At 42.0% G+C, this 72,089-nt stretch overlaps 1 protein-coding gene across 1 annotated transcript; it reads left to right on the top strand.

The window, feature by feature from the left end:
• The first annotated feature begins 23,324 nt into the window (after positions 1-23,324).
• GRAP2 (GRB2 related adaptor protein 2) lies at positions 23,325-64,559 on the top strand. Its single transcript, XM_009984504.2, has 8 exons — positions 23,325-23,396; positions 49,749-49,851; positions 52,879-52,970; positions 55,283-55,402; positions 57,140-57,308; positions 58,966-59,097; positions 61,983-62,102; positions 64,305-64,559. Exons 2-8 carry the CDS (start codon positions 49,774-49,776, stop codon positions 64,482-64,484), a joined length of 891 nt encoding a protein of 296 aa, XP_009982806.2. The 5' UTR covers positions 23,325-23,396; positions 49,749-49,773; the 3' UTR covers positions 64,485-64,559.
• The last annotated feature ends 7,530 nt before the right edge of the window (positions 64,560-72,089 follow it).

The raw sequence follows: 72,089 nt of genomic DNA, 5'->3' as shown, positions 1-72,089 counted from the left end.
TTCCAGCAAGAAAGTAAAGGCATTTTCAAGAGAGTAAGGAAAAGGGCTGATCTGCTACAAAATACAGTGTCTGCATGGGTGATGTTGGAGGCTGGATGAAATGTATTGCTTCAAAACTTCATGTATAAGCAGACAGATTTGTTCTGCAAATGCTTTGCTTTTTTTTTTTTCCCTCTCCCAACTTGTCTTCTCAGACCTGCATTGTGTGCAGTGAAGTTGGGGGTTATATGCTAAATCGATGAGAATCTCCAGGATATTTAAAAATATATATTTCATGGCTTAGTGTTGGTAGTTTAGGTAACCTTATGATATTGTTCAGTCATTCTCTGCGTTGCTTGTGTATCACTTTTCCTGTAAAATATGCTTTGGACTTCTTTTCATGCATTAAACATCAAGAAAAATTTAAATCTGGTTGCAGAAGTAAGAACAGCTAATTAAGCACCCTACCTGGTGCATATATTTAAAGATACAATGTCATATAAACGATTTGTCCAAAACCTCCTCTGTGTTATTTCCTGTTGTAATAATCTCTTCTCTTGAAACCTTTTCCATCATTTCTTCTTCTCTAATCTTCCACCTCTTCCTTCGTTCATCATTTTTAGTCCAACCATGACTAGTCTGGAACGTTAGTCTCCAATGGCCCATATTAAAATACAAAACTGTATTCCTGCTATTAAAAAGGGTCATTTGCCCCCGGATTCCCAAGTCCCCTCCTTTAAAACTGACAAGGATGTAGTTTCCAGCTCTACGTCTAGGTCCTGCAATCTTAGATGCATATTCAAAATCACTTAGTTGGATCCATGTTTGACTAATCCACACGATTTAGATCCAGTGCTCACCTATCCCCTTACCCTTGTGCCGCAACGCAGGAAATCTCCGTGTTACTCTATAGCAACTAAGACTGTGTAGGAAGGTGACTCACAAGAAATCAATCCCACTTACTAAAAATTTACCACATTGCTACCCTTCACTGAATCTGCTAGAATTGTCACAATCCTCCTCCTTTCAAATCCTAAGTATCTTTATCTTCTCTGTGTTCTTTGCCGGTCTGTGATGGGTTCTAAATTAGTTATTAGTGCTTGCAAAAGACATCTTACAATTGTCATGTATCTCCATGAAAACATCAGCTCAGTGTCGCGCAGAGGTGAAAAAGGCAAAGGGAATGTTGAGAAAAGAATAGAATAAGACGGAAAGCATCATTGTACTACTGTATAAATTCCTGGTGCATTTTCAACATTTACTGTTGCAAAGAACTAGAAAGATTACAGAGGACAGGAAGTGTGATTTAAGGTATAGAGTGGTTTATACAGGAGGAAGTACTAAATGGTTTCATTAGCTTGGGAAAAAAGCAGGAGATATTATGCAGATCTATAAAAGACGTGTGGAGCAGAGAAAGTGAATAGGAAATTACTACTTGTTATTTCTCACAACACAAGAACTAAAGGGCACCCAGTGAATTTATAAGATACAATAAATTAGCTTTAATACAAACTGAAAGCAACACCTTTTCCCACCACATAAAATTGTGAAACTCAGCACCACGGGGTTTTGAGGAGGCCAAGAGCAGAAAGCAGTTCAAAAACAGACTGAACGACTTCAGAGGATAAATACATTTGTGGATACTGAACGTAACATTCTATGTACACCGTTTATGTCAATTCCTTCAAGCTATTACGTGACTCGAAGCTAGAAGGTTGGTTGAGGAAAAGATCACCCACCCAGAATTTATTTTCCTTCTTGCAGTCCTTCCCAAGATAGTACTTATGTTGTCCTATTGCTGAACAGAGGATACTGAACTAGGGTAACTTTTGGTTTGATTTTGCACAATTGCTCTTAAATTCTCTGAATGATGTCATTTTGACAGCAAACTCAGACACCTGTTCTTATATTGAAGTGTAGTGAATTATTTATCTCATGGGAGATTTGGACTTTATCTTCCTTGACACCGTTTGATCTCAACAGACCAGACACGTTGGTCTTGAGCAAGGTTGGAGCCGCTGGTCCCAGGAAAAGTCTTGTCTACATGAAGTTTTGAAAAAAGATGGTTAGATTTCTGAAAAATAAAAATAAAATTGAAAGAGAAGTAACACTGAGTAATCTGGGAGAAGTCTTTCTAACCGGACTTTATTAATGATAGTTTTCTACTGTGGTTATTTGCATACATCTATTAAGCACAGCAGAGCTATTTTCCTTGCTCTGGTTTTGTCTTATAAAACTCCAAAGTATAGAACTGTCACTCATGCTTGCCAGGAATGAAACGCTGGTGTGATGTAGTTTAACTATGGGCGAGGTGGCTTAATTAACAGTTATGGTTTGTCTTTAATAGTAAGGTTTAGGATATGCATTTTTGTTTTGTAGTAACTTCAATTATTCATTTGCATCTTTCCTTTTTCACTGTAGCCGTAATTGTTCATGTACTCTTTAGTGGTTATATGACCACACAGCTCCACAGAGGGACAGGAAAGCTCTGCTAAAAAAAAAGTCATCACATTTGGGGCAGGACTCAACAAACTAAATGGGAGCCTGTTTTTCTAAAGGCTGATTTATGCCAACAGGGAGATCCTCATACAGTGCAAAGCAGCACTGTGCTGATCTCAACAGAGCTGCTTCTTTTGGTGGGGGTTAAAAATCTGGTCCCACGTGTGCAAGGTTCTCTCCTCGTGCTGCTGCAGTTACCACCACTGCGCCTCGGGAAGGCTTCCTTCTCTCTCCTCCTCTCCTCTCTTTACGGCCTAGCAACCCTACAAACGTACTGTTTATCCCCTTGCTTTTTTGGAAGGTTATCCATGTCCCTGACACCTGTGCTTGTGGCTGGATGTCGCTGCTCATGCAAGCTTTGATGCCACAGACGTGGCAGCAGTGAAAGCACAGCAGCGCTGGCTTTGCCGCAGCCTTGCTGCCTGCATTGGGGCCCCAGCACTCACCTGGTATGTCCAGCTCAGCCCACGCTGCCATCTCACTGCTGGGAGCACTCCCAAGCCTGGATTTGCCTCCATGTACCAAGGGTGTGCTTTCATCTCTGCAGCGCAGCATATTGAGGAGGTAGGAGTTAGTCTGAGTTGTGTTTCCCTGCCAGCAGTGGCTCATCGTGCTATATCGAACTGGTTCGCTCCTTACATATGGCAGTAGAATAAACCTGTCCCCATGCTGCTGCTCCTGCTCGGTTTATCTGTTTTAAAAGACACGGTCTGTTTAACTAGCACTCTTTCTGCGTTGTAGATTAGCTGTGGGTCAGCTTTACCTTTTCAGCTGTAAACGTAGGTCAGCTGGCTGCCATGCAGTATGTTCCTTATCCTTAAAAGCACAGGTCCTCACATGCAACTTCACAGTACATCGCACTCGCACATCTTGTAAGAAAACTCATTTTGCTAGAGTAGAGTGGTTCAGCTGCTCTTCTGACTGTAGCAGTCCTAGCAGGATGGTAGGAAAAAATTTTTCACTCTAAGTGTTGTAGGCTCGTAATGACAGCGTTTTCTGCTGTTTCACTTGGAGGTTTTCCTTCCACTTTTTTTGTAAGGAGAAACTGATCTCAATCCTATCAATGCAATTAATTATTATAGAGTGTAACAGTTGGTGCCTATAAATCAAAGTGAGTCCTTCAGTTTTTCTGCTGCGCTCCATGTCTGTCTTTTCTGATGCTAAACCTAAGATATGTTCATTCCCGCATCCTAGAGAGCCTATCAGAGGTTTAAAGTCTAGATGTGAAAGGGATTCTCAAAGGCTTGCAAGGAACCAGTTGGGTTACACTGCTGAAGGACCTGCTCTTTCCTTTAAAAAAGGCAGCAAATTGGTTTACATATCCATGCTTGCAGACTCTAATCTTAGATATGACACTTAATATGCTCTGAAGTTTTTTTAGCCCAGCTTCCTAAGAAATTGAAGCTTATGTAATCCTTATGAAAAAGGAAAAGACCCAAAAGGTTTCCCAGAAAAGACAGTAAAAAACAGCCAATGGGTACATGAACTAGAAAATTTATTTTGAGATAAGTTTAAGACAGACAAGATGGGTGGTTTGGAGCTCCCTTTCTCAATGGTTGCAGGCACTGTCCAACTGTTTGTGGGACGATGACTGGGTAGAAACGGGCTATATGTGTTTCCATAGTCCCTAGGTAGATGTACTTGTAGGAAGTCATGACACTTTCCAGTTTGGGGGCAGAGGAGGGACAGTACAGCAGCGTACAATGATCTCATCGTGTCTCTGACCAAGGCTGAGGCTGTAACCAACAGAAGAATCGACAAAGGAAATAGCCACCTGCTGTTGCCACAGGCAGCCCCTGCCTCCCTGCCCAGGGCTCTCCCAGCCTCACACCAAGACTGTCCATCCCACCTCTCCCTGACAGCCAGGAGACACCTGCCCTAGGCCCACCATGTCACCAAGCCCATGGTGATTTAGGCCATCACCAATGCTCTGTTCACTATGACAATACAGGCCACTACAGTGCTTGGGAAGTTGCCAGGAGCTTGTGTGGGACCCAGCCCTCGACCAGTTAGTGAGAAAGGGTGCAGAGCTGCCTTTGCCCAGGGCTGTGCGGACTTTCCAGCTCCCTGTAAGACCATGACAGTGTATAGGTAGGGCTATCTTATCTGTCCTGTAGATCATTGACATCTCTCAAGCTTAGTGGCCAAGGAGGGAGAGGACAGCAGTGTGCCATGTTTTGGTTACATGCCTTTATAGTGTCTGGAGAAGCAAGAAAAGTCCTCCACCCCCGCCATGCTGTCACTACCACAGGTGACCCCTGTGGTCTCTGCCCTTCCCCTCTCAGCCCTTCCTTCCAACCTCTGCCTCCTCAGCTAGCAAACTGGCCTGGTGCAGCCTTTTTTATACCCATCATGGCTTACCGTGTCAATAGCTCCTCTGTTCCATGGACGCTGCCAACGTTCTGTCCGCTGTGGAACAGCCATGACATCACGAGGGCTGGTTCCCAGACTTAGTGCTGCATCACCTTGAGATGGCTACTATCTTCCACCATTCAAGAGAGAAGAAACAACTACATAAATTAATAATGATAATAAGTGTTAATGCTGGGAAGTGCAATTAATTAGCTGTAGCAGCACTGATAGAACAGTAGCTCAGCAAAGGTTAAAACAGAGTTAAAAGCAGCAGGTCCTAGCTACTGCCCAGTTTTAAAGATTTGTGCAATACTTGCTGCTGAGATTTGTGGGTTTGAAGGCTAAATTTTGGAAGAAAAATGCTTGTCAAGTTGACCAAAGGTAATACTTTACATCTGTGGAATTAAAGACATGTTCAATGCCAAACCCTGCATCCAGGAGTAGCTGATAGTGCTGAGGACATTTCACCATGAGCTGCAAGACTTGCACCTTTCTTTCCCTGAAACAAACCCAGTTTGTGAGGGATAATCCTGTGCTACAAACTTCAGATGGAAACAGGAATGAAATATGTGGATTAGCTTCCATCTACTTGGTCTACTGCAGGCTATTCCATCCCCTGTTAAAGGACAGGACCAGAGACAATGGGCACAAACTGAAACACAGGAGGCTCCATCTGAACATCAGAAAACCTTTCCTTACTGTGAGAGCAACCGAGCACTGGCACAGGTTGCCCAGAGAGGTTGTGGAGTCTCTCACCTTGGAGACATTCGAAAGCCGTCTTGATGTGATCCTGGGCAATCAGCTATACATGGCCCTGCTTGAGCATAGGTTTGGACCAGATGGTCGTCAGAAGTCCCTTCCAATCTCAACCATTTTGGGATTCTTTGATAGATGACCATATACTGTTAAGGCAGATATTTAGTTCCCCAGCATTGTGTTTTTATAGTTCGTTACTGACAGTGTTTCACGCATGCTCTGAGCCATACCAGGAAGGACTGTCAGGATGCATTAGAATAGGCTGCTGTAGGAATGGTCCACCACCACATCTGCAGTGTGCTCAGACTTCCTTACAAGGAGAAATTCTGGATTTGGTTCCAGCTGGAGCTCAGGAGCATTCTAACATGCAAGCAGGTTTGGCAACTGGCAAACATGGCACAGGATGCAAAATTGGGAATAAAACTAGCTGGTAGTGTTCAAACATCTAAAAACCTCTTTACGTTGCCTTACAGTAGTGCTCCCATCAATAAGAATTAGGCCTCTAACATCAGGAAAAGTACCACCTAATGTCACTACTGTTAAAAAGTCAGTGTTTCCCTGCTGTTGTCATATTGTGAGAAATCACAGCAGTTCTCTATTTTAGAACAGGAGTGCAAAATATCAGATATCGTTGTGCAGTACTGTGCCTGAATGACTGTTACCTTTTTAGGGGAGTTACTATCTTACAGTGATATTTAATTAGACAGCAAGTTGAAGCTGTGAAGTGCTTTCTAAATGCTAAATTTTAGTATTACAAATCATGAAAATGTAAGAAAAGGAAAGCCCTGCTTTCCTAAATTCCTGTAGGCTATGCATGGAAATCAGAATGGACTGAAGCAGATTTTATCTCAAACGATTTAAAAAAAGAGAGATGTGCAAGCTTTGCCTGTGCTGACTGAGCAACCATAGAGATGAACCCTTTACAAAATCCCCTTTTGTAATCAGGTTGCGCGTTTTCCCTCAGCACTATAGATCACGTACGAGCCCTTGCACAGCACATGTGGGCACCGCTAATAAGATTTACTCTTTATCCATGCCAAGTTTCACCGTTCACTGAGAAGGCAGCTCGTTGAGCAGAGGGAAGAGTTGGATTGTGGTGGAAGCTGCTGATACTAACAAGAAACTTGGCAAGAATATGGTGAAATATTGCCGTAATATAATAATGTTTTTAAAACAACAAAAAAACATATCCTTTTCAAACCTCTTTGAAAAGCAGAGGGCACAATTTATACAAAATTATTTGTTTTCAAGAAGATGGCAAACCAGTTACAGCAGGTCTTCACAGAGCCCACTGAAATAATCATCACAGGCAGGCAGGAATAAGACAGAAATGAGGATGCCCTCCTTTTCCTCATAAGATGTCATAAAATATTTGGGGGTATATTCATCCCCTTCTGAGTGCACAAAGAATTAGTTGTCTTGGCTGGAGAATATGCCCTCTGAGTCATGCAGTGTAAAGTTATAACTGGTTACAATTTGTTTAAAAAGTGCTTCTCTGAGGACAGATAAAATCTTTTGGGTTTGAATTTTCTTCTTTTTTTTATTATTCCTCTTTTCTCCTGCTGCTCTGTGATTCAATTGCTGAAAATCTCATTTACCCAGTGGTTGAATTCAGATCTAGCCATGGTCTGTATTCTCTACTGTAAACTCTAAGGAAAGAGTAGCTGTTTGATAATTTCATCGGGTTTTTTTGAAATTGCTTTTGCAGCTTGCCAGTTTCAGTATAGGTCATACTAGTGCCCTTCCCTATTTCTGATGTTAAGGGAAGAGCGCAGCCGTGTTTGCCTTACCTTGAAGACTATTGGTTCTTCAATGCTTTGAAATCTTTCAGCACCCTGTGATTATGCACATACCTCGAGTAATATGGATGGTGTATTTATGGATAAAACAGTTTCCAAATTGAACATTTTAACTACCTAGGTGAAATATTCCTTACACTTGACAGAGGTAAGACGTTGATAACCAGATATTTAATAACTAGTTTAAAAATAGTCTTTTTGTGCAGAAACTAGCTGCCAGGCGACCAATGCAGCATTAAGTAGGTAAGGAGTTTTGCCCTAGAAAACCCACACAATTTTATAGGTATACGTTATTATGCATTTATTCGCGATTAATAAATGTAGTCCTGCAAATTACACAGCATTTTACATTCTAGCCGTTCATTTAATTCTGTTCTTCATTTCTGCTGACTGGTAGCCAAGTACTAGACCAATTTAGTCAACAAGCCTAATCCCCTGTCTGTGTTGCTGACTCATATTGTGATATTTTTATTCACATTAGGTAGCATCTGATAGATTTAAACAGGATTACCCATGATGTAAGACCATATTAAACATGAGTGAGTACATGGCACAATTCAAAATGGGTGACTCACTGGGATCTCAGAGTGCGGTTTTACAATATGAAATAAAAAGACACCACGATGTCCTGGTAAAAACTATCCTAAGGTATTCTGAGCTGCACATCTTTATTTGCAGATCCAGCAGAACAACAGAGGACCCAGAGAAAGCTTTAACGCTCAAACTCCGGAGTTTTATCTCTAATGTAATTTTTAAATGGCTATTTGTACATTTGTTGCAATAGATGTTTGATTCCTGTCAGTGGAAACCAGGCAAGAAACTGCCATTGCCCCTTGTATTTGGAAATATGGTAGACACTTGGCAAGACCTAGTTATGTCCAAGTTCTTACTGTATTTGTACCAGGGAAAAAGATGAGAGATAAAACCACTACCTTCACTTCAGTTGTTTGGGTCCCACAACTCTGCCTCCGAGATAACATCCTCCTTTGGAGTATTTGGCTGCCGACACCATCTGTTTGCTATTTGTTAGTTACTTTGAAGGTGGGGGAATAGAATGATGATTAAAAATAAATCTGCTAGATATTCATCAACTCTTCCGCTCTAAATACATCACTGTTACTTGTTAAATAGGCCTCTGGTGATTTCACATTTTTAAACTTGTCTTTCTTGGGCCACTGCTGCTTGCCTGGGTGCTGGAGATAGCTGGTTTTGATATGACATGGATGCTGCCTTGGAAAAATGTTCTGCTGAGAATTTTTTTTTAATTGTTGGAGGGGGAGGGGTGATACTTTTACACAGGTGTTAAATTTCCTGGAGTTAATCGGGTAGAAAAATGCCTCTGAGGCATCATTCAGTCCATTAACTGCAATGCCAACTGCCAATGGCTGGAGCTGAATACTAACAGATTTTATAATGTTTTATGATAACTGACAGACAGATTCACAGTTCAGCGTAGCCCTCCTGTTCTTACCTGCTGCCTTCTGTGTTTATACCCCCAGTGTCTGAAACACGCTTTCTTTTTTAAGAGGGGAGATGTGAATATAGAAGCTGGGTTGTTTTGCTCATTTATGTGAAAATTACACAGATGAGTGAACACCCAGCAAACCAGGTCCAGCATCCCCTCCCCCACTTCTAGTTACTGCTTTAAAAGGAACATTATTGCGGCATTATGTCAGACACGTGCTCCATAACACAGGGAGCAAAACAGGAAAGTAGGGAGCAGTTGAAAAACTAATTTTTAAGATTGCAATTTCCTGAGAGAAATCTTTATTCCTAAGACAAATGTGAAAAAATGTAGAAGGAAAATGAAAATATGTTGCTGCTATTTAGTGTATATGTATTCTTTTGTTGGCTACTTCAAATTATGCTGTATGAAAGCTTTTAATAGTTTTTCCCATACAGACAGTGTCCTAAATCAACAGTCTCTTTCCTAGAGAAGGTAGCAAGCCCTCGTAGACTTACTTCTTCATTGCAGAATCCAGTTCAGCAGAGAGGGGTATAGCAGTGTTGAGCATTCCCTAAATTGACATAGGTTGTACGTGCACCCAGTTTGGATTCTTACCTCCACGTTTCACTTAGGCTATTAGGACTGTGCATTGCTAGTTCTCAGCTAGCGGTCTCCAAGCAGGACTTTTTGAAACGGGTGATGACAATTCAGTATGCAGAACACTCTCTGCGATTCTATTACATCAGCATCCATAGAAGATGCTGACCTTGCAACCAACTGTGGATGAGACATAAGACCCAAGATCCTTATTACTTGGAGTGGTTAATTATCCCAAATGGCACTTAAAAGAACAGGAGTTTAATTTTAGTGTCCTGATCATACTACATTATATACGATCAAAAGCTGCTCCCTGCAGTTTCTATAGAATATATGAAATTTCTCCCATACCACCCATGGCGGGTGCTCCCATACAATCATGAAGGGACCATATAGCTAACTATTTAACAGCTTGTTTATCTGTTTGCTGTGTGATATCCCTGCAGCAGTCTTATTTCTTTGTTTAAAGATTTTTATATACACGCATTTATAAGACACTTGGGAACGTGAGGATAAAATGCAGCAAATAAGTATGTTTGGAAAGGGTATGTTGTACTAAATCTGCAAAGGGTAAAGAGCTCCAGAAAGGAGAAGGCAAGAAAATTGGCTCCACCTTAGTAAACTAATGTGAGAGTTGCTGAGCAAAAAAGAACAGTCATCCAGCTGGGATTTATTAAGTGGAATTATTATTATTTTCTTTTCTGTGGAAGACCAGAAATCAAAGATTGCTGTATATTTACTGGCTTTTTTGAAGCATCTGTTCTCTAGTATCAGAGTGTCTCACAAAGACTAATCAACTGATCTACTGAATATCCTCATGAGTTTGAGATGTGTTAGCGTCGTTTTACCATCAGAGGAATGAAGACATTATTTATCCAAGACTACACATGAAATCTGTGACAGAAATAATAATGTAGGCCTGTATCCAGTGCAGTGACTTTGCCATAAAACCATCTAATCTTCTGTCAGGGTAAGGCGGCAATAAGGGAGGGCTGTTGGTATAATTCATGGCCAAAGGAGAGAAGCCGATGAGAGACTCCTTCCCCCCCAGAACCGATGGAGAGGGCTATAGCATTCTGGTTATGGTGGAGAAAATCTACTTTTATCCTTGGGATTTGGTTAAAGACATATAGAATGTTATAAAGGTATTTTCAGCTAAACCCTGCAGGGCATCTCTGATGGTGGGTCAGTCTAAAAATTCCAGGACCCTTTAGTAGTAATAAAATATGAGACTGTGTTTTGAAGTTTGTCCACATGTGGTCATTTTATGAAAAGTTAGAAGACCTGTAAACCAGTAAAGATGATAACACCTATGTTACAGGAAGTTAAAGCCTTTTAGATTGATGAAATACAGATATAGCTGATATACAAAAGGAAAAAAATGTCCTCTTTATTGCTCCAAGGAGAGCTTAAACTGGAATTTCTAATCTTTAAAAACAAAGAACAACGAAAATCGCGTTATTTAACAAAGTTTTCACACTTTGTGTTTTCCTTCAGCTTTTAAACATACATTGCTAAGAATGTATAACTAAAAGCGTTATCTCTGTTTTAAAACTTTTACTCATTACGTTACTGCCAGTGAGAATGTCTTTGTAACCACATTCAACCTGGTCAGGTGACCTTTTTTATGATAGGACTTGCACATCTGTATCGTAACTGCTGTAGAACATTGAAGAAAACTGATGCAACTTTTATTAGCTATATTAACTAATTTGTAATAAAGGGTTCTCAGGCTTTCTCCCAAATTTTCAAGGTACATCTACCAATTGCATGATACGCTTCTAAGGAATCTGAGAGCTCAGAAAAGACAGACTACTGTCATTATACTTACTTTTTCTGTGCAGAACACTGTAACTTTACGATCTTTAGGGCTCCACTGATCAAAAAAGTTTAAATTCTAGGACTGCCTAGAATTTAAATTTAAATTTAATCCTGCTTTCTAGGGCTTCTCAGTAAATAGAATAAAATTGCCCTTTTCCAGCACATTTTCTACATAGACAGTTGATCAAAGGGAGCTACAGGTAACAGAATTCAACAGTGCATGTATTCGGTCTACTTTTTATTTGCACTATTGTTTTTTACATAGTCCTGGCAATGTAAAATGTTCTTAGAGCGGATACAAATGCAGTGCAATTTACATACACTTTAAAGTGTCTCATTGTTGCCAGAGTTGTGTAAAAGGGTGTGATTTCGTACTACAGCTAAACGCATCCAGTTGTTGGCAGTTGTTGAAGTGGGCAATCTCACAATTTCCCTTCTCCTCTCCTCTTCCCCAACAAGGATTCCTGCCCACTTTTCCCTGGAGCTTCAACCATAAGATTAAGGGAGCTACACCAGAAAAAAGCAATTCATACTTTTAAAAGTTATTAGATTCTCCACTGGGATTACATGAGTACAACTTCCTGCACAAGTGCACGGCCAGAGCTGAGAGGAAGGATGATTCCCTTTGGAAGTCTGAATATATTTGCATTATTGCACACAGTCATAGGAATCATAATGAAAAAAATAGCTCCCTTTGTTCTGAAGAGCTTACATAGATATGTCAGCATCAATTTGCTTTGAAAAGAAAAAGTTATGGGGCTATGAGTGAGAGATACATACTCTTTAAAGCGTTGTGGAGCATGAACTGGAGGCACCTTGATTTTTCAGTTTCTTAGTTTTGGTACGATTATTATCTTTCCCTGGTTAACTGTAAACAGAATTTAGTGTGGAAAAAAAATCTAATCATATCAAAGATTATGGTGATTCCCATGCAAGTGTGTTTGAAGCTAACATTGCAATATGGAACTATTTAAATGCAAAAAGGTAAAAAGAACATAAGCTGTTAGGATTTTCTTTTATATCAGGATGATTTAATTCTCCTATAGAAAATTAATTTCTGAATTTTCTTCTGTTAGAAGGTATACAGTGTTTCAAATATTTGAGAAGTAGATCAACTGAAATTATTTGTCTGAAAATGTTTAAGTTTTCTGAAGGGGGAGAAGGCTACAGCTCCTGTCTGGTGAGAAGGAGAAAGGAAGTTTGGGAGGTAGAAAGCAGGAAAGCTGTAAATTATAGTGTTTTTCTCTGTCTTGGTTTGAAAAAAAAAAGAAAATAAACAAAAATACTAGCAATGTATAGCATTTTGAGTGTTAGCTGATTTGTTATCAGACAACAAATAAATTGTTCTGAAACACTAGACTCTTCTTCCATGGGGATTAAATATTATAGTACACAAGGCATGGAAACATGAAGCCGTGTCTGAAGACCTCACAACGCCTAAATGCAGCATGCCTGCCAACTGTTGACCATACGCTATAGCTGACATAAACATGGAGTTGCCTCCTGCTATCCCGCACCTGGGTTTGCTTCGCAAATAAACCTTAGATATTATTGCAGAGAAAGGCCTGGCAAGGACTTCGTAGACTTTCTCTGCACAATAGCTGCAGCCAGTAGACTGTACATCCCCACCAATAAAAACAGATGTAATCTTCTGTCTGTTTGAAATTAGTTTGTCACATCACACAAGATTTGTTGTCACCCTGTCCAAAAATTGTAGCACTTCTGTTTTTCTCTTGGTGAAACTGGACAACATTATATCCTTTATGTTATACTGACAGCATCTAAACGCAAAAATATTTAGGACTGATGGATCAGGGTGAAAGATGCAGCAACAGACTAAATGCTGCATGCAGTGACTTTGGTTGGTTTGGACGGTATGTCAACTTGAATAGGCATGTCCTGTAACTTTGCATTCAATATCTGGCATTTAAGTCTTAGAAAAACAAGCCAAAAACTCTGTGTAGATTTTTTCTGATATTAAACACTAGCTTCTTTAATGAAGTTTCCTGCTGCAACTTCAGCTCAAATGAAATTTACAGCGTTTTAGAAGACTATCTAAACAAAATTAACTCCTGGCAATATTAATTATTCACAAGTTTCCCCTCCTCTCATTTTATAGTTTAAATGTTATATAGAATTATTTACTCATGAATAAATAGCCTTGATGGTTTTTAGACCTCTATAATATCTGATGGATGTAAAAGCTGTACAAAAATAACTGAAAATATGCCACCAGTGGGCAATTTCTCTTTGTTTTGTGGCACAGCGCCATACTGATTTTGTTAACACTAGCTTACAGTCATCTTATTCCAATGTTATTTCACAGTTAATATCATCTGACATTTTATTCTGAAAGTAGTGATCCACCTGGAAAGTGAAGGACTTTTCTGAATGCTGCATAAACCCCAAAGAAGTAATTTCTCCTTTTATACCTATACATCCTATACAGTTTGTGTGAATACTGGTAGGCTCTAAATTATGCCAGACATCTGTAGCTGAGATGAAGCATAGACCAAGCTGTGTTACAAATCTACTGTAACCACTCTATTGATCTCTACCCGCCTTTTCAGAGTGTTTAATCTACAGTTCCTACAGCATGCCTGTTCTTCTGGTATTGGTCTCTGTACTTTTCACTTCCAGTTTGAACAAGAGTCCAATAAACTGATTACTGTTATTCCCCTACTGATGCCCTCTTCCTAGTTCTGCACAGGTACCTCAGTCTTGACCTGAAGCAATTCTTTGTTTTCCTGGTTGTGGGATCTCAATGCACTTTCTATCAAGCTGGTTTAAGACTAACCATCAATAGACCCTTCTATTCCAGTTTTGAATTACATCTTTTGGTCAAACCAAGTTGTATCAAATAGCGACTAAGACAATAGATAAACAGAGACATATTTGCTAGATTTAAACACCACAATACAACTCTCTGTGACTACACAAGAGAGTACTGTAACAGACCCATTACTTTATTCCGAAATGCTTCCATTTTCCCCTTTTTCTAAAACCATTGACGTATAGTTTTTACTTTTTGCATTGTATGGATTTTTAACTTTTAACAGGCAGCACTTTTTTAGCATGGAAAGCGTGTTCATTTTTAATCAACTAAAGTTTTACACATATATTCTTAAAATTCAAGCTTGGGCTGTTTAGGTTGAAGTTTGTCTGAAACTCTGGTAGGAGCTGAGAGAATTGCAATAATGGTGAACAGCCTTTGATAGTAGCCCTCTTAGGGGAGAGTATAATGTAAGAGATACAACATCTAGTTATGTTTTAGTTATCTTGATGCTTGCTTGTCATATTACTTTTCTGATGCTGTCAGGAATCATAGGAAAGGGAAGATAAGGCAGATTTTTCCTGGTTTTGGCATGCTGAGCAGAGACATTAACATATTGTACAGAATGCCTCAAGAGACAGGTTGCAGACGCTGAAAGACCTCTGGCTTCCTCCTGTCTTAGAATTATAAACCTGAAAATTCAGTACTAAATCTCCTTCTCTGTGTATTACATTTTCATTTCTTGTTTCTGTTCTTGATAACTTTTTCAAGCATTGAATTTGATAACACCCTTAGTCTCCCTGTAATGTCACACTGGTAAATTCTGGTCTGGGGTGTCCTAAATAGACTGACCTGATGGACAAATTAATTGGAGTTGCAGCTGGTAGTTCAGATGGTTACTTTTGGTCACTGACAAGTATAGGGCTTTCAAATTGCTTTTCAGAGGGCTTTCGAAGTTGAGATAATTTACTTCACAAATGGGATGGAGTAAGACTACATGTATTGTCAGTTACCAAAACTCAGGTAAAGGGCAATAGCCAGTTAAGACAGTGACACACCTCTTAAAACTGAGTGACCAAATGCTAGTTGGTTTTTCTGACTTGTTCTGAAACCACATTAAACCACTTACTACTTTCAAGTTAAGCAATGATGAGGTGGAAGCACATGCTATCTTTTACTGAGAGAGGTAAAAAGGGCATTGAAATGCAAATTCTCATGGTACGGTTAGCTTTCCTTAGTCTAATCTCATAGCCCCCAGATTTTTGTACAATCATTAACCAGTCTTGAATTTATCTCATCTATCAGTACAAAATCAAGCAAAATCATCATGCGCAGCTGTACTATAGAAGCATCAGAATGCAATTATGTCATTGCACAGAACAGATGCATGCTGTTGGCACCTCAGAGCGATAGGAGCTGCATGGAGCTTGTATCAGCAGGAATTCGCTTTCACATACATCACTTGAGGACATGAATGTGCAATGTGACAGGCCCATCACTACCAATAATTCATCTAATTTACTATGGCAAGGCGGATGCTTGGTTGTGTCTGAAAGCCAACAGGTCAGTGGCTTCATCTAGCAGCTCACGCTGTTCCCAGCAGTGCCGCATTCCTACTAATAATTTAATCTTGTATTTGAAGTTCAGTTCCTAGCAGTTTATGTCCTCTTTCTCATTTTCTTTCACGTCGTCTTAAAAATATAATGGTCCAATTCAGCAAAATTAACTGCAATTTCATGGATCACTACAGCAGGAATAAGTTTTATACATAATACTGTAATCCATCTACCTGTTCCCCAGAATGCAAATTGACTTCATGAGCAATTCTGTGTGCTATGTAAACAACCCTAGTTCTAATTGAGAGTGCTATGTTTTCAGTGAAGCAGGGGGAGAGAAAAGAAGAATGTTTCTCCGGCTTTGACTTTCTGATAACTGTTGCAGGATATTTCATTTAAATTTTAAAAAGTCTATCATATAGAAAATACAGGCAACAGCTAACTGGATTTATTTTTGAATGAAAGCTCCAGTGCTCTGCTTGTGCTTCATTCTTTCTTTTCCTTATAAAAAGTAGTTTTCAAAATTTGGATTTTCATATAGCGTTGCAGATGACAATAGCTAAACCACACAATTCCTCAGTCTCATAGATACCAGTTATCATATGGGCAAGAATAGAACATGACTCTTGTTAGTCTATCAGTATATCAGTAACGTGAAAGAAGAAACCCTCTACAATAGGATGAACAGTAGGAAGTTCACTTTCCATGGCTCCTCTTACGTTCAGGTTCTCTGCAGGGATTGCTAGCAGATGGAATAATTCATATGAACTGAATAATTGTCTTTGCAGTGTGGATAGTCTCCTACTAGGAATGGATTGGCGTTGCCATTTCTTTTCATTATAAAGATGTTAGACAGTAATTATCAACAACTTCTTGCAGGTTCAGAGCTAAAAATAATGTCTAGAGATCATATTGAAAATAAAGATAGCAGCTTTTATACGCTGTTACAGGTTTCCTAAACAACAAAGTTTCTCAACCAGTTTAATTAATCATGAAATAGCGAAAGTTACTTAAATGTCAGTGGTAAAGATGTTTGAGTCTTGTCTTTAAAGCTAAACTTCATTGGACTACTGACTTGAAGTCCATTAAGTTAGCGTAACGCAAATTCTTCAGGAGGAACAAATCTACTTTATCAAAATCACCAGGTAATAGTTTTAAACAAAAAGAAGGAAGTATTCTTCCATACCGTTCGTTAAGTTAATTGAGGCATTTATCGCCAGAGTGTAGTGAAGGGCAAAAACATAAATAGACAAATTTACAGATAATAAGTGGCTCTTAACTGTAATTATTCAAATACAATTTCTGACTCAACAAGTCCCTAGATTGCTATAGGGAACAATTCCTGGAAGGAATGTCAAGAGAAGGCTCACTGTGCTCCTTTTCTTCCTGCCCATTTTCAGTAAATAGATCTTATTGACATTCTCAGCTAGAGCACACTGGGCCAGATGGACCTTTTGCCTGACCCTGTACACTATTGTATTGCTTTTATGTGCATTATGGCATCTTTAGTTTGATTTCTTGGCAAAATCACGTTTGCTTCAAAACCAACTTGTTTCTACCAGTGGCATCTGTCAGAATCACAGAACGAGCAAAGCTGCTGGCTGAAACTGCTTCTGCACTTGCTTCCTAACTGATGTACACCTGAGGTGCTGCTTAGTAAGTTAAGCGTCTGGGCTATCATCGCACCCAGCAGCCACGTTTATTACCCTATTCTCATATTAGTACTCATATAACTAGGAATTTATACACACAGATTCTGCCTGACTGTCTTCTCCAGCACAATTCCTTTCACTAATCTAGAAAAATACAGTTATGAGAGAGCAATGTAAACCCCAATCTATTTTAATATGTATTTTAGAGCCAGCAAATATTAGTCTGTCTTGCTTATTTTCAATCCACTAATTTTCAGACATGCCAAATGGATGCTAACCTCTTTTCAATCTTCAGCATTTCAGCTCATCTGTCTCTATATTCAAAAATATTTCCACTGATATGTAAGCCTAAATCAGCCTAAAGTGATGACATTTTTCATAAGTTATTACTTGTAAAGGTGTTGGTATTTTAAAGTATTTTTTTCTGAAAATAACACAGAAAAGTTGGTTTTCTTTACTCTTTTTCTGATTTCTTTGTGCAGTTGTAATTACTTGCTATCTTTCCTTGAGCAATTAGTTTAAATAATCCCCCCGAAATTTCTAATTTTAATTGGCAGGCCTTCTCAAGCCATCCTTGATTCCTTCCAGTGTTACCCATACACTGAAAATTCTTCAATGTTGAAGAAGCCCTGTTGACAATGGTGTCTGACTTTCTCTGATCCATTATTTATAAAATAACCAAACCTTGTGAGGCACTTAGACACATGCCTCCAGTTCTTTCCATAGTCATTCATCCCATGGCATACGATGTCCATAATCTCAGAAAGAGAAACTGCAGTGTTTGTTAGTTCACTGATCTCTCATGATGGAGGACATGGTTGGCCCCAGGAATCGTTAGAGGTTGCTTCTCTGACTTTTACTTTGGCCTCAGAATAATTTTTCATAAAGTTCTTCATGTGCCTCCTGAGTGCCATAGGTAGAAAGTTATTTTTCATCTAGAGTCAGTTAAGTGATGCCAGACATTTCTCGTGGTGCTTATTCTGTTCTCCAAATCAGAAAACTCAACACAGTTCTGCAAATGCAACAGCTCAAACATGATATCATTCAATTAATATTCTGGAGAAAGAAACAGAGACAGAAATAATTTCATTCTCCATTTCTCATCCATGTAAGACAGACAACATTGGGATTTCATGGTAGCAAAATTAATGAACAGGAAGACAGAAGAGACTGCTTTCTGCAACAACTTTTTGGTCCCGTTCAACTGCCCTTAACCAAAAATACAGCAACCATGACAGACTCAAGAAGAAAATACAGAGAATATGCCTAGCCTCTCCTTTTAGTGAGACTACAGTCTGACACCAAACTAGAAGGAAAGTGGCTTGGTTCTACTCAGTAATGTATGCCATAATACGTAAGCGTTTTGGCATTTATATGTTGAAAACACCATATTCAGGTGTTTCACAATGAAAAGTCTCCCAAGAACATGGAGAGCACTAGCAAGTAAAAGAAGAAATGGATAATTTTATTTTCCAGTAAGTTTGTTTAAATGTAACCTAACACCTTCAACTATTAAACTACAGCTTCAGTGGACTTATGGTGCTACTGTAGCTAGCATTTTGATCAAACCTATAACAAGATCCAAATGCAAATGTCAGATCCAGTGAAAGTTACATTACAGCAAAAGGACAATATCTGCAACTAGGGAGAAGGGAAGGAAATGTCTCGTGTCAATCTGCTGCAACCCTTCTGTCTACGGAATTGCTAAAGGGCTCTAAACAAGGGCAGAGAGCTGAAGGAATTAAAGTAAGAGCTTCCATTTTCTGTGAATTGCTCTGCTAAACTGTAACAACAGTGTTTCTAGACTGATCAGCTTGGATCTGTCAGCTTTCACAGCTGGTATACTCTATAGGAGGTGCGTTTTAGTCAATGCAGTAATAGCATAAAAAGGGAATGCAGCCTCCAAATGATTTAAATGATGCTTGTGAATTGTCATTTCGCAGCTTTATGAGATGTTCCTGTTCCTCTCCCTTCCTTTTATTAGTTAGCATCAGGCTGGGTAGATTTCTGTGCAATTCCCAGCTGAGTCACCAGAGAAGGGTCCGCCTTCATCGTGTATCAATTTGATTTCAAGCCCTGACAAACACCCAGCCTCAAGAAGGGAGACAATCTGTAATACACTTTATGAGAACAAAAGGTAAAAATATTAACATTCATAATAAATGTTTGGTTTTTATCTGAGCCCCCTCCCCACAGCCCCACTTATGAGCATGTGTCTCCTGTTTGCTAGCTACCACAGTCCAGATTGAGAGATATTTTTAATGCAAGGATAGGCATGAATTTCAAGCAAAAGATCAAAATGGTACCTTTTTAATTTTTTAAAGAATAGAGCTAATTAACCTTTTTATCAAACTACACACATCTTCAAATGACTTAGATGGGAAATATATTGGTTTAATTAAGATTTCACAGGGAGAGACAGTTGCAAACACTTGGAACTGAGAGAGAAAGTGGGATCTTTATGAGGAGGTTGCTGTATGTTTTACAACTCCCTGTATCTCTTTGTTGTTTGCACTTCAAATGGAGTCTGTTTTTATCTGTCTCTCTCCTACCGAGAGAAATTATTTTATCATGTGTTTCAATGAAGCTATTAAAAACTTCAATCGTGAGATTCCTCTTTTGCCTTTGTATGTTTCTCTCTCTGTCAGAGTTGCACTGTGACATTGGTTATATGGCAGCATATACATTGATTTGCTTTGTTTTACAAATCAATTAGATAACCCTCCTGCAATCATAACTTGCTTTAACAGAAAACTTAGTACTCATGTTTTCCTTAGCTGGGTCCCCACTTGGTTTGATTTTCATAGGTCGAGGATTTTGATGGGTATGCCATGCTTTCCTCTGTGGTTTTTTTTTTGTTGTTTTTAATAAATGGTGAAAAGTTCAAAAGTGACAGCTTGAAGTTCTATACACATCAAAAAGAACAACATGAACAATGCCAGCGTATACTTACCCCTCACTTCAGGAGCTCGCAAATATTTCAGAGGTGTAAAAAGAATGTACTACAGTGACACAGCATTACAGTACAAGTATTTTGGGGGCAACACAGGACTTCTGCGTTGACAAATCATATACTCTTAATGCTCAGATGTAGTTATTTATCCAGTACTCTAGGACGCTAGGAGGGTAGGATGTGCTAGGGATAAAAATATGCCAAAACAGTTGAATCATAATTAAAACAAGTTATTAGCCTAAAAGATCCTCCTCTGACAAAAAAAAAAAAACAAACAACAAAAAAAAACCAACAACTGAAACCACCACCACCAAATCAAAAAATCCCTGAAATACAAAATTTGGTAGATGTTTGCATTTAAATAGTATTCAAATTGAGACACTGAGACTATAAAGGCCTGAAGCTTGGATAGCCATGCATTAATTTCCTGTCTTTTGCTTTTGTTTGTCAGTTAATGTCAGACAAATCATGTCACATAAATGAAGCTGAACACTGTTTAGGTCTTAGTGTTAGTAGACAAGACATCAACATTTGATTCTTGCATTCTGTGCCTCTATTCTCCAGCCAACTCTGTGTGATTAGTGCTACAATGTTGCATATATAACTAATTTTTAGTTTGCTTGCAAGATTGACATCTCTAATGCAAAACAAAAACTATTTTTGGCTGAATAGCTAAGAGTATTTTATCTTAGGCCAAATGGAAAGTTGTGTTTTCCCAAAAAATTTTTCTTATTGTTTAAGGTATTTTTATTTTTTCATTCAAATCAAAGCAAATTTTGAGATAGAGCTAGTTTATGCTGAAAAATCAGAACGTTCCATATTGGAAGAACTTAAACCATTAAAAATGGCAAAAGAGTAACTTTATAGAAATTCACAAAACAGCTTAATCCTTCTCTGTAACTTTTTGGATAAAAGACATTATTAAGAATACTTTTTTTCAATATTAGATGTTTCAATGTTATCAATAAAAATTTGTCCATTTCTGTTTGTAACATCTGTACTCTTTTGAGGGACACAGATGGAACCTGATCAACCTGGCTGCTTGTTCTTCAAAGTCAACAATAATTAGGAGTTAAACCAATTTTTTTTTCTACTGCTTTTGGGCAGCAGGCTGGAAAACGCACGGACGATTTGGCCAGGCTCTGAATCATACTCAAAGAAATGGAATCCCATCCAGATCCTCAAACAGGTACAAAGTCAAGAAAAGTGTCTTCAAGAAATCAGGGTGTATGGATCTCCCTGACTCAAGAACTCTATAATTTATGAATCTATTTCAGCTGCAGCAAATGGTCCTTTCATGGCTTACAGTCTACCAGACAGAATTTAGATTATGTTTTTAGGCTATGATTTTAAGTAGTCTTAGAGTGATGGCTGCAGGGAGAAATTTCACTTGATGTCAATTTCTTTTTACTTTTCTCTGAAACGGCTGGTGCTAACAGCTGCAGGCACAGTACCAGGCAGCCCATGGGCCGGGGCGATGGCTGCGTTTCCGAAGGGAGGCTTTCTGCTCTCCAGTAGCCACCAGTTTTCCAGTCACCTGTGTCCTTTCCCCTACAGGGGCCCTACTGGCCCCCTGCAGTCCTCAGGCAGGAGGACAGACAGGGAAGGGCAGGGACGAAAACGCAGGAGGAAAACAGCCTTTCGGGAGGCCGAGCCCCAGCAGGGACAAGATGAGCATAGGGCAGGGGTAGTTCTGGCCGCAGCGCAATTAATGCGTGGAGTTAATTACCAACGGGGTTGTTGGAGGTGAGGACACACACGGATGGACTCACACTGCCAGGACCAGCCCTCTCCTTATCCCCCATCCCGGCTCCCTGTTACCTCAGGAAGCCCGAACACCAGTGGCTGTTGGGTAACCTTTTCCCCAGGAGATTTAGACTGCTGCCAGTCACCTGCAAACACCCACCCCTTTTCTCTCCTAATCCAATCAGAATGCTTTCAACCAGCCTTCTCTTCTCTCATAGGGTCCCTCGTTCAGAGGGGCTGTCAATCTCTCCTCAAGCCCCACCTTCCCTGGCTTCCAGCCCCTGCTGTGAGGGATGGGAGACCCCCGCCATTTTCTGTAGGGGTGGCGGGAAGAGGAAGGGACAGAGGTGTGAGGGAGACAGCTTGTGCGGCAACCCAGCAGTGGGTTTTCATTCTTTACTCACCTAGGGAGAAAGCCTTAATTATAGTTTTAGTTTTATTTTTATGGCGTTTGTGTGGTCCATCAGTATTTTGCCACCTGAAAGAGCCATAGCGCAGCTGTTGGGCAGACAAATCGTCGCTGCTTTGGGCAGATCACAGTCTCACTGTCCAGGCCTCTGGCCTCCCGCAACGCACCCCTGCTAGCGACTAAACCGATGCAACAACTAAGTAGGAAAATGTGCCTTTTCCGTGTTCTCATAGGAATCACGTTTTCTCGCAGCTTGAAGACAGCTCCCTGGTTCACACTAGTTGGAGAATCTGATGAAATCTTCGACTCTCATATCAACTCCCTCTTGGCCTGTGCCTGCACAGGCACAAGATGGTCTTTGTATTTGCCTGTGTTGGCTTACAGAGATACCAGCACATGTTCACGTGTGGGTGCGCTGTGTGTATGCACCCATGAACTCTGTCACATCAAACGGGATGTGCGGCAAGAGACGTGCTCCAGAAGTTCAAATGCTGATAGCTTATGACCACCACTGTCACCCATATTAGAGAAGAGGGCATGTTTTAGGAGACCTTTGATGGCTTGCTCCTGGGCATGACTACTTGTTTCCAAATGGGCTAGTGCTTTCCAAACAGATTAAATAACTGAGCATTAAATAACTGAGCATTGATCAAGTTATGGGGTACCCCAGCGCATGACATGCAGCTGCAGCAGCAAACAGCTGTAACGTTCAGAGAAACTGCTCTAGAGCAGCCGTAACCCTCGCAGTAAGAGAATAAAACCACACTAAGCTGAGTCCCACACCCGGCTCGGTAAGCTACCATGCCTGTGAGTTCCTGCGTGGTTTGTGGTTTGCACTCCGCCAGCTTGATTGGCTGCACTTCAGGAGGGAGAGGTGAAGATGCCGTGGCAAAGATTTGTGTGTCCCGCGTGGCTCCGCAGACTTCAGCCCTTGCTAAGCATTTGCGCAGAAGACTGGAGGGGAGTTGGTTATCTTGTTATGAGACTCGTGCCATTCCCCACTGCTTTGTCTCAACACAGATCCTGAAACAGCCGAGTGCAACCACCTGCCTCAAAGGTACAGATCTGCTTGGCTGCTTGCTTCTTTCACGATGAAATTTTAAGGGTAGATGTGCCAGTTAAATTAGCATCGCATTTTCTGCAGAGTTAAACAAGTAAGGTCTTAGCTGCAAGGCTCAAGATTTAGTGTGTTTTCATTTCCACCACAGGTGCATCAAGTTTTTCTGTCAGTGGGAGATCAGGACTGTGCTCAGAAGGAGGGTATTTATTGGAACAGAGTACAGAAAATAATAAAGGGGGAATTTATTTTTTTTTTTAAGTCAGAAGCACAAAGCAAAGAGACATCCAGATTGCCCAAAAACTTTGAGGTTGCTTTGACAGAGATCAGACTGTTGTGTCCCTGAGAAACTCAGTGTGATCATACCAACTGGGGCAAGATGCCTAGAAAGAAAAATGCTTCTGCAACTGTAGATTTGGCATTGTTGATCCTCGTTTTGGTGTCTCCTATGGAATGTGATGGGGTCTCAAGGGGCCAGACATGATTGTAATTTCTCCTCGATTGCTTTTTAATATTCTTGTAAAGCTTTTTGATGCATTGTAAGCATAATATGCAGTATTGTTACAAGACATTTCTTTAGAATGGTGTGCTATAGAGCTGTATGGCAAGATCTGTGTGTTTCGTGTGTGTTTGTGTGCATAGAGTAAGTTCATAATACTTGTCTTGTAGTTAACCTGTGAGCAAACGGGCATCAGTCTCCAAGACGTGATTTAGTAGCACTCTATCAGCACAAAATTTTCTTAGAAAAAATAAAAATCTAAAATCTCTTCAACAGCAGCAGTAGCAGCAGAAGCTGTCACATTTACATTTGTCTAGAGAAGAGAGGTTTTCTAATGACTGAGTTTTTAGCAAACAGGCATGGCAAGAGGAGCTGGGTTTTGAGATGAGAAAGAGTTGCCCACCAGTTATGTTTTGGCATGGAAGACTGTAGCTGACACAAGTAGCAATGCCAGTCATCCACTTGTAAGTGAAAGGAAAGAGAGGCCCATGTTTTAGCCTCTGCTTCCAGGTCTCTGGATAGGACATAATCCCTGGCTATGGTGTGATGGTGAAATGAGACGTGGAAATGATATGGAGAAAACATGTTCCCTTAGTAGTGGCTCAGGTGAAAAACTGCTGTTGGTGTCTCAGTGAAGCAAATCCCCTTACTTGCCTATATAGTGACTTTTACTTTTGTTTCTTTCTTGCGTCCGAACTTGACAATCCCGCGGATAAGAGGTTAAACACAAAATAGTGCTGTGTATCATTCCCATTTTTATCAAGAAAGCAGAGTAACCTGGAGATGGATGGATAGGCAATGTGAAATGTACACATCTAAACTTAGCTTACTTTTGTTGTCTAGATTTTGGAGTTGTTTTCATTTCTACCACTCCCTTCCACACACACCTCCTAAAATTGTTAAGACTGAGGGATCTGGCTGGGCAAAACGAAAATCGGTCGTTCACAAGATATAGTTTTGTAAAACTCCCAGACAACCAGGGCTCTTCATCTCAAGTTGGCTGTCTATCCTGGTCTCTTATACCTTCCTACATTAGTTTTCAGAAGGTATAGCATGTCTGCAAGCTTGTCTGGTTTTTAGAAGTTACAGCCGTTACTCCAATAAAATACATCAGTTTTCTCTTCAAACTTTGTCTTCCTTTACCTAATCACACAGAATTTATTTTTTTCCCCCACACGTACCTTCTACTCTTGCAACCGTATGCCCGCGCCCTCTGTTTTTGCTGATTCAAGGGCAACAGCAGTGCGGATGTTATGCCCTCCATGTAACGTTATACTCTGCCCTCGCCATTGATTTGCCGCTTGACAGCAACTCTCTGTGGCCACAAGCAATATCTGAAAGTTTGGCAGGCAAGAGGTTGCTATTAAGCCACAGGTCTGGAACTATGGCTGTAGGCAGTCTATTTTGGTTTATTCTTACTGCCTGACATAATGAAAATGATCTTCAATCCTTCCACTATGTTTCTTTCCTTAATAGTATTTTCACTTTAAATTCTCCTCTTAGTGGAGCCGTAAGATATATATCATAAAATACACTCACTGGCAAGTTCGGTCTCTGATATTAGTCAGAAGAGCCTACCCACTGCGGCTCAGAAAATGCCCTGTGTTTTTCCAGTAATAAAGTATTGCTGTCAACACTGGATATGCCTGTGTCTTTGGGGCTTAGTTTAGTTTCTTTAGTTTTTACAACATAATAAGGCCCCATCTTCCTTTGTCTTTCTCCCTTCCCTCCAGAGTCTGGTTTTGGTTTAAGAGGAACATAGCTATTCCGTCTTCTTTCAGTTCCTCAAATTGCTATACACAAGGTAATGATTGTCACACACTTGATCTGAAGCTCAGGGCTGGCTGCAAGCCATATTCCAATCAGTGCACACAGTATACATAAATCCCTTGATAGCCATCAAAAATCTTTGTTTTGCAGCTCCCTTGAAGAAGACTTATTACTCTCTTCAGCTTAGTTTTCGACCATTCTTTGTACATTTGGGCAGCAGCAAAGGAAGTATATATAACCGTCAGGGGTTGTATGGCAGTAACTTTGCTTTTCCTGTACAAGCCTTTCGCCTTAATGTCTACACACGTTTTTGTCTATTGATGGGCATTTTGCCCATTTGCCCTTAAGACAGCTGAGTGTGAATGCTCCCAGTTTATAGCTGTAATCAGGCCCACGTACATGAATGTAATGACATTGAGATGAAAGAAGCACGAAAGCTGTGCTAGCTTAACTAACTTCACAGTCTGCAAAAATGAACTGGCCTTTTGAGAATGCAGCTTTATGGCTTTCGGTACACCATTCCATTTAAATATCTCCATGTATGGCTACACTGTACTTTTTAGATGTGTCCTACAGTACAGAGAAGTAAAACTACTTGCTCAGGGATGCACAGCAAATCTTTAGCTGAGCTGGGCTTAGAAACGGTATTCTTGGTCTTGTTTCTTCATCAATATACAAGGCTGCCTTGCAGTGACAATTTAATTTTAAATACGATTTCAAATAAGCACGTTTTTTAAAAAGGAAGGAAAGAGACAGAGACTTGCACAAATGTGAGTAGAATTGGTAGTGATATTAGCTAGTCTAACAAGGGTACGTACACCGCTTTCACGCTTCAAGGTACAAACTTGATTCCCATGATATAGCCATTCTAGCGAGTCGATGCTTTACTCCAATGCTTCTGATGTTTGGTCACTACTGTCCCACAGCTGTCAGGCTTACCCAGCTGGGTAATCTGGGTGAGAGGAAGGGCATCTTATTTTTCTTTTGCCTTTAGCCCAGAACACTGCCTCTGAAGCGTATTTGCTGTAAATAGTTTCTAGAAGCATTTCAAATAGATGAGAATGAAAAAAGTGATCTTGGAAAGGTCTGAGCTCCTCCTGTAGGCTTAATTTTTTTTAATTGTTCTGCTTATTAGAGAACCATGCTAAAGTACCATTTATGTAACATCTGAGCAGGGGAGACTAACCTTTGAGAAATAAGCTTGCTAAGAACGGACACATTATCCTGGCACTCAGATCATAGGTCAGTACTGCAAAATATTATGAGATGAAAGAAAATGACTGGAATGCCTAAATGAACAGTATGCACCAATAAATGATGAAACTTCTTTTTCGCTCTCTTGGAGCTCCAAGATCCATCCTTCCTCCCTCTCCCTGCCTTTCTTTTCCCTGAGGTACTGTATGTCGTGCTTTCTTTAGACTTTCCTTTCTAGTTCCTCAATTTTTTTTTTTTTTATTATCTCATCATGACACATCCATCGGTAACCCTTAGAGTACAAACTTTAACCCTCAGAGCTCTGACATTCCTTTTTTATTTTTAAAAAACTAGCTACATAAATAATATCATGTTTCCAGATCATAGCCTCTCCAAGCTACAGCTGAGTTCTTGCACAGGAGAAAAACTCAATAATCCTTCAGTCTAACCAGGCGTTGTCTTAGGATGTGGACAAACTTCTAAAATTGTCTCTGTGCGTGAACGTGCCTTGGTCATTGTTTTCACGCAGAAGTGTGTAGTGTATAAAAGATAAGATACTGCATGCATTCTGTCTGACTGTACACGTATTTGCTGTACCAGATCAGACTATTCGTCTCTTGCATCCAGTATGCTACCCAAATAGTGGTCAAAACATGATTCCAAGAAGGGCGACTGAACCCAGTGTGCAGAGCTCAACGCGGGTATGGAACAAACACTTTCTAACTCTAACAGGGTGATTAGTTTATGGTTTCAAGTTCTATTATAAAGTTTCAAGTTGTATTTTCATTACACTGACAGACAGAAATAATGCCATTGTTGAACCATTATGCGCCTTTCTTGGTAATCCTAATAGTGTAACAGATCTCCGAGATTAAATCCATGAAAGCAAACAAAAATTCTCCCAGTTTACTCTATTGTCAGAGAGAACCGAATCTAGTCTGAAAATACTTTCCAATCTTGAACAGAAGGTCAATCTTAATTCATTGAAGTCATCAAATACTTCAACATTCTTAGTAGAAGGGATGAATAGACATGCAATATTACACGGCTGAAGACTATATGGGCGTTGTCATAATCATGTCATTACCTTCAGCAGAGACCATGTACGGCGCTTGCATCCTTTGCCTACTGATTTGATGTATCTTATATTGCTATCTCCTGTGTCTCAAGTAATTACACCTGTACTAAATGCCTAAATGGTTTAATGCTATCTTCTCCTTCTGCTGTAATGAGCCCATTCAATAATCAAAGCCTCTGAATGTTTGTGTTGTCAGATTAGCTTTAAATGCTGTTCAAGAAAATATTTTTCCTTTCCCACGACATCACAACAAGGCAGCTCTCAGTGGGGCTGATACCGCTGCTCACAGTTAGAGTTTCATCATTCAGAGCAGCAGCTGCTTCTCTCTGTTTCAAACAGAAGTGAAGCCAAGTGTCCCTGCTGAAAGATGGTGGAGGCTCTGCTGTCTACCAAGAATCCTGGTGTGAAGTGATGAACATTCTGAAAGGGCCATTCTAGCTGTGGGCAGCTCAGGTGTCTTGAAAGCTCCCTTGTAGCATCGTCTGAAGGAATAAATTAAACACCAGGGTTTTTTTGAAAGGAAAACTTTTTATAAGAAGTATCATAGAGGTAAAAAAATCTTGGGAAAATCTTCATATGTTGTTAATGCAAAGATTTTGTGATCTTTAAGTAGAACGAAAATCTGGATTAATACATTATCAAAGCTATAGAAACAAACAAAAGATCAAACCCAAAGTGTCAAGTTTCTTAAAGAACCTATATTTAAGAATAATTTTCCTTAATAAATTAGTTAATAGGTTTACTTGTAACTTCTCAGGAAATTCATATGTTTCATATGTGCCTTTACAGTTAGTACTGTTAATGTACACTGTGCTTCTCATACATAGCAAAACCATCAAATCCTTATTTAAATGCAAAACTCAGATCAGCTGTAAGTACACAGACATGACAAGTATCTCCACAGTATATACTAATTTTTAATTTTTTTTTAAAACGCTGTTCTGATTTACTCCCCAACTGTTGAGGTCACTGTGGGGAACAGGGTTGAAGCAACCAGAAGATGATGTGTGTAGAAATTAATAATTTGTTAATACCTGCAACTGCAGAATGGGTTTAGAAATATTTTCTTAAATATTCAGGGTTTCTGAGGGTTGGCTCTTTAAGCATCCTGAGCTTTATTATTAACTAGTTCTTTTCCAGAAAAGCTTCAACTGACTTTCAGACACTGTTGACACTGGATGCTCTGCACTGACAGAGGTTATGTCTTCATTGCCAAAAACAAGCAGTGCTTTAATATTCAAGTGGTTTACTCCAGGTATGTTCCTCAGTGTAGAATCTCAGGAAAGAGAAAGCACAGGTGGTTTTATGGCAATGTGGCTAACTGTGCTCAATACAATACACCTGCCTGGAAGGTACCTCAAACAGCTACACCAAGGTGATAATTCCATTGGAAATTTACTATGCAGTAGCTGTCTTAATTTAAAACAAACAAACAAACAACTAAACACATCAGTTCTTGAGGCGCAGGCAAAGCCATAGCAGAAGAAAACCCAGGCCTCAGCAAGCTCTCATTCTAAAGAGAAAGGTACATGAAGAGTGGGAAGTAGAAGGGAGGAAAGATGAAGGGCTTGTTTGAATAAGGACCTCTCCCGGTGGTAGTGTACCAGGGCAGTTGCTTCAGGACAGTTCTTTGGGTAGCCATTGATACTCCAGAATAAGATTTCCTTTTTCTGGCTTGATCTCTGTCTCTTTGGTAGTTCCTCAAAGCTCTCCACATTGCTTTTACCTGTATTATTACTGCCTCAGTGTGATACCTGAAAAGGAAACTGAACTCACCAAGACTCGCTTTGGAGTTTTAGAAAGCAGGCATTCTTTATCGCAGCTCTGGGTGCATGGGGGATTTCTCCTCCTAGCGTGCACAGCCAGCTTCTGGACAGAAAATTAGTTATACACTACAATCGTGCATGATTTATAACATATTTACATATTCTGAAACAATTGGTTAATTTTCTCTCGTTTTACATGTAAATTACTTCGCATGCTCAGTTCTCTTCCTCCACGCCTTTCTTTTGGGTCTGGGGTGTATTTAGGGTAGGTGGTCCGTGGGTCAGTGGTCACGATCTCCCCCTGCCATAATTACCTTTTCCCCCAAGTCACTGCATTTTCACAGTTTAGAAAAACATGATAACAAAGTTTATGCAGTTTCTGGGATGTTCCCTCCAAGGGCAGACAGTTCTTGATAAAGAGTCTCCGTTTTAATCACTCCTGACAGCTTCAAGGATGGTCATCTTGTTAGTTTCTTTAGGTACGCGTAAATCACCTACTGCTGACTGAACCCTTCATGAAACTTTTACACAAAAACTTTAACCCCTTTATTGTTGGGTAACAACTGTAATGAATCATCAAGGGGTACCACTCTCAGCTGAAGGATTCCTTTCCTCTCCATTGCCAGCTAAAGAGCTTTTACTGTTCTTTGTATACCATGACTTACAGAGACCCTGGCAATGGTAGCACACTTGCAGCCACTGCTTTGAGTCTTCTAAGAACCTTGCCATTTCATCTGGTCATTTAGAGGAGATTTCTGATTAAATCCTTAGCACTTCAGGAGGTGATATTAGTGACTCAGAGAGAATCAAGCCCTTTCCTCTGAGTCGATACCAAATGATAGGCTCTAGCACATTTCTTGCACATGAGACCGGCAACTGTAGGTTGATTGCCTGTTGTCATCAATTATCCTTCAGCTAATTGCACAAGTCTAAAGGCGTTTGCCCTGATAGCCCAGGCAGATTTCAGTTTCCCTTCTGCACATCTGACATTTTGATTTTAATTGGGCAGTTGTTGCTTCTGCTCCTAACCTGCTGTGCACTGCTGAAAAGCACTGGAGGATGGATTTCATTGTTAGGTGAAGGGATAGATACAGAGTCAGGGAAAGCAGCAGCCAAACTGGAGGTACCCTCCAGAGTAAAGCTGGGGTCAAAGGACACACTCATCATATTTTAACATTCAGGCTTACCAGCTCAGCTAACCCATACCAGAGGTGTCCAGAGAAGAGGTGCTCTCAGTGAGGCTGCTGCAAAAAAGGAGCTCATAACAGGGCTTCTTAATTAAAGTGCTGGGTAGTTTTAGCAAGAGAAGGCAAAGGAGCAGCTGTAATCCTTTAAAACACACCAGGGAGAAACTACAGCACGCTGTGGCCCCCGCCCAGCACTGCTACATCCCCCTCTGATGAAGCCTATCAGGATACAGAAATACAAAGTGAGTCTGAATTTAATTCATGATTTGTGAAATGCATTGGGAATCTCTTGGGGTGAACAGTGGGTATTTTCTTAATGAATTACTTCTGGTTTGAACAGTTTCTGTTCAGTATGTGTAGTTTTACTTTTCTGTTTGAAATGTTTTTTAGCTTTTGAGCCAGATGTTCTTTTGAAATGTTGTTCTCCTGTTCAGTCTAAACAATTCTGGCATGACATTTTTTAAAGGGGTGGTTTTGAATGCATTAACTTCTGCTATGCAATCTCAGATGCCTAATTGACTTGAGCTTTGGAAGGGCTGAGCATCTACCTCTTTCCCTGACCAGCTGCAGAGATGAGCAAAGCCTGACCACTTTCAGACAGGAAAATAGTATCCCAAGATTCAGTGAATGCTTTGGGGATATTTGAGGATTAGCTTCTTTTTACAAAGATGATCACTTTATTAATTTTTTTTTTTTTTTGTAAAGCTAAACCAAAAAGCAAGGCTCATCTTCGAGACAAAAGAGACAGCCTACTGTAATCAAATATAGTAAGATATGCAATGGTGATGAATCTGCACGTTTCAGATCCTTAAATCTGATAGCAAGTAGATATGAGTAGAAGAAACTGACAGAAAACCGAAGTGCAGGGAGCATGGGATTTTCGGGTTTTTTTGTAGGGAAGCAGAATTGCACTGTTGAAAATGTTTTTAGATGTATTCAATTTGGATAAAACTCACCCCATTCATCATAGAAGTAATCACACTAATCCCTATTCTGAGGGGTTAAATCTCCTGACAGCAGTGGACAGGCCTGAAGTCTCGTGAGAAGTAGTTCTTGCCATTGACAGGTTTCTCACTGCAGAGCCCTTACCACATTTGCAATGCATCTTGAAGGATGAGAGCTACATAGTTCCTACAGTTTGCAGCTCTCAAAACTTTATTCCATAGACTTTCTAAGATATGTAGAAGAGGAGCACGTTCTTGGAGGCTGTATAAGGTACATGATATGTAGCATTTCACGGTATCTAGCCTGTTAGTTTTTTTCCACAGTGCCTAGCTAAGTAGTATTTTTTTTTTCCTTTCTGGAATTTTCTCCTTCTTTCCTCTTTAGCATCTTTTTCTGAATTCTATCTACAAATAATCGGTTTTAAAAAGTTACATAACAAGGGTGTTAAGCACACAGAAGTCAGGAAAGAATGATTGTAATGCTAGCCTCATTTTAGTGTGTGTTTAGATAATATGCAGCTGTATAATTGGAGCCTAGTACTGAAGTCAATATCATCTTATGTTTTTTTTTACAGTCTTCTTGGATGCATATTGAAAGGAAATCTCAAATCATTTAATGCAGATCTTCTACCTAAATGATTTTCCATATGTCTTTGATCTAGACATGCACATAATTTATATCATTGCCTGAATGAAACTGATGTTCCATTAGAGTAGTCACTGTAGAAAAATCAGGTTACATTCTCATTTTATATCATTTCAAAGTTAACCCTGCCATGAGCAGGAGCTTGAACTGGATGATCTTTAAAGATCCCTTTTAGTCTAATCATTATATGATTCTGTAAACAGTCGTAACCCATTGGGTTTTGTTAAGTTGCACCACATGGAAGAATACCATTTGCTTCAAGTAGTTTGCCTTATGAATAGGAAAGACAGCAAGAGGGTAAGGAAAAGAGATGTAACATAGAAATAGAATAACTAATCCAATAGACTGTCAATATGATATTAATTCCCTGATTTGTTTTTTCTTTTCCTTTCAACTCTCTTTCGTGAAGTGATTCTTAGATGATAACACTGCTGTCAGTAGAGTGTATTCAGGAGCATAACTGTAGTAACAACTGTGCACGATATTTTGTCATGTTATGGAAGAAATAGCATGTTGTTCTCCCCTCATAAACAATGGTGTAATGTTGAATGCAGCAGCTGGCCTCTTTAAATGTGTACACATCCATTTCTCAGCCTGAGAACAAAGCTGAGGTAAGATGATTGTGCTCTCAGGGTTAAGTGAGCTGGAGGGAGGGACCAAAGACAACTCCCAGGGGATTTGTGAACTGGTTTGTAGCTGTTGTAGATCATGTTGTGCTTCTGCCATGATTGCCTATGCTGTGGTATCCTCAGCACATCCTGAGTTCCCACTGCTACTCAAGACACTCATGGGTTATACAGTGTCCTTTTGTATGGAGTCTCTCCTCATTTTGTCACCAGTAAAGGCTGTCAGACCTTTACATTCCTCTATAAGTGTGCCTTAGAGTGGACTCACTAATAAAAACTGGATTTCCATCTCATTCCTTTTTATCTTCTGTACGAAGCCAGTACAAGCACAGTAGGTAAGTTAGAACTGCAGTAATACACCTGCAGTTACCACCCAAATAAATGTAAGAACACATTTCCTCTAAACGTTTTGAACCAGAATCGCACTCACTTCTTTATTTAATAGGACAGAATCTGCATAGACAAGGCCTGATGTTTAGGCTTTCAGATAATGAAGCATATGAGATTTAATATGAATACAAATGCCATGAATGTGCATTTCTGTTTCCACTGAAGCAGTTTTACTTGGAGGTTTAAGTACTGCCAGTACTCAAACTCAGTTGATTGTATGCAAACTGTGGCGCTCAGAAAAAATGGCTGAAACTCAGAGAGACAATGTCCATCCTATATTCACTCACCAAGGTTAATTGAGTGTGGTGCCAATAACTTGCAGAATAGAGGTGGGAGGGAGGATCTGCAGTGCTTTATGCAGTAAGCAAATCTTAATAATTTAAAGGACACAATAATTTGGACATTACCAAAAAAATAAACAAAAAATAATGCAGATCTTGGCAGTGTCCTTTACCTCTGCAACATGCTGCTAGTCTGTTGCTCTGGATGCAAACACATTGTTAGCTCTGTGCAAAACCAAACCTGACTGTTTTTAGCTTGAGGCGAGACACCAGAGCTTTGCAGGCCCCACCCAAATGATATTTCATCTCCTCAAGAATTTAGTTTGTGTGTGGCCCACTGATTCCATATTCACAGTGAGATTCTCCATCTTCAGTCTAAAGCACTGAGTCCTTGTGACATGGCCTTGAGTTATCTCATGAAGTATCTTTTATGTTTGCCTCTTCACCCTCAGAAAATATTTCCTGTGAGGCATTTCACCAGGATCTTTGTCTCCATACTGATAGCTACTTTTTTTCTTAAATGAGAACTAAGTCGGTGACTTTGTCCAGAATTTCAAACCCAAGTGCTTGAACCGAGGCTCCCAAGCCTCAGAGGTGAGCATGTACTTTAAAATGGCTTAAAGCTTAAAGTTGCTAAGTATGTATGGATCAAACAGACTTCCGGGTGAGCTATAAGAAGTCAGACTCTCTGCAAACTTGCACTTTAAACTGGAAGTATGACCAGGAGTGAAGGAGCATAGTGTTAGGCCAGATGATATTTTGCAAGGTTGCCACGTATTCTTTCCATGGAAATCCTTAAGTAGATGATTCACTGCTGATGGATGATCTTTGACTAACGTATAAATACCAGCTTCAGCTGACACCTGCCAATGCTCATGGGTGCTCCTTTTCACCCAAATACACACAACACACATACCTACCCTCCAAGGGTACACAGACCAGGTCTTTCACAGTTGCCCTGATTTGTATTTGCCAAAGAAAACACAACATGCCTGTCGCCCGACGTATGCTCATGGGACCACTGTTCCTCCATTCAGGCATACTGCAAATGAACATCTTTCATTTATAATCAGATCTCTAGAGATACACATGTTCAAACACACTTTTGTTCAGATGTCTTCAGGCTTGCATGCAGAATGCCTACTCCTGTATGAGGGTAGAAAATGCACTCTACATGATGCTGCATTCACCCAGTCATGCGTGTAATCCCACACTCTCACACACATGCAGAGTCTGCTGTTTTCCACGTGTGTATTGTAGCAAATAATTTAAATCTCTTTCTTCCCATCCTGCTTAACATGCAAATGTGGATAGCACATCAAGATTAGAAATAAATGTAGCAGAATGACTTCAGTCAACCTGAAATGTCGAATGACTCATTCGCACCCTTTGCGCAGTGTTCCCTTTTTGCCACATGCAATCTATTGAATAGTCTGAAGGCTGTGCCGTTCCCTGCTGCAGAGCAGCAATCGATCACTCACTGAAGGAGTAGGACCCTCATTATCTTTACAGGGGTTACGCAGTGAGGTTCCAGTTAGCCACATCTCCACAAGGGTGCTTATGCGGTAGGAATGGTAAACATAGGATGCCAGGCCTGATCTACCTATACGAAATTTATGTGTTTAATTAAGTCATAGTCTGCACGTTAGTTCAGTAACTGATATTCCTACATCAGGGAATGACCTAGGTATTTTTATTCCAGATGATGAGAATTTATACCAATTTGATACAACTCAATTTTGGATTAAGATGAACACGAACGAGTTGTTCCTACTTCAGAGGAAAAATGTCTACATGTTAAATCATTCAGAAACTGCTGTTGCACTTTAATTTCAAAGGTATCATAATCCAAGTGAACTAAAAAATGCGTAGAAAAACATGAAATATGTTCCACGCTTCTACTTAAAATGGTACGACTGCTGTGCAGAGACAAATCCCAGGAATAGTAACAAGCTGGCGTTCATATTTACCTTATAACAAGAAGAAAAGTTGGATTGACTGTTGGAGTTCCATCTTTAAATGTATGAATTATTGTAATTGATTGCTTTAGAACCCTTTCAGAAGCGTTCCCAAATGCAGATGCACATGGACTGACAAATTTATAGAAAGGCTGTTGTGTAGCACTTAGGCCTTGTAAAATGGGTTCTGTGTTTAAATGGAAGTTGAGCCGTGAAGATCCATTAAGCAAAAAAAACATAGTTAATACAACACAGAGGCTCAGAAGGTAAATATGCAAGTTGTGATATTATGCAATGAAGGTACCACAGCAGTGCTCATTATACCACATGGCAGATACCGCCAGTAGCATTTCAATTGCTCTGTCCATCCTCAAATGTGAAGCTTTGTATATAAAGTATATCATATCATCTTCTCAGAACGAAGGTGGCTGTGAGCTGAAATTATGTATAGCATGTCCAAGATAAGACGGTTCTGAGAACTTAAATATCAGATTTCCTATGTTTGTGTTTAGGTTATCATAGCTAAATGCATGTTGAACTAGACTTTTATATTTCATTCTTTCATAAAAACAAAAGAGAGGAAAAATATATAAGGGAAAAGAGGTGAGTCAAACTTTTCAGTAAAAAAATACAACTTGTGCAGTCAGATGTGATTTTGTACAAAAATAGATTTATGGTTAAAAGGACAAAGAAAGGTTACCTTTTCTTACTGAGCTAACTGTAGTTCTCCTTTTGTGCAAAATCATATCTGTTGACACACAATGTAGTTTTAGTACTAGAGTTCCAGATTTTTCACAATTATCTGTGCTGCCAGGATTAATATTACATGAAATATACCAAGGAAAACAGCAGTTTCATCCCTGATCTTGCTCTCTGTCCCATTTTGCACAAAATTTTATCAGCTGGCATGATCAAAGAAACATGCAGTAGCTGATTTGAAGCATAGTAATATGTACCCAGCAGTACATACTAGCAGATTTTTCTACCATTTTGTTCACATACCCCACTCAAATGTATTGCCATACAGTAGAGTCCAATACAAGATTAAAAACTATTTTTACCAGATTAGATTAATGCCTTAGCATAATGAATTATCTAGGTTGTGCAATGCCCAGAAATAAAGAAATTATAGCCTTCTGTTGCATCCTTCATCTTTTATATATGAAAAGAGGAGTTTCTTAACTGCTGTGGAAATGAATGAAAGGCATAAGGTGAACTTACTCCTACTTAAGCAAAAATATTTACAGATTTTTTTCTGGATTTCCATTTGACGTTGTGAAATGCATGATTGCACATAGACAAAGGGAATTTACCACTCACATACACATCCAGCGTGTATTCATATGCAGACCTGCATGAACAACAGAATTGCCCAGCTCTTTAATTGTTACAGTACAAAAGCTCAGATTTACAGAACTGTATGTTTTTTTTGAAATCTCTCTCTGACAGTCAGAGCTGGAGATAATGAATCTTGAGTATTCTTTCCCATATTTAGATACCCAAATACAAGGAAAGCACCTTGGAGTATCTGGATCTAATTGTAGGTGGGTTTTATTGTCATTGGTTCCTTGGTTGGTTGTTTTTAATCAAGTTTCATAGTACCAGATTCTTGATTCTGTTTTAACTCCTTTGCTTTGGAAGTGACTTTTGGAAAGTCCTTCATGATAGGAAACATGTCTGGAAAGTAACATCACTCCTCATCCCAGTCTCTTGTATGATCAATTTGAGAAGTATAATTCTCCATCCAACTTGCTGCTAGCAGAATGGTTCCCTGGAGCAGTTCACAGCTGGTGTGATTCAAAGCAGCTTTGAAGGTATTTGTAATCATACCAAAGACCGGTTTTAGGCTAAGTAGTCCCAGGATTTTGCAGACCTCAAGCATGGTCTGACGCCCCCTTGATCCCTCTCGACTGCAATCTTTTGCTAAGAGTGGATGTTCTCAGAGGATAAAGATCATAGGGGGCTACACATACATGAAAGCAGATGTACGTACACGTGCATAGATTCCAGAAAAAATTCAGAGGTGTGCATTCTTGCACTTGTTCTGATCTATATCCATTTATCCTCCCATGAACCTCCAATATGAGTGCAAATACGCTAAACGCACATCATATGTTGATACATTGATATGGTATATTGCTATAGTGGTCTGTGACAGCCCCAGATTCTGTGAATCCACAAAGTGCAAGCTCCATCTGCACACAAAAGCAAATCCCTTGCATACACATGCACACGCACAGTAGGAAGAGGATTGTTATTCTGATAACCACGCACTTGCAATACAACACGTATTAGCCAGTGCTGAAGCTTACCAAGAAAAGATGAGAAAAATTGAGAGGCAGTTAGCTGGATACGGTATGAGGAGATTTTTTAAAAAGTAGCACAGAAAGAAGTGGCTACATTTTTCATACTGTAGTTGTTTGTCTGGAGGGCTTGAGAAGGAGCTGCTTGACAATTGTGCCAAAAGAGACCGTTCAAAGCAACTTCCCATCAGGTGGCATTCCTCAAGTGCCTGCTCTTTAGGAGCAGTCAGGGAAAATTCATTCTGTGGGAAGCAGTTAATGGAGCTGCATTACCGACCCCTTATTGCTCTGTCTGATAGGGAGACAGCAGGTTCACTTTGGCAGCTCCAGAGCCCTGATCAATTCAGATTAGGGGCGCATTGTCTGTCTGGCTTAATCAGGCATGTTTAGATATATTTATCATGATTAAAGGGGTGTAGCACAGGGAGGGGGAAGAAATAAAGAGTGAGATTACTTTTCTCTAGCTTCAAATGGAAGCTTAGCGAATCCCACCGAGTCACTAGGTGCTCATCAAAGGGAGAATTTAAATCCTGGAAAGGAATGTTTTGTTGAACACTCCAGCACTGGATTCAGATCACTGAAGAGTCTCTTTCTTTCTCTAGTTTCCTTTCTCCCTCTGCTGCTTGCATGCAGCCCATGTTGATTTTGGCTTGACAGGCATGCAGCCCCTCCTTAGCTTATCTGTAGTTCAAATTCTAAAAATGTGATGACAAAATTAGCTATTGTCATAATGGCCTGGGTGTCCGACTCCTGTATTTTTGTCATGTTTGTCTTTCAGGGATGCACAGGGTACCATTGCAACAGCCTCTAGGATTTATTTTACTACTTGTTAGTGTTCAGAAGGGGTGATAATAAACGAATTGTAAAGGCTGGGAAGAGGTTCCTTTTTCTGTCAGTAGCAGCACTTCTCCCTCTGTCTTCACCTGGCTGGCTTTTTGGATTTGAATACTGGAAGGAAGAATTAGCCCAATGTATTATAAAGTCAGATGTGCCAAATTTGCTGCTGGTGTAACTTGGTATAGTTCACAGATGTTGGTGGAGATCAACTGATTAACTCTTAGGAGTCTCTGAAAGAAGTGATGATGGCTCGCAAGACAACAGTAAGAAGGAGAAAGGATTTTTAGATCCATCTCGGGCTGAAGGTGATCAGAAACTAGTTCTGCTGGAGGAAAGCTCCAGAGCAGAGCTCAGGCTGCAGGATCCATGGTTTCTTGCCCCTAGTAGCTGGCCCTCTTTAGCTCTTAGGTGAGATAAATGTAGGACAGGCTTGGAAAAAGTGCTTTTATGAGAAGCATATTCTGTACACCTTTTCCTGTGGTCTCCAGCCATTTTTGGGCTTGCAGGTTCATCCAGATTTCCCAGCGAAGGCACAAATTGCTGCATGGTGAACAGAGGCCTCCTTGACAGTGAGATAGATCTTCTTTGGTCTCATCTGCCAATCCTGAAAAAGCAGTTCATGGGCCCAAACTGACAACCTCTGACGCAGAACACTACACAACACAGCAGGCACGCTTCGGCCGTGCATCCTCAAAGCAGCCGGCAACACCGAAGCTGCAAGGCAGTTACTTTTGTCTGGACTCTTGGGCAGCAATGCAGCAGTTAAAGGAAGTCTGTGGAAATACAGGAGAATTGTTTGGTAGTAAAGGAAAAGAAGTCAAAACTTCCCTTTCTCCCTTGTAATCTGCTCCTTCCTCCTCTGCTAATCCAGTCAATTCTGTGACAGTTCAGTCCTTGTGATCTTGTAATTGCTGTCAAAATGATAATCTGGGATGTCAGGAGCATGGCCTTACAAATGCAGAAGGTGGAGAACCTCACTGATAAAAAAGCTGCTAGTGAGACACTAATAATTAGTAATCAGGAGTTATGGGGTGGGGAATGTAAAAGAGAAAGTTAGCAAGTTTGGAGGGATTTGAAGAAATTTTTAATATCGTCAAGTTTGCCAGTACTTCTTTAGAACAGGAAGCTAGAAGATTATAGCAATATATTCCCAAAGCAAAATCTCTCAGAAGTGCAGGGATACTCCCCAGCTGAGATGGCAGGGGTATCTTTGGAGATGAATTAGCAGAACGACAGGAAGTGTTGCATGAATCAAAGAGTAAACTAACACTGTTCTTTGGGATTAAAGCCACATCTCCTTGCAATAAACAGTGCTACATTGATGGTCCCAGACAGTTAAAGTTGTACACTCTTCTAGTGCATGCACAACTGTAGAATCAGAACAGGACTTTTACAGTTAGAGCTTATTCCTGTAAGAGAAATGGCTTCACAATTCTCACTGAAATAGTTGTACCACATGTGCAAGCACAGCAGGCTGCACTCATACCAGTTAAACTGAATGTGGTTTATGAGGGTGATGGTGACAAGACCAGCACTAGAACAGCAACAGCTATGCAGCTGATGCTGTTGACTGAGCTGTATGAAAATCCTTGGACATGATCAAACAGGTGAGCAACAAGATGCAGAACTTTCAAGACAATCTTTGCTTACAGGAAGCATAGCAAATTGGGACAGAGCTCTGCCCAGATCAGTTCATGGAGTTCTGCAGAGCTTTTATAGCGCTGCCACTCCTGCGCACTCAGTCCTGAAAACAATAACTGCCCACTAATGACCTGTCGTTGTGGACAGCCTGAGCAGCTGTTTGCAGAAACCAAAGCAGCTAGAGAGGATGAATTGCTGTGTGTGGAGCATATCTGAATGTAGAGACAGGAATAGATGGGAGATCGGGAAAGACCAGACAGCTTCCATTCATAACATTCAGCTCTATGTGGATTTACAGCCCTGATGCTCCTGAATCCACAGATGCTGAGTTATTACTTACAACAAAATATAGCAATTGAAATCTCCCTTGTTTCCACACTTTGGCTTCTGTTTCCCTTGTTGGCAATGTTACTTTCAGGAAGCAAACTAATTAAGAACATGGGAAAGCAGTTTACATTGAGGACGAACAAAGCCACCTAGCCACTTAATCTTTCATATATTATCAATGCAAACAATTCAGAGTAGGCAAAATATTTTATTTACATGTTTTATTGGAAATAATGGGGGTTTTTTCCTTTTCTTCCCTTCTCTTCTTTTTCTTTTTGTTTTCTTTTCTTTCTAGCTGATTCCATGCTTCCCAGGTAGAAACTAAAGTGAATAAAATGCCTTGGACAAAGGTTTTTCTCTTGAAAATTCCAGCCCAGCAACAATTTACTAAAATTTTTGCAATATAGTGTATTCTTAAGCAGTTTTCAGACATGTTTGCAGACACTTCTATTTTGGGTCATCCACCTACGTGTAAAAGCAGGTATAAGTTTATCCGCATCAAGCTTTTTAAATCCAGGTCTTCCCAGACTGTATCCCAGCCATGGTTCAGCTATCCCATCTGGATTGTGCCAGTAGTAGGTGATGACGTAAGAAGTCTGCAGCAGGTAGTTGTGGATTAACCTGTCTGCCTGGGTTGGGCTTTATCCAGTTGTCTAGTAGAGATTGGCTAAAACACGGATGCATAAAGTCTAACACCCTTTCCATAAGGTTTGTTTCCATTAATTATGGCTGAAATGTCTGGATGTTTCTTCATATTTTTCAACATAGCTGTGATGTGTGTATTCCAGATGGTGAAGAGGTTAACATGCTACCATAACTGACAGGGGAGGAGTATATAGAAACGAAGAAGAGAGAGAGTTATTTCCTATCCTCTCCTATTTCCTATCCTTTCTCACTGTTGGGGGCTTGCTGCTATTGAGTGTTGTTTTTTATGGTACAGAAAGCCACATCTCCTATGGCTTGACATTAAATAGATTTAATATTATCATGGAATAGTTCTGGATACCTAACAGGAATCCAGACAGTGTTTTGTGACATTGTCAGGCAGCAAGCATGAGTGATGGCTCGCAGCAGCGCTCTTGCTGGGGGGCCCATTAGATCGCATCATGGTAGAAACAGAGAAAATATGTCGTTCTAGTGTGCAACGTAAGGTAATCTGTCAGGCCATTCACAGAGCATGAGAACGAACATAGCTTAAAACCAAGAAGACTGTGAGGACTGGTGTCCCACCTGCCTGTACAGAGTTTATATTCCTGATGTGTACAGTGATAGCCACATGTAAAACTTTTCACAACATGACAAGAGCTACTGCTCTACTCTTCTTATAGCCCCCTGCTTTCTGCACCTGTATATTTTTTCAGCAAAATATATCTGGGATTATCTTCTTCAGAGGGAATTCTCATTGCTTCTACCCCTCACTAGTTTGAGTGCTTTGTAATTTACAGCCTACCTCTGTTTTAACTAACAGGTATTCCAGGGATTTATTGCCTCCCCAAAGGGTAGTGTTGGGGGGGACTGCCACTGCCTGCTGCTGGACTAATTGTCTTAGATTAGCACATTGTGGTGGTTTTTGCAAGGTACCAAGGATGAATCAGGACAGGTAAAGTTCCATGCAACCCATGATGCTGTGCCAAGCAACAGCAGTTTGGGGAAGGAGAGCAAGAACAGGGCAAGTGTGCAGTGAAGCTTCTTTCAATAGTGTCTCCCAGATCCTGACACTCTTGAGGATAAGCTCCTAGTGGTTATGTTATGGGAAATGATGGATAAACATCTCCTGCTCATCTTTTCCACAATTCTCATTATTTTCTACGTTGTTTTGCATTTATCCCTCTGTCAACTTTCTTCCTGGGGTGAAGGATCCTAGTCTGTTTAATTTGGTCCTTCTTTGTTCAAAAACTTTCCATTCTTTTGGCATCCTTAATTACTTTCTCTCTACCATTTCTAACACTGCTGTCTCTGTGTTTCTGAGATGGAGAGATGAGAACTAGCTGCCGTGTTCAAGTTACAAATATTCAAACAGACGCCCCAGGAATTTGTGCAGTGACATGATGTTGCTTTCTGTTTTGTTCTCTGTCGCTTTCCTGCCATTTCCTAACCTGCCTTTTTGACTTCCACTGAGCTGCCACTTTGATAGGACTATCCACAGCAACTCAAAGGTATCTTTCCTGAGTGGTAATTGCTAATTTTAAGTTCATTGCTGTGTTCATATAGTTACGGTTGTTTATTCCCTTGTCCATTACTTTGCAGTCATTAGCACTGAGACTCATCTTGCATTTCAACAGCATTTTGAAAACCATCTGCAGGTCTTTGTGATCAGATTTAATTTGTATTGCCCTGATTTTTTTTTCTCATCGGTGAGCTTTGTCACTTCATTTTTTCCAGATCATTTATGAATATGTTGAACAGCTCTTTCAAGTTGTTTCCTAACTTTTAATCAGTCGTTAATCCTCTATAGGACCTTCCTTCTTATTCTTTGAGAGCTTAGTAGGTTTTTAAGACTCTTTGGTGAAAGACTTCATCAAAAAGGAATTTAGAAATGCAAGTTTTATATCAAGTGATCACCCATATCCACATGCTTATCAGCTCCTTCAAAGAACTCAATCAGATTTGTGCAGTATGACTTCTTTCTACAAAAGCTATGTGAGGGGCAATTACTTTGTCATTTCTCTCTTATGTCCAGTAATTCTTTTCTTCGTTATTGTTTCCACCAATTTCAGGCATACAGAAGTTAGACCTCCTGCCCCTTGCATCCCCTCAAAACGCTTTTCAAACATTGGCATTGTGTTCACTGCTTTTTCTGCTAGTACTGAGGCTGTGTTAGGTCTTACGTTGCTTGCTACAGTTTAATTGCTCAGCCTTTACTATTTCATGTCCAGTTTATATTTCAGTCAAGATTTCTAAAATATCGAATCCTTGGATTTACTCTTGTTCATTTACTGATTGGTCCTAAAACCTTCTCTTTCAAGTCTTCAGCTGGAGACAGTTCCCCTAGCCCTTCTCTGCAAAGAAAACCCCAGTGTGGGGACCTCCTTACATCCCTACAGAAGATGCATAGATGCAGAAAATTCATTTAGCTTTTGTGCTTCATCCTTATCTTCTTTGAGCACTCTTTTTACATCTCAATCATCTGTCAGCCCTTCAGACACTCTGGCAGGCTTCCTGCTTCTGTTGTCTTTGAAAATAATTTTATTACATGTTTTTATGTCTTCAGCTACTTGTTCCTCAAGATATGCTTTTCAATGGGTTTATTATGGTTTCTCATTTAATTTACCAGATCTGTGCTCTTTTCTGTTTTCCTTATTTGGGTAGAACTTGCACTTTTTGAGAGACAGTGCCCTCCTTTATTCAGCTGTTAAACCAGCCTGGGTTGAGGCAGCAGCAAAGGGTAGGTCCTTTTGAACTGCCACGACCATTTTAAATATGCAGTGTACCAAACATTTCCAACATTAGAGACAGATAATTGTGTGTGCCCCACTCTGTCCTGTGACAGACACTATTCTGTGTCTCTGTCTCCATCCCCATGCCCACTCCTGACTGTCCTCGTCCACACACATGGACCCGTGACTGATGCGGCACACTGTCGCTGCAAGGAGGAGCCTGATACAGGCTGAGCTCTTGTCTCTTCCTTCCCTTAGATGGTAACGTGCCTCCTGCTTTCTAGCAAAGTGCCAGAGGAGAGGAGAGCTGCTACAAGGTATGGGGTGAGAGTGGCTCTGAGACTTGTGTGCGGGGAGCTGTGTGGGAAAGGTACTAAGGAGGAAAGGGGGGTTTGGAAGGAGAGGCAAAGTACTGTGCGGTAGGGGAGGAGCATGGGACCCCAGTGCCATCTTGCTCCTCAGCTTCCACAACAGGGCAGTGCTTTTGCACGAAAAATCCCTGTGCCTCAGCCAAATCTGACCAGCTGGAAACTGAGGGAGGTGGGCAAACAGAAGGAGGTGCTACCCCCCACTCTAGCCCTCCACACCAACCCTTCCAGCACAGCAAAGATTCCTGATTTTATACTCTCACAATATTGTGCGGTATTGCGCTGCTCTCTTTGGGGCTGCTGTTGCACAGGCTTCCCATGGTGCTGCACAGCTCTACTCTGTCATGACTGGAAGCAGCACAGAAGACCCAGGTTCCCCAGCAACATTAAGCACCATCCTAGTCTGGGGCATTTCTTACCAACCACTGTCGGCTATTGAATCTTGAAAGTTTGTTTGTTCTGTGAATCCTGTTCCTAGGAGGTTTATTTTGTCTGTGCACAGAGGCTCAGCCCGAGCGGTATGCATTGCTCTGGATGGCAGGATAGCCAAGGCTTAGATGTGACAGTGCTGAGTGTTTTAGTGGCTTCTTCTCCCTTATAAATTTTACCCTCTTATCACTGACAGTCAGTGGAGCTGCACCGTTAACTCTGTAGCAAGAGGTTTGTGTTTTTAGAACAAAATATTCCCATGCCACTTGTATGTGGCTTAGCTGGTGAAAACAAAGCTTTTATCTGTCACAGCTCTTCTAGATAACGGGTTCCTTCTCCATTGTCTCTGCTGAAATGTCATCTGGAGTTTCTGTACAGATGTTCAAGGTTGAATTCTGTCCCTGGTTGCTCGTCAGTCCGATAGCTTGTTCTTGCCGAACAAAGACACAGCAGCTCACGCTGTATATCTCAGTGCAAAACCTCACTGGATGGAGCTGCAGGCTGGAGATGCCCATGTTTTTTTGTTCGTATGGCGTATGGCTCCTTTAAGCGGGCACCTTGTTGCAACTATGCCCTCCTTCTGTGATGCTAATATGTGAGATTGAGCAGCGCTAAGCCTGGGCATTCCCTGAGTGGTAAACTCTCCATAGGTGGTGAGCTTCCCTGGCATTGTTATTACTGAGGTTTGACCCAACTTGGTGCAGGGTAACAGTGCTAAACTCTGAGATGCTGCTGTCAGACGATGTTGCTTGCTGACATGAGTTAGGCCTTGGCTCTTTTCATCAACAGAGAGATGCTGATGTTCTCTCTCAGGGAATGGTATTCTGCCAAACTGAAATACCTACCCAGTGCTCTCAAAGCCATGCTGCTTTTCACTTCTCCTTTTATGAATCTTGTGCTGCACTGGTCCCACAGAATTGCGGTAGCCTTATGCCCCTTGGATCCGCCTCGTTACAATGGGGAATCACAGAGAAAATTCACCTCCATGCGGAGAGCCAGAACAAAATGAAGGGTACTGGTCAACTCACTCTGAGAACTGAAAAATCCTCCTTTGAACATCGTGTAGACTTCATGCTAAACTCTGTACAAAGGTGATTTTCACACAGAACATTATGCACAGTCTAAAATTGTCCTTAGCTATTTGAAAGCTCAAAGGAGTTGCACCAGGCAGTTAAAACTGGAATCTGGTGCTCTGTCTGCAAACTGCAGTGCTGTCCTTTGGGATAAAAGGTGCTTGAGAAATGTAAGTTACGACAATACCAAAAAAAATTCCTGTCTCTCTGTGCCATGGGGCGTTGCTCGGAGTCATACACATGCAGAGAGGGGAAGAATGGGCCCCTGGCAGGGGAGTTTTCATGAGGGCCCAGCGCTGACCCATGCCGAGCGAGGATTCTCGAGTTACAGATGGAGGGAGGAACAGGATCAGAAAAACAGAACTGGTTTGAAGTTCAGGTGATGAAAAGTGGTAGGCTGGAGTTCAAAGACAGGATTATTGGCTAGTGTTGCTTTAGTAGTTGGTGGGGGAAGAGCTTAAGGCCACAGCATTACTGCATTGCTGATTTATCAACACAGCCAACACTGTGTATGGTATTTGAGTCACTTCTAAATCCAGCCGCTGGCAATGAAAAGCACATTTAATCCGTGTGTTAGATTGTTTGAAGAGGTATCTGTCTCCTGGTCTCTCCCCAAGGTTGAGATTGCTGAAATTGAAAAGGAGGTGAGAGAGGAGATTTTAACTGTTTCACAAACCCTGCTCCTTTTGAGGGGGACACATCTCCAATAGCATCTTTAATGTTTGGGATATTGAAAAATGAAAGGCGCTCTCCCCTCTTGTCCCCTGCAGAGAGAACCCCCACTGTCTCTTCTGTGACTAAGGGGCAAAAATCAAAACCAGGATTTGTATTTGAACAATTTATTATTTTTATGTGTGTTTTTTTCTCAAGCTGGAATTAATGCTCTGCACTTACAAGTTCCAAGATTCATCTGCACCGTTGGCTCTGATCTCTGCAGCAGCCCACCACTGCAAGATTAAACACTGAAAACATCCCTTATTAAAGTAATTCTCCTTTAGTCTTTTCCATCAATTCTCTTCCACGAAAGAGTATCGTTGTTTAACTAGTTCCCTCAATGCTTAATTCCCCTCCAATTTAATACCCATACGTTGTGCTAGCACACAAGGGGCTCACACTGGCTGTGGGAGGATACAGACGGAAGCTCCAAAAATGTCAGAATAGGAGACATTTCTCTGATCAGACCTGAGTTGCATCTGCAGAGTTACACCAATGCCTGGAATAAGAGTGGGGCAATCAAAGGGTGAACCTAGGCTATATCTGCAAATCTGCAAAGGGTATCCAGAGTAAGAATTAAAGAGTGTCTGTAAGTCGACAGCGAGAAAAGGGGGTGAAAATGTTTGGAACAGCTGGAAAGCTGAAGACTGAGAATAAAGCACATGGATAAAACACAGAGTGTTATAGTTCAGTATTGATGTATACTGACTAAAAGCCTGAGGCACCAGGCTGGAGTAGCAGGCATATAGCAGATCACAACTAAGCTATGTACTCCAACCTACATGGGAGACCCCAACACTGAAACAACCTCAATTGCTGTAGGATGGGTTCATGCTGAACAAGCAGAGCTGCCTGTGGACTGCTAAAAAATGTGCCTTGGTGCCACATAGCTCACATTAGTAACATGAATACAAATTCATCTATAAGTAGCAAAAAAGACAGTGCTAACAGAACCCAATGGGAAGCATTTGAAGATCTTTTATAGTTAGAAAGGAGATGTAGCAAACCTCAGAACTAACCTCCAGTGATGTTGCAGCCCCTCTTGTGGATCGCTTTATCTGGGCATCTTTAGCCAAGCACAAAGAGACTCTGCAAGCGGGAAATACACAACTTAGCCAATAAATAACTGTTTCATACAGTTAACAAACACAGAAGCTTGCTAGGATTTAATGAAATATTAGGCTAAGCGCAGCCTCACTAGTGTAAAGGTACCCAAAGAGTCTTTGCTAGTGAGGCAGGCATCAATCGGGAGGGAAGAGCCAGCCTCCATGGCTGCCATCTGCCACAGCTGGGTCAGGACTGATGGCACTGACAACTTGACTCAGTGACCCCAAAAATTCATGACTGGTCCTCAGCTAGAATGACTATCCCAACTAAACATCCTGTGGTTTTGTTTTTCCTCTGAGATTTTATATCTTTCAATGTTGGTGGTTTCCCTCTTGAATTCCTGGGCCATTTGAATTTCTGGTGCTGTCTCAACAGCCCTGCCTCTGTCTATAATTTTTGCCCTGCAGACTTTCTCCCAGCTCATTCTCAGCAGTTTGAGCCAAGCTGCACTGTATCAGAGCTGGGCCCTGGATCCTTGGTACACAGGTAGTTAAATCCTCGGGTTGTGTGTCAAAGGAGGAAGCTTACAGCAGATATTGCAGAGAAGGAGGACTACAGTAGCCTGTTGATTTTAAAGTGGCATAATTTTGGAGCTTGATCAGTATCAGCACCTTGCATTTTGTGGATCTTGTCTCAGTTCTAACAAGAGCCAAGAAACAGCCTCCCTAACTAGGATTATTCATATGGTTTCTTCTGAGGGCTCTCTGGTTAAGAATGTTTTGGATCAGGCAAGTTGGCATTTCTTCTCAAGCCGTAAAGCCTGGGTGTTTCTGTGAGAGGTGAAGTTAGGTAGTGGAACCTTTGGATTCATGATCATTGTTCCCAGATGAACCTAGCTTAGTAACCATAGAAATTCTCTATTGGAGCTGTCTCATGGTCTTCACAAGCTGGGCTGCGAGAGCATCCACCAGCAGTGCACTTGCTTAACGTGGTACTGCCTAGCTATTTCTTGTCACTGGCAGCCTCACCACTGGGCTGCAAGGTCCATGAGCCAGCCATGGGAAATGAGTAACTCTCTTGATTATAGAAGTGGTCCTGCTGGGGTACATCTGAGTTACATGAGCAGGAAGTGGTGAAGAAGCGAAGCTGATGTTGCTACTTCCCCTGCCACATCTGCTCTGCTGATGAAAAGCAGGCTTTGGTTTGCAGGCCGTTGCATACATTTCAGGCTCCTGGGTTACCAATACTGAGGTAGGACAAGTGCATGCCTTAAATTTGTCAGTGCTACAGTTTCATTCTCTGCCAGCACCAAAATAGGGAATACAGCCTCTCTGCAAACAGTTTTTCCTAGCTGAAGGTTGTGGTCACCCATGCTAAGCCATCACAGAGAAAAGACTCTTTCGACCTTCATATTGTGGCCTCTGTCCAAGAAAAAAATGTATTTATTGCAGGCTGTTCGTTCTGTCCACAATTTGTCTCACTCTTGAGGTAAAGAGTAAGTCACTACAGAGGGCAAATGCATTCTTCTACCGCATGACAGAGTCACTTGCTTTATTGGGAACTGTGCCAGTGTATTGGTTGGTCTATACAGAAGGTTATTCCCTCCTACCAGCTTATTTGGGTGATGTGTGCAAACTTCTCCATGAGATTGCCACAGAGAAAGAGATTTGTTGGAATAAGTGTATACAATGGGTTGTTCAAACTACTGACTTGAGCTAATTACAGCCTCTTGGCCACGCCATCTCTTCTATCTGCTGATGTTTTTCCCTGTCTAGTAACTAATGTCCACCAATGGTTGGTGCATGCTCATCATGCACAAATCACAGCATTGCCCGTAAGCTTTCTAGAGGCTAGACTCAGCACTTCATAGATGTTGACAAGCATATACTTCTTCCAGCTTTGCTCTGCCGCCAAGACACAGTATGGAAGCCATCGCCAAGTTTGATTTCAGTGCTTCTGGAGAGGATGAGCTGAGTTTCCAGGCTGGGGATATGCTGAAGGTAAGTGCAGCCCCAGGCTTGACTAAACAGAATTTCTGAGAAGCTGCCAGATCTTTCTGTGCTCTCATTGCCTTGACAAAACAGATGAAGACAGACATCTATAAACTGGGATACAAATGTAGGATACTCATCTCCCATAGGGCTTGCTATACGTCAACCAACAATTCCCAGGTCACTTGAGTCTGTGTTCACTTCGCTTGATCTTAGGTCCATTAACTATGGATTTAGTTGGCCTACAGTTGTCCAGGACTCAGCAAGGAAGGATAAGGATCTTTGCTGGGGCAGAGATCTAGTTCTTCGTTAGACAGATTTTGAGGGTCCTGTCTGTTTTCGTTGATTATATGGGTAGTCTAGGGTGACTAAATTTGGGATGACTATGTCTAAAAGCAGGCAGGATGAGTGTGGTCCAGAGAGATTGCTGTCTTCCTTATTTTCAGCTCTTAGACTGTTTAGAAGATAGTTATCACGTATTATAGAACTTATATCTAACTTTTCACTCTAAGTAATTACTGTTAGTTGCTGCAGGGGTTTTAGGCAATTGCAAATAGAAAAGGAAAAGTCCATGAGATGGTCTGTTACACACATAATGAAAGACTTTAAGCAGTCCTGGGCTAATAATATTATATACACCCTTACAGGAATTTAGCAGGGAGGGAATGGCAGAAGTAGAGTGGATCATATACAATACATAGCATGTTGATTTGCATGTGTTATGGTAGAACAGCTCTTGTTAACCCTACCAAAGTCTCACAGATGAAATCACATGCTGCTCCACCCTAATTATTTGCCCTCTTCTTAGCATAGCTGTGCTGTTTCAGTTGGAAACACCTGAGTATAACTCCTCTCTAAGGCCTTAACTCCTCCACTGTCCAAAGGGATGATGTACAACAATAAGATCTAAACCCTTGTTGGGTCAGGGAGCCTTTGTTACCTCCCTGTACTGTTAATAACCAGATATTGGGTCTCAGCCTTGCCTCTTCCATGACCACCATTTTTTATTTTATTCTTCTTTTAATTGGCCTTGAAGATTAGACTAAGCTGATGGCATCCAGAACTTATTAAGATCAAATACCAGTTTTTTTCCAGAGACCTGTGAGAAAATCCTGGAGAAATCACTTCCTCTCTTCAGCATAGATGAACACTCTCATTCCTAATTCTTCCTTAGGTCAAAAGTAATCCTCACATCCCTACTGTCCCATGATCTTTGCCTGGTATCTTCTTCCTCAGAAGGCTGTGGTTTCATCAAGTCCCTGGCTGGGGTGATGGTGTTGACCAGATCACTTTTCCTTCCGTTCCTCAGTTTCTCTTCCTGTAAAAACTTCCTTTCAAAGTATGTTGGGAGCTACTGGTGAAAAGTTTCTTGCTTTATTGTCCTTGAGGTAACAAAATAACACCTTAGCCGCCCAAGCCATAGTAACATTAAATCAGCCTGAGTAACATCTCTCTTCTGGCACACACACACATACATTCATACCCCGTCATGAGCCCTCTCCTGCTGCCTGCACAACCTGCTGGCTGCCTTTTCTGATTTATAAAGGAGATAAGATGAACAGTATTGATGTAAAGATTAGAAAACAGGAAACATGAGGCCCTCAACCAGCAGTGATAGGAGGAAATCCACCCTCTCACACCCCCCCACATCCTTCTCTGAGAGGATGACACACTGAGAGAAACCTGCCAGCCCTGCACCAAGAACCAGCAGGTGGATCTTCCTGGAAACCTCGCTGCCAACAGAGCAGGACCTGAGCGTGAGCAAGGAGTAGCTATCATCCCCTTTCGTTGGCCACAACAGCAAAAAAGAGCCTTAATCCGGCACCCAAGAGTGGGAGAAGCAGTGACTGTACAAGCAGGAAAGTGCACATTTCTATTCCCCAACCTTTCTGTATCCAAATGTGTAAAAAAGGCCTACGTGGCAGGAAAGGCAATGGAGAATTGGCCACAGAGACAGTAACATCCTGTTGCCAACACCAAGCAGTTAGAATGCGTGTTAGGCTCCCAGAAACATGAGATTGGCTTACAAAACTAGTATTATTGTTGTTAACAATAGATTTTAAATTAAGTCTTTTCCACTTGCTTTCTCCTTTTAAAACTGTCATGGCTCATGCTTTCAGGCTCCTCTCCAAAACCAGAGAGAACAGAAACATGTTCTATTATAAAGCGGAACTCTGTCTCAGGAGTTGGAATGTCAAACAAAACACCAAAGACCACAACGTTTGCAGTAAAATCACAGTGTGGTTGTATCCCTGTCCTCTAGCAGAGAGGACAGGGATATATCCGGGGCCATCAGCCAGGGAGTAGTGAATTTGGGCAGTCCCTGGTCAGCAGTGGAGTCTCTAAGGACCATTACAGTCCACATGGTCGTGAGGACACTTGAAGCTGCTCCAGTGTGCACTGTGGACTGTCTTCCTGCTATCCTACAATCTCTTAAGTGTAGCAGTGGCTTTAATATACTTTTTGCTTCCTTCTTTTATCTACTTTGGCAAAGCTCAGGGCAGCTGAAGACAACCCACTAAATAATCTCTTGTGAAATGACATGTGGGAGCACACGGTAACATTTGTGCAGTCATAACGTGCACACATGGGGCTGTATATCCCTCCATGCCCATACATGTAGAGGAGTTTTCACAGACTTTTTTTTCCTCTCTTGTGAAACTGAGATGCTCCAGTACCAACTATCAAAAGCAGCACTGGGAACTCCTTAAACCCCCATTAAGTCCTCCAGAGCTGAATTTCTCAATTTCACAGACATCAGAGACATGTGGATGGCATCCCCAGCCCCCTAGACAGGCATTCAGATGAAGAGATAAAGTTAACAAGCAATCCCTCTAATTCTACTCGGCCTTCTTTATTGCTTTGTTTGCTCTGAAGTGGTCGTCAGCCACTAACCTTGCTGCACAGTGGGTGGGAAGTAGAGCATATGTTGAAATCTCTTCTATTCTTACAAGAAATTCTAGGTTTCTGCCAGAATCTGGGTTGCTCCTGCCTTTCTCAGGAGACACGTTTATTCCATCCATCTCTCCATTGCAGATTTTGAGCTCCCAAGAAGAGTGGTACAAGGCTGAGCTCAGAAGTCAAGAGGGCTACGTTCCTAAGAACTTCATTGATTTTCACGTTCCCCTGTAAGTATCACGGAAACTGCGTGCACCACCATTGCACATTTCCGCAGAGTGCACGTGTGTGTGCACGCACAAAGGAAGACATGACAGAGGAAGCACTGGTTATAACATTCTACAATAATGCTATGTGCAGTTCTGCCAGTGCACCTTATTCCTGCCCTAAAGCATCCTCTGTTCTTTCAGAGCTGAATGGTTCTCAATGCTCTCTATCACTCCCAAGTGACTCCTTTGTTACTGTTGCTCAGAGGGATGTCACTGGGATGTGGGCCCAACTGCATTTAGATCTCCTCGGACAGAAGGAGAAGAGTCATGCTGTGAAGTCTTGGCAACAGAGACAGAGGCTGAGCACAAAAGGGAGAGCAAGAGTTCGCTCTGAAAATGCACTACAAAAATGTAATTCCCTCCCCTCCCTCCGACTCTTAACTACCTTCACTCCCTTTTCCCGACTTTGCCATCCGCATTCCCCCCCACCCCCCCGCAAGGCGTGTGTGAGTTTCTCTCGATACACTAGAGGTCAGTGCAATGCTACGCGAGATGTGACGGCTGCTGGTACTCCTGGATTGACAGAGGTGACAGACCAGACGTGCCGCCTCGCTCCCACGCGCGTGCAGACACCCCCCACCCCCTTCTCCACGTTTCGTGACTGCACACCCAAACATAGACCCGTCCGAGGACAAGCACATCCTTCATTTCTCTCTTCCCACTGAGTAGATGGCACTGCACTTCCAGAAAGGACTGACGGGCGTTTAAATGCGTGTTAAATGTGCTGTCCGGCCCTGTGCCATAAATATGTCAATGCACGGCATTTTTACGGCCTTTTCCTTTCAGCTGGTAGGAATGCTTCCTGAAGCCCCTCTAGTTCTTCTCTTCTGGAAAAGTGCTGCAGCCTTTCCAGAGAGAAGAGGCAGAGCATGCACCAAGCACAGTACTGCTAGCTCTGACACACCGCTGCTCTGAGCGGGCAGAGTGTACGCAGATTTTGTGGGTACAAACAAGTGCCACTGTCCCCTTTGGAGGTGGCACTTACCAGCCTCTTTGGACATAAGCCAGCCTGCTTGGCTGAGCCGAAGGACGCTATTAGTTTGCTGTGCAAATACGGGCTTGTACTTTCGGGCCTCAGGGGAACAAGATCTCCCAGTCATTTGTTCTTGTTCGCTCTTTCACAGGGCTGTGGCATCACACAGGGACACCAGCAGCTTCTTTTTTCACACACATTTTTCTTATGATGCTTTCTCTGTGCAGGAGCTGTGAAGGAATATTTCCACTTCAACGCTTTTCTCAGAATAGCAGGTCTGCACTTTGAAGCAGTTCAGGCCAGATGCTAGAACCAGATGTAGGGAGGAAGGATGTCTCCTATATTTAATGGGCTGGTTTTTCCCATCTTTGTCTTGTCACAAGTAACCATTGAGACTGGTTAGCAGTGCTGATTAAAGTCTGATTTCCTTTTGCTAATGATACACAGGTAAACTGTGATGATAGTAAGAAGTATAATGAAACTCAAAAGTGGAAATGACAGAGCTTATGAAACTATCAGTCCTTAATTTTAATGCGATACAGGCAATTAAGCGTTACGTAAAAGCAGAAGACTGCAGTCTGTATATCTTATTAGTTGTGGAGTGGACATGTATGAGTGTGCGTGACGATTTTTTCTCTACTGAAAAATTCCATTTGACGCTGTATTATTTTACTATTTATGGTGACTTTCTCATTATTAGTCCAGTGCCTCATACTATTGTTTGTTATGCCTGACTAAATTTACATAAGTATGCTTATGTATTCTGTGTTTTTGTGATTTTGTGGTATTATAACTCTTGCAGGAACCAATTTATTAGTACTAAAACTTTCACAGCTTGCTTCTGCTAAAAATTTATGTGTGTCTCTTGCAATATATCCATCACGGTCCTGTAATTTTCAATCAGTTTACCAAAAGCAATTTGATGTATGTCTGAGAATTATGTGTGTATATATGTACGCATACACATTTGTAATTTAAAATTTCTTTGACTAACACCTTACTGTACTGTGCCTGTAATTACAGTTTCAGCTGAATGTTGCTTCTTAGCAGGCCAAAGCTTACGTTGTTCTCTCTGCATCTACGTGCTTTTACTGCTCAAAGAAAATGGTCTGCACCCATCAAAACCTCATACGTTAGCATGTACATGGCCACTGGGAGTAGTCATGTGGGCTCCTCTGATCCTTTTGTTTTGTCTTTTCTCCACCCTGCTTATTCACGTTCTCCCTGCCCTCAACGTTTTTGTTCTTTACCTTAATTCACCTTCCTTATTCACGTCTCCATATTTTTTCCCACTTGACAGCTGGTTTGATGAGAGGATATCCCGCCACGAAGCAGAGAATATCCTCATGAGCAAAGGAGTTGGCTCCTTCATTGTCCGAGCCAGTCAGAACTCTCATGGTGACTTCTCCATCTCTGTCAGGTATCTGCTTTTCACAGCATTTTCCTGCTTCTTTTCCTGTTTAATCATGTCCCTAGTCTCCTCTTGACAGGATTCCTAATGTGACGTAGCCTCTTGGGAAGTTTGCGTGCTGCCAGTCACTGGCAGTGCTGCTGTGTCGTGAATGAAAACAAACTAGGCATCTGATTCCCAAATGTTTCTGCCTCTTTTCAAGTGTCACAGTGAATGCCCCATTCCAAAGCTGCATCTCTTCGTGACCTGCTTCTCTGAAAGACCTGCAGTAAAGCAGAGTGGAACATGGGACGTCTCCCACAGTGCAAAACATGTGCCTTCCATTTGTTTTATTTCCCTGACAGCTCTGGTTACTGAATCCAAGAATTCCACTACTACTCATTAAGAGATGACTATTACATTGTTAACTTATTTCCCACAGGTCACTAAACAGCCATTGGACAGGAATGGCTTTTAGTTGCTTGCAGCCCAGCTGCATTTCAGCAACTTATTGTAGCCCAGCCCTTCTCAGAGCATTTGCTTCAAAACAGAGCTCTTAAATGATGGTCAGTTTCCCAATTTTCAGTCAAAAAATCGATCACCGGTTTTAAATTAGGGTAGTGATTAGCAATGTCTTTTCCAAGCAGTGTGCACATTCTGATTCAGAGAGCTCAAAAAGTTTCTGGGAGGAACGCAGGAAAACATTCTGGCTACATTTATACCAATAAAAACCAATAAACTAAATAGAGTCAGACTCTCTCTGGCCCTGAGATCAAGCAATGTGGCCCTCTTCACTCCACAGAGCAGAACAGCTGTATTCAAGCAGCTCGTGCGAACAGTTCTGTGTCCACTCTGTCCCCCTAACCATGGCCCAGCACTATGTTGGGGAGGGCTTTTTGGTTTAGACCAAACCATGCTAACACTTTAACAGCTTGTGTGACTGTAACACCCTAGGATAGCACTCAGTCTCTGCCTGGTTCCCATTTAGTTTATTTGTGCAGATGTAGCCTCTGAGACCAGTGTTTTGAGCTCCTGGAGTTGCACAGAGCAAGGAGGTAGAGACCAAAACCAGATCACTTCTGGTGCAAAGAGGAATTGTCCAAATCAGACAAGAGGTAAGAGAAGAGGAGTTGCAGGGGGAAAGCAGGGGCAGAAGGTTGAGTCTTCATTTGGCTTGTGACAGCAACTAATAATTCCTTCTTTTTTTTTTTCTCTTTTGGATAGGGAGAATGACCAGTAGTAATTATATTACACTAGATATTATACAATTATAAAACTCAGTGTGCGGCTTCACATGACTAAGTCTGCAGGTAGTGGTGGTGCCTGTGGTGTGAAAAGGTATAATACATCTCTTATAGTCAATGCAGACTGAATGTTAACAGGAATCTGCAGAGGCTAGTGAATAGACTACAAGTGCACCTTGGTCATTCATACAAAGTACGGAATAAAACTATTAGCTATTTGTGGCCCTGAAAGCTTCTCTGGCCTTTATTTCAAAGGAGAAGCTTTAAAACCCTACGCTTTGTTCTGATAGTGCTTTGTGACTGGGCAGCCCTGTGGCACTCCATGTTTGTAAGTTGATGAGTCTTTTGAAATATAGAACCACGTCTAGGTCCAGTACACACAAGGACTGCCATTGCTTTACTTTGCAGAAGTCTAGATTTGGCCAAGCAAGAAGCTTTGGTATCCTTCTGGAAAAGACTTTTTTAAAAAAAGATAAAAAGTGTGATCTGGTTGATGATCTGTTACTTTTCCAATTGGATCCAGGCATGAAGATGATGTGCAACACTTCAAAGTGATGAGGGATTCAAAGGGTAACTATTACTTGTGGACAGAGAAATTTCACTCGCTAAACAAGCTGGTGGACTACTACAAGACAACCTCCATCTCCAGGCAGAAGCAAATCTTCCTGAGAGACAACAGCCGAGAAGAGAAGGTAAACCCAAACTATCCTTAGGAGTTTCTTAGTAAGAAAGCTTTCTGTGGAAGGAATTCAGCCCATAAGAATGTCTTGGGGAGGAAGGGGAGTGTCTGTCCTTGGAAACCCAGTCACATCACTGCACTGGTGGGCCCTGCAACATAGATTTTTAGTGGATTCAGTGGTACATACAGTAATATAATCGAGCAGAATTTTCTGATTCTGTTTCAGATAGCAATAGGCAGTGCTACAAATCTGCATAGAGGTGCTTTGCTAAAGCTGTGCTAAGGCCCCAGAGCTGAAATTTTAAGATGCCTTACACATCCAAGGGAAACAGGACTTACCTTATTGAAATGCCTAGATTTCATAAAGGCAGGTACACAGCTGGAAGGTAGGTTGTGTCTGAGAGGATTTGAGTCTGGTTTCCTAGTGTCCTTGAATATACCCAGAGTGCAGCTGTTATTACAGCTGAAAGTTTGTCTGCTCAGAAGAATCATCCAACTTCTGCTACCGAGCGAACACAATAAGGAGTGTGGAGGAACCAAGGGCAGAATCTGAAGCAGCGGGTGGTGGGAACTGAAAAGTACTGCTGAGAACATAGCAGATATGGGAACAAGCTGTGCATTCAGGGAAGACATAGTAGATGTTTGAGAAGGCAGGGAAATCCCAGCCCAATGAATGCCTGGTTCTGTGCCAGGGGAACAAGCAAATGACATAATAGAGTCTGCTACGCGTTGCACACACAGTATGGGAGTGAACATGCCTGGTCACTGCAGTAACCACGGTCCTGCTTTACTGGGAAACGGATTCTGGTTTTAAATTACCAGGATGTGCAGGTAGAGGCAAGGCAGAAAGTACGTCACTTGCTCACTGCAGCAGTAAAGTTCTATAGGCTGCATGTGGGTCATTCTCGCTGGCTTCAAAAGAGAGATGATTTATTTTTCAGTTTGAAGAAGGGGCTAGTGTTGTTGCCTCCTTCTAAACCACTTACACAGAGCTTTAAAAATGCATTAGTAAGGTGTAAAACAGAGGCTATGGGACCTATGAGAGAGATCACAGTGGAGAATTGTCTGGGGAAGGAGAAAGGAAGACTCTATGCATGTGTATCAGTAAAACAACCTGTTTGGGCTGACTGTGAGCAGGAAAGGAAAGAGAATAACATTTGCTCCAAGATGCAGACAGGCAAATGAAAGAACCAAGTCAAGTTTGCTTTGGCAAACACTCTGTACATTTGTTATGGTGATGGGCTCAGCAGGGTATGTTTAGCACTCGTCACAGTGGGGTTTCTGTTCACAATTCAATTTTCTGGATGCTACAGCCATATGATAGAATGACAGTAATATCCAGATTTCAGTGCAGAGACAAATGAAGTCTAAGGGCAGTATTTTCAAAAAGAGCTTGTTGCCTGTGACAGTCCTCACATCAGTGGCCACGTTTTCAGCCCAACACCCCCTATTACTACGCACTCTTCAGATAGGGAATGGCTATGATAAAGATCTAAAATACGGGATTCCTGATTTGTCCCTCTGTCCAGAGGGGGAGGAGCTTTCCTTTGGAAAAGCCTCCAAGGAAAAGGCAGGTGGTAGGGATCCATGTGCAACGATTGGTAAGCTTCAGTCAAGGATGTGGTGGGAACAAAAACCCGACATCACTTCTATGATCTTTCTTCCATCAGGAAAGGCGTGGTGGGAGCCTGGAACGAATGGGCCGGGAAGGATTCCACCTGGGTGGAGCAGCTGGAGAAGATCATTCTTCTATAGCCAAGAGATACGTAGAGCATCCTATCCCCATACTGCAGCAGCAACAGGTACTACCAGGAACAAAGGGTTGGGATGTCAAGGCCAGGCACACGAAACATTGGCCTTAATTGCTTGGCAGCAAGCGAACAGTCACTTTGTCAAAAATGTGCCACCCTGAACCTGCTTTAGGAGGTAGAGTCAGTTAGGCCTTTGTATGGGAGTAGCAGCGATGATGGTGTCAGCCTGAGGAGCTCTTTTGATGTGCAATAAGTGTGTGGGCTTTTATTTAGTTCTGTGATCTGTGACTTATTGACAAACCAGCAAAAAATAGAAGTTAGAGGCCCTTTCACCGGGAACCTGGGAGTACTCCTAGGGATTTTTGGCTGCTCCATCCCAAAAACTAGAAAAAGAATGGTGTCATGTTGTTGCTTTGCTTAGGAAGGGACATAAAGTGTCATTCAGTGAGAGTGCAGAAAACCACTCCCAAATTTTGTGCACACACACACACACACACAATGGTTTCAAGAGCTCCTCTCTAGTCTGTAGGACAAATGAAACCTTGCTGCCTGTTTCTTGTTTCTGATTTAGGATACTGATATTCAGCACCACAAAACACAACACAGGGATGAGAAATTTATGTGGTAACCCTAGGAAAGTTTGGTTTCCTTCAGAGCATTCCTTCTCCTTCTCCTTATTCTGGGCCCTCTCTGCACTCTTTCACCATGCTGCATCCCTGATGCATGAGGTTTCTTTACTCCTTTGCTTGCATAGGAACGAAAAGGACGTCACTAGTATCTGGTGCTATCTTCAGAGTTCTTCCTGATTAATTTGGAAGAAACGGTTTTCCTGGGGTTGGCTCATGTCTCTAGCTAGAGATAGTGTAGCATTATCCAAGGAGAGGACTTCTACTGAAGGGAAGAAATCCAAAGCCATGTCCCGTAAGGCATGAGAGCTTCCATATAGCAAGGCCAGGGACAATTGTGAAATGGCTGTTCTCTCATCAGACAAGAAGTGTTGCCTGTCGGGGGACTACTGATGATACAGTTTCTGACAAAGTTGAGGGCCTGCACTCTTTGGAGCACAGTCTCTGCATGAGCCAAATTAGAAACGGAGCAGAAACAGTCATAGGAGTGAAGTGTCCATGTAGCAAGCCTTGCAGCTGCAAAGACGGACTGAGTTCACTCACTTTCTGGCAGGGACAGGTGAGGTGCAAATTGTGCTCCTGTCTTAGGTAGCCTCAGCAACCTTTTAGGCTGACAAAGGCACAAGTGAAACCAGGGGAGCTTTTGGAAGAGTAGGTGCAAGAAAGGAAGCAGCAAGAGGGAGATGACGAAAGCTCTATACAAGCAACAGCAAGCACAAACTGTTGCTCTTCCTCCCCTCTGTTGACACAGCTGATCAGATCCTGTGTCACTGAAGCACTGCTGCAACCAGAGCTAACATGATAACAGATTCCGTCACACCATTATCATAAAAAAAACCTTAGTGCATGCACTAAGGGCCTGGAGGGATGAAGACACTCAGCACCTCCCAGCTGTGCAGACAAAAGAGAGCTTGCTCCCTAGATGTTACCTAGTTCCTCTCCCCATCTGTCTGGGCTGATTTGTGTTCATACGACTTCAGATGTGTGGTCATATGGCGTCTTTTCTTTGAACCTGATTTTGTCTTGTTCCTCTTTGGTTAATTGGGCTACTGGATTCTCAGTCTTTGTCCTGGTTTTAGCTGGGACAGAGTTAGCTCTTCTTTTTAGCAGCTAGAACAGCTCCGTGTTTTGGTTTTACTCAGAGGCTCGCTCTGAGAAGAACGCTGACAGTGCACTGATGTTTGTAGTTGGCACTGAGGTCTCAAGGACTTCTCAGCTTGCCGTGTTCTTGCCAGTGTGCAGGAGCACAACAGGATAGGGGGGAGCATGGCCGGGATGGGGAGTCCACGACTCCCCTTATGATTTGTACTTGGACTTAAGATTGAGGGCCAAACTGGCCAATTAGTATTCCATATCATGCAGTGTCATGCCCAGTATAAAAGTGAGGGTCAGCCAGAAAGAAGGGCTTTTGCCCTTCCGGGCTCTCACTTTCGGACTCTCAGAATGCTTTCTCTCTCTCTCACTCTCTATTTCGGGCCTCCCATTCATCCGGGATTGCGGTATCGGGATTTATCTGTTTCGGGATTGCAGCTGTGGGACGAGATGGGCCTCAGCCAAGGGGTGATGAGCAATTACACCGTACATCACTCGTTTGTATATATTTATCCTTGTACATATCCGTACATATATATATATTGGTAGCAGTAGTAGTAAATTGTTCTTATCTCAACCCACGGGTCTCTTTTCTTTTTCTTCTTTGATTGTCTCCCTCATCCCTGGGGGTGGGGGAGGGTGAGTGAGCGACTGTGTAGGGTTCGGTTGCCGGAGTGGCCTAACCCACGACAGTCTTGCTCCCTGCTCTTTACAGCATGGAACAGCCCGAAGAAAAAGTAAAGTAATGAGTCCTCAAATATACAGTCAGCTGCATTGGCATCGCTGCCATTCCACCAGCGTATGGGACAGAGCAAAAGCAAGGAGTGGGCAGGACTGGGACATAATAACTCCAGATTGGCAAAACTCCCCTTGGCAAGCGTGGCTTTTCACCTGTGAGCCTTAGTTTTTTCTCCAAAAGTCCCAGAGGCCAAAAAAGCCCCTCTCTGACCTCTTTTCCCAGCAGCTGTGGAACACAGCTGAGGACAGTTGACTTGCAACTTCTAAAAAGAAAAACCCAAAATAGAACAGTCTAAGGTGACCTCTTCCATGAGGGGCATTGCTTGCACGATTGCAGCACAGGGACTGTATTGAAAGCAGACATCTAAATTATTTACTTGAAGGTTGGACCCTGACTCTCTGGCCACCAATCACTCTTAAAGCCCCTCGTTTATACATTTCAGCATATTCGTGACTTTTCTCTTGCTGTTGTCTTTCTAGGATAGATATGGTGGGAGTCTGGACAGGAAAGATGGGCTGCACGGACTAAGGGATCACAGCCAAGGAAGCGCAGCAGCTATGCAACGGAGACATACAGACCCACTGCACCAGCAGGCACCGGTAGGTGATGTACCTGAAAGTCCCCATCTGCCCAACGCAAGGAGTCCCTTAGCAGTGACCAAGCAGTCTGGGCAATGTCACCTGCACAGAGGTTGCATGAGGAATAGTATATTACGCCTGTTGGGACATATCTTAGAAGATGTTTCTGAATCTCAGGACTCTATCCCAGCCACTTCAATCTGCTTCTGGGGCACTCTGAGGGTAGGCCTATGGTGTTATATGAGCATAGTTCTAGGACTGCTCTTAAGGCCAGTCTTAGTTGACATGCAGACTTAGTTGAGCATGAGCTCAACACAATAGGCATCTGGGGCATTCTGAATGAGCCCAAGCTCACCCATGGGTTTGGGCCAAGCGTAGGCCCAGTCCAGCAGAAGCCATTTCTGAAAACCTAATGATCTTTCCTAAAAGGGCTTCATGTCCACCGGTGCAAGGGACTAGCAAGTATATTTCCCACTGCAGCCAGGCCTTCCTAAGCACAGTAGCTAGATGTACAGTACTCTTCTTAAGTCCTATGGAGAGCTGCCTCATGATACTGTGCCATTCTACAGTTCTTCTTCTGTCTTGCGATGCACTTGTAGTCACACTGTCTCTTCCACTACCTTTTGCTTCAGTCCTGAGAAGACCTATCCTCACTCAGTTCTACTTGTCTCAACCTGGCACATCCTCTTGGACCTACTATGCCATCAAATTTGAACTCACCTACCTGTCACCCTTATCTGTCAGAGCGTCTTAGCACAGTGTCTGTGGGCAAGATCCAGATATGTCTCTGCAGACATCTCAGACTGCTCCCCTACCTGCATCTATACCTGGTGGCTGACCTTAAGTAAACACCTGCTCTGCACATTCTCACTATGTGAATGCCTTCACAGAGCACGGTGTCTTTCTCTGCCTCAGCCCATGATTCCAGTGCCAACTCCAAAGTATTTATCCATCAGCTCCTAGGAGTGTGACCGAAGGCATGTTCCTCTTCCTTCAGAAAATGTACAGCTTAGCCCAGAACCACCACAGAACCTAGATGCAAAGACAGAAAGGAAGCACAGCAGAACTTTCTCAAGTGTGAGAGAAAGAGGACAGATTGGATTCGGCAATTTGAAACAAACTGTGAAACAGGGACATGTGTTCTTTGGGTAAAAGCCCCAAATTTTTATTATAATCCAGGTCAAAATACAATAGCTTTTATCCCTCACAGGTTGTGGCAATGAATAACAACATGCCCTTGCCTGCCACACCCCATCAGTAATCTAGAAGCCAATAAATCCAATTATAGGAAGGTCTATAGGTCCAGCCAAATAACTAGGAGCCATGTCTAAGCAGGGCCCTGAATGGAAAATTTAGCAAAAGTTAGTCTGTCATCAAACAGATCTCTTCATCTGTGCCTGCAAAATATACCTCCCAAATTGTTCATGCCCTGTGGTGTAGGTGCCAACAATTTCCCAGAAAATAAGCCCATGCTGCATCCTTTAAAATCTGATTTCCAGTCAAAACGGGAGATTGACTGCAAAGTCTCTTACGATGAAGGTCTCATAATAAAAATATCTGACCATAGTGCTCATGAAAGTGCAAACCCAAATAAACTGATACACCCAAACAGTTCCTAAATCCTTTGAGTTCAGGGGGCTGACCTTGAGGAGAGTCCAAAGAAGGCTTAAGACCTGCCTCTATGCCCCGGAAGTGTCTGAAAGAGCAAGTTCTTTACAATATTCACTAGACTCACCTGTGTGCCAGCTCTCTTGATGTATCCCTCGTAGTCCTCTGCTGGCCAGGGACACATTTCTATATCCTTGCCAACACCAGCCCACCTCCCTGGCGCCATTCACTTGTAGTGTACAGCCTGTGCTCCCATGACTGGCTTCAAACATGACTACCATGACTGGTCTTACAGGGTGGAGGAGACAGAGCCGTGTGAACACTATTTCCTAAGGACCTGCACTCAGTCTGACTTTTCACCTTATGGTGTGAATACCCATGAACACACTGAGGCTGCTGAGAACCCAAGAATCATCCCTTGGGTATCCCAGTAAATTGGTCCCTCCTTCCTGGCATCTTGGCCACTTCCTGGTTTAATTGCAAGATGGTCTCAATTTCAGCATTGCTTGTCCTCTCTCAGTGCACATAGGTACTGGGGCATAAGAGGGGAGAGAGAAGGATGATTTTGAAGAGTTGTGGCTCATTTCTCCCTGCCTGTCTCTGTCTCCTTTCCAGCGAACACGATGGGTCCGTGCCTTGTACGACTTTGATGCTGTGGAGGATGATGAGCTGGGCTTCCACAGCGGAGACATCGTAGAAGTCCTGGACAGCTCCAACCCCTCATGGTGGAAAGGACGTCTACATGGGGAACAGGGTCTCTTCCCTGCCAACTATGTCACACCAGTGCCCCTGTGAGGGCACAGCATGGCCCAGAGAGCCATGTTGGAGCTGCTCTTCTGACATGACAGAGACAGAGAGGAAGGGCATCTTCCCTTGCCCCCAGGATATATGATGTTTTTGGTTTTGTCTTAATTTATTGGTAATTCGTCTTTTGAAACATAGGTATGAAAGGGAACCCTTTGAAGAGGACGGGAATTTTTTCCCCTATTTTCTACATCCATGAAAGGGAGGGAGCAAAAATCCTGGACTGTTCATTGACACCTTGCTGGATCCTCCCTGCCCTGTCACTCCTTTGGCTAAGTATTGATGACTTCCTGAAATTAGGTTTGTTCTGTGGAAAGGCACCTCAGACAAGTCAGGCTTCAGTATTCAGGTAGCTCTACCCCTTCCTCTTGGATCTGCTAGCACTCATAGTCCCTTCAGGCTCCAATTCACCTTTCTTTCAGAGGCAGGAGGAACACCCAGGTGAATTAAATGATCATTGGTAATCACATTAATCCTTCAGATATGGAAGGAAAGTGAGGGGACCTTAAGTTGAGGTGCAAGACAACCCTGACTTTTCTAAATATTTTCTGGCTTACCCCTCTAGTACTTTCTGTGGGTATGGACTGTATGGTATAACAGATTAAGGGAAAAGATCCTGTAAGCTTTTGTACAAATAAAACCAGTGGTGAAGGTATGGCAGGGTGAGAAGCGACTTTGCTTCTGATACTCCTGCTCTTCTTTCTGCACCCCATAACAACAACTTGTCCCATTTTCAAGCCACTCCTTAAGGTACCCGCACTTCTGTTAGACATCCTGGTTAGAGCAGGTCAGGCCCTTCAACTAAATTAATATCCCCCTTTGGTTCCTTTTGTAAAACTGAACTGGGGAGGGGTTGGTGAGAAAAGGTTTTTCTGGTTTGGTGGCAGAAGTTCTTTGCCTGAGAACGTGGGGTGTTCAGGATCACTGTGTACACAACTCTGACTTGCTAGTGGAATGCCTCATCCAACATGTTAAGCTGTTACTTTACAGTATGCAGAGAATAAAGTTGTGGCCATCAAATAGTCTGTTTTCTCTTCCAGTTTCTTTTGGATTAAATAAGGTGAATGAATAAGTTTTCAAATCATTGCTGAGTGAATGCCCAGATGCGATACAAATGTACTGCAAATGCACAGTAAAAATGATCCAAACCCTGTGAAGGAGACACTGCTGCATAACCACTGCTCAAGGAAGTTGATATGAAACAATCTGCCTGAATTTTTCACAACATGTGGGACCTCAGCAGTCAGCAAGGACGTGATGATTTACCATTGTTGGGAAAGAAAGACAAGGCAAGTGAAAAATTCTAAAAACAAATCAGACCCAGCAAGAAAAATGTTCTTATCTTTTGTTAGTTTCAGTGGGAGAAAAATAATTCAGGAAATAGGTTCTTGGTAAAGTCCAATTCAATGCAGCTGGCCTAAATAAAGCTACCAGCTAGACAGAGCATTAGCAGAAAGAACCCATTGTCAGTTTTTTGAGAGAACTCCACCAAAAGCCGATTATTAATGGGTGAAGTGAAATGGGAATAATTAACAAGGCATATAAGCTCTAAATAGAATAGAAAACTTTGAAAGACAGGTTAAGAGCTTATCTCCACTGGCTACCAGAGAGGTTCAGGAAATGGAGAGATACTACATGCCTTCCTGGGCTGGACTTGGCCTTGTTCGCTTGCAGGAGCTCTGTTCTGGGCCTTCAGTGTTTCCTTTTCAAGTCAAGTCCATGAGGCTTCTTTTGGAACAAGCTAGCTTATTATTTGGATGGTGTGAGGGTGTAGCCTCAGTGGCTCCACAATTTTAAGAGCGTTTTGAAGCGATTCATTCTTTTTTAACTACCTTTTTTTTTGTTGCTAGGGTAATATCAAATTATTAACAGAGAGGGTTAATATTCAGTGAGAGAGGATTAAGACCAAAGGAAGATGGAAGCAAAGAAACCAGAGACCAGCAAAGGCAGAGGAGGGATATGAGTGATGAATTGTTCATATTCAAGTCTGGCTGAAACAGAAGAAATTGAATGTTCACCCTTATTCCCTCTATGTCAAATCATCTTTCAATTAATTCTTTTTTTTTATTAGTTACTTTTAAAATTAGAAGCAATGTCTGCTTTTCCTTTTCTCAGCACTCTAAAGACCCTCTTGGTAGTGAAGATGTAGTTGCACAAAATTAATTGAAGATAATGCATTTAGCACTTTGATAGCTCTTCACACATTTGAAACCCCTTTACAGAGATTAACTAATTAAGCAAGTCTAAGTAGTACATTGTAAGTACCCCCATGTTAACTCATGATTCGTTTGAGGAAGAGGTAAATTTTCACGTGATTTTTTTAATTGATGTTTAAGGAATTAATACTTAAGGTAATTAGCATTAAAGGACTGCACACTAATTACGGACAACATACCAGAACCACAGTAAAATCATCAGTTCTCATTACGAGCAGCATCTAATGGCACCAAGATTACTCGGAGGCAAAAGTATCACGGCATCTGTGAAAACTACTCCGGTGCAGTGTTCTGCACTGCCTTCTGCACCTGGCCGAGCTGTGGTCTGCAAGACCCGGTCTCGCTGGCCTCTGCTTTTGTCCTCCCCAGAGTAGAGGTAGTGCCACCTGTGTTTGCTGTACATGCCAGCAAGGGGGAGGTGCGGGCATCAGACTGTGTTTTTGTACCCTCCCACAGCAGAAGTTGTCTTCCTCCCAGCAAAACACCAGCACAGAGAAGAACCATGGCCCTTCCCAAGTCAGTGGAATCGCTGGATACAAGGAGAGGTGTGTGCAAAGGGGGGAGTTTTACTGGGGCAGAACGGGCTGTAGCCACAAGATCGAGGTGTTTTCCATGCCCCGTGCCATTTTCTGCTGTAGTCTGCCCATGAAATGATATCTCACATAGATCTGGTCACTTAATAAGGAAAAAGAGAGAGAGAGAGACTCCTCTCCTCCACCCATACAGCCTGCCAACCTTCCTGCTCCTTCTTCCAACAGGTTTTAATTGTAGCACAAACCTAGCTAATATTGTGGTGCTTCACTTAACACCTGTGCTGTGAAAACCTCAGATTCTATCGCCCATGCAAGAGGCATGTGTTAGCAGTGCAGGATAGGGACCTTAAGGTGACAGTGCGGTGCACTGAGTTTACCTGACATTTGTCAATGTTATGTAAAGAACTAACACTCCAGAACGCATCCTGAGAGAGTCTGCTGTGAAACCAAAACATGAAGGAATAAAGAGGAACCCAGGGAAGTATTTCGTTTGGTATTTTTCTTAAGCAAGAAAGACAGTTCATGAGAAAAGAGATTGTAAACAGAGATAAAAGTAGGAAAAGCCTGTGAGAAGGCAAACATTATTATAACAAATGAAACAGAGGAAGCTGGACTGCACATGGAAAAATAAGTCTGATGAGCACAGCTGAGCCTACATTCTGCTGCAGATCCATATTTTGTTTATAAATGTCTCCGTGATTAATAAGGCTGCGCGAAAAACAGTAAATGGAAATCTCCGTTCGTGCAAAAGCTGCCAGGCGGTTTTCTGTGCCACGAAATAGAGACGTCTCTGTCTTGGCATACACACTTACTACAACGGCTGCACTCACTGGAGCGCACTGCAGAAACAATGGGAACATGGCTGTTTCCCCTCTGACCGCTGACAGTGTAAGAGCACCAAAGAGTCGATTGTCAGTGCTGTCACAAAGTCAGCACCTGGTCAGGTTGCTAGGTCAGTCCCCCTGCACCAGGGATACAGCAAGTCCTGGGTTGCTGTTGGTTGTTGTTTGGTTTTTTTTTAAATTGGAAGTAGTTCTCAATTTCAGCGGGCTGTGCAGGAAATTCGGAGCTTTTCACAACAGGCACCTGTTCATCATCATTTCTATTCAGCAGCACCTCTCACCCTTCCTCCCCAGTGCAATCCTGATGCTGCAGGCTCTTGGAAGGCCATTCTGCTTTCAGTCTTTGTGGAGAGCAACCAAGCATGGCAGAAGCAAAAGATCCAGCAGCCAGGATCATGCGGTTGGGAGAAATCAGCCTTGAAAAGCAATGTAGTTTCAGCTGGGACATTTGGCACTGCAGGAGCAATGCCCCAGCAGCTGTAGTCCAGCAGTGAGGTGAAGAGTGAGCTCTGTCCTGAGTGAGGAGCAGCAGGTCTTTATATCAGTGTCACATCACAGGAACAACAAGGGTGTCTGGTGGGACAGAGATGTGGCCATCCGGGCTAGGGCTGTGCTCAGATTCGTGCTCTGCTTCCGCAGCTCTTTGCCAAGGAGCTTGGGTTACACCAGCCTAGGTATGAGAAGTATTTGGCAAACTGTTCCTTCTGATGCTGCCCACCCCTGCCCAATGTGACCAAGGAGCCTACCCATGCCTCCCTGCAGCTGCGGCCCATCACCTTGCTGTCCCTGCATGCACCAGAAAGCCCATCGCCCAGCTTTTGTCTTTGTACTGATGTAAGACAGTCCTCTGCAGACATCTCATTTCAAATCCTTGTTCAAAGCAATTGGCTTCACTGCTTTTAAATGGAACCCTATGGAGATCAGATGAAACCATTAGTGTTCCCTCGATGATCCAGGCAGTAACATCTACGGGTTAAAACATACACATTGACTAAAGAGCTTCTGACACCCAGCCATTCCTTGCTGCTGAAAATTTTGCATTTCAGTGGAGAACCATGAACTGAGTGTAAGATAAAGCCTTTAATAGCACTGAGGAAGAGGGCAGAGCATTGCCAATTTCTCCAATTTTTAGAGGCAGCTTTTATGTGACAGAATTCAGGAGCCTTAATTTGCATCAACCCCAAAAGAAGTTCCTTACATAAGCAGAACTGACGGTAGAAAACAGCCAAGGACTTATCTGCAAGCTACAGGACAGCAGGCGAACAGGCAAGTGAGTAGGAAAAGTTTACTGACCTTTGTGCAGAGGGAAAATTCAAAGCACACTGTCTGTTGTCATCGTGCAAGTAAGACTTGCTTGGCAGATGTCCAGCCTGCTAACACGAACATGCAAAATTTCATAAATGGCAGCCATGCAGGGATCCTTGTAGACATGCAGAAATAAAATTAGTTCAGGCAACAAAGGGAGGAAGAAGAAACAAACAAATTAAAAGATCTCTAGATATCTTGTGGCTTCTTCCTGCTAGTCCAAGCAGGCTCATTTTGACCAGGATTTACGAAAGCTATAGCAGTGGCAAGTTTGTTTGTCACAAATAAAAATGAGAACAAATCTGTGAGAAAAAAATGCAGTTTAGGACATGAGTCTACTACTGTGCACTTAAAGCTATAAAATGGTGACAGTGTCCTGATATCATGACTGAAGTTCAATTCCCTGTTTAAGAGGTGCTTCTGGAAAACCATTCAGTGATATCTAGCCACAGATGAAGGAAATAAACTTTTTTTTTAAAAAAGGAAAAAGAAAAAGAGGCACCTTCTTTACTCATCTAGCGGTCATTTGCATTGTATCTTTTATGTCTGTGCTGTACTGTGTCTGACTCAGACTGTAACTTCCTTGTGGTACTGGCCAGTCCTTCTCTTTTGTCAAATTCCAAGAATGGCACTACTGCAGCGCCAACAGACAATAACAAACAGCAGGACCCAGTCCGTGGTGACCCTTCTCATGACCAAATGTTTTCTGCCAGGTGCAGCACATCAACAGTTTGGTTGCAAAATGCTGAATCAGAAGGAGATTGCATCAGCCTTTTTTTTTTTTTTTTGGTCTCATTTAAAAAAAAAAAGTCAACTGCAAGTTTGCTACCAGCACCAAGGCGAAGGGGAACTGCCCTTTGCTCTGCCCCTTCTAGAGTCACTTTCATCAGAGCTGAATGCCTGGGTACCACTGACAGACAGCTCATTCTGAACTAGCAGCTTCTTGCACTCGCTTGGCGGAGGGGTGAATAGGAGGGATATGCGGCAGCAGAGAATCACCTCTCTGCGGCTGCATATCTATACATCTGAGCTTGCCATTGTGATGGCAGCTCTTTACCTGTTATCGGATGAAGATGGTCTGCTAATAACAATGGTCGTGATTTCATCAGAGCAGGTGAGTCAATCTAACAGCTCACTGCCACCCTGCAAAAAACGATCCGCTTGTGTTTTGCCAGGTTAATGAGTTGACTCAGCTCACCGAGGGCTGTGTAAGGAGGCCCAGAGCCAGAGCAGGGTGAGCAGTGGGAATGCACAGCCAGGAGGGGAAAGAGGAAGACAGAACCTCCCAGTTCCAGCAGCAGGAGATATTAGATCACCTCACCCTAGGCTGCAGACTCAGCAAAATGAAAACTTACTTGGCTTTGAGGTTGCCATAATGCTTTTACATGAGTAGGGAATCCTTTCTTTAAGGCTTGTTTGGGAGATCGGGGTGGGGGCAGGAAAGGGGGAAAGAACTCAGATTTGTTACTAATAGTGCATTCTACGTCTCCTCTGTGGAAGCTCACAGAAAGTCTTTTTATTGACACATCAAAGCTGTAAAAGTTTGTTGTCTTTTGGGCTGCAGATTAAAGCAGGAAAGAACTAATTCCTAACATGGCCACAACAGTAAAACAGTCATTCAAGCTATTATCAACATCATCTCTGAGGGGAATGGACCATGCACAACAGTTTTCAGGAGAAAAAATAATAATAGCCAGAGGTAACCTTGCTGCCCTGTGAAACAGCTAAATTAGTGCCACTTGTTGCTGATGCTTCTCTTTCTGGGTGGGGTGCAGCTATCAGTCATGTTTATCAGGTTGGAGAGCACACCAGTGCTTACAAGTTTCAATCTTCAGCATCAGCTGACCGAAATGATAGCTGCGTATTCTCATTTAAAATGTGCATGACTTGAAGAGCACAGACGTTTCACAAGCACTTACACAGCAGAATGCACTCTGGAACAGCAGTCATAAACACCTTGAATTTAGGACTCCAAAAATAAGAGGTAAGGCTTCAAGACACGCAAACGGGTGGTTTGCACTGACTTTAGGCAAGTTCTGACTAAAAATAAAATGCGCGTATTTGAAAGAGAAGGTTCGTATCCACATGAACAGCGTGGCGAGCTCGCTGTTGTTTCTTTCGCACAGTCTCCAGGTCAAGGCTGGCAAGAGGGCTGGGTACAAGATTTAAGAGGTGAAATGCTCTGGCTTTGGTTATGGGAAGCTGAGGAACATGGTCATGACTGTCCCTTCAGTCTTCTGAAGCCTTTGGCTCCGTCAGTGAATTGAAGGCCAACTGCTATAAAGAGACATACTGTTACTAACAAAAGGCTGGTGGTGTTTATTGTCCTTACAATAAACATTTAAATATGAAGCCTATTTTTCTGAAGAGCTGGCTTCCCCAGGTCTAGAGGAAGCTGTCTCTGAACAGCTAGTGTGCAGCTGTGGTACAGGCACGCTTAAGGGTGGCTCTGGTAGAAGGGAGGCACCTGAGAAGACATCTGAACAGGCAAGTGGGACTGAGCTTTGTCTGAGTAAGTCACTGTTGTACGTTTTAAGTCCATGGAGCTATTCTGATTTTTACCAGCTGAGTTTCTGCCTCATTATTCCAGAAAGAGATCATAATTTAATTTGATAAGATCTTCATGTAGGGAGCCAAAGGGTGTGGGTAGTGATTTACTCCTCTTTGAAATGATAATTATCATCTTTCATCTGTTTAAAG

Source organism: Tauraco erythrolophus, chromosome 4 (genome assembly GCF_009769465.1).
Source record: "Tauraco erythrolophus isolate bTauEry1 chromosome 4, bTauEry1.pri, whole genome shotgun sequence".
Lineage (NCBI taxonomy): Eukaryota > Metazoa > Chordata > Aves > Musophagiformes > Musophagidae > Tauraco > Tauraco erythrolophus.
Note: the sequence above shows the minus strand (reverse complement) of the source record. Positions and strands in the feature narration are given on the sequence as shown.

Excerpts from the sequence above, each read along its gene's own strand:
- GRAP2 (XM_009984504.2), top strand. The coding sequence starts at position 49,774 with ATGGAAGCCATCGCCAAGTTTGATTTCAGTGCTTCTGGAGAGGATGAG. Across the intron at positions 49,852-52,878 it reads AGGCTGGGGATATGCTGAAG|ATTTTGAGCTCCCAAGAAGA; the intron begins GTAAGTGCAGCC and ends TCTCCATTGCAG. Across the intron at positions 62,103-64,304 it reads CACTGCACCAGCAGGCACCG|CGAACACGATGGGTCCGTGC; the intron begins GTAGGTGATGTA and ends TCTCCTTTCCAG.